The 72,089-nt window shown below is 44.4% G+C and overlaps 1 protein-coding gene across 4 annotated transcripts; it reads left to right on the forward strand.

Annotated features, from left to right (window-relative positions):
• The first annotated feature begins 27,535 nt into the window (after positions 1-27,535).
• On the forward strand, positions 27,536-31,285 carry LOC147979087 (Ankyrin repeat family protein). 4 transcript variants are annotated; one of them, XM_087546724.1, is made up of 3 exons: positions 27,536-27,718; positions 28,376-29,130; positions 29,814-31,285. In XM_087546724.1, the coding sequence occupies exons 2-3, from the start codon at positions 28,408-28,410 to the stop codon at positions 31,014-31,016; spliced, it is 1,926 nt and encodes a 641-aa protein (XP_087402850.1). In that variant the 5' UTR covers positions 27,536-27,718; positions 28,376-28,407; the 3' UTR covers positions 31,017-31,285. The 4 variants fall into 4 exon arrangements, with proteins under 4 accessions (XP_087402850.1, XP_087402851.1, XP_087402848.1 ...); XM_087546725.1 differs by having other exon boundaries at positions 27,541-27,714; XM_087546722.1 differs by lacking the exon at positions 27,536-27,718 and adding an exon at positions 27,745-28,111.
• The last annotated feature ends 40,804 nt before the right edge of the window (positions 31,286-72,089 follow it).

The raw sequence follows: 72,089 nt of genomic DNA on the forward strand, positions 1-72,089 counted from the left end.
TTACGACGTTCGGACACACCATTACACTGTGGTGTTCCGGGCGGCGTGAGTTACGAAACTATTCCGCATTGTTTCAAATGAAGACCAAACTCATAACTCAAATATTCTCCTCCACGATCAGATCGTAGAAACTTTATTTTCTTGCTACGATGATTTTCAACTTCACTCTGAAATTCTTTGAACTTTTCAAATGTTTCAGACTTATGTTTCATTAAGTAGATATACCCATATCTGCTTAAATCATCTGTGAAGGTGAGAAAATAATGATATCCGCCATGAGCCTCAACATTCATCGGACCACATACATCTGTATGTATGATTTCCAACAAATCTTTTGCTCTCTCCATAGTATCGGAGAACGACGTTTTAGTCATCTTGCCCATGAGGCACGGCTCGCAAGTACCAAGTGATTCATAATCAAGTGGTTCCAAAAGTCCATCAGTATGGAGTTTCTTCATGCGCTTTACACCAATATGACCTAAACGGCAGTGCCACAAATAACTTGCACTATCATTATCAACTCTGCATCTTTTGGCCTCAATATTATGAATATGTGTATCACTACTATCGAGATTCAACAAAAATAGACCACTCTTCAAGGGTGCATGACCATAAAAGATATTGCTCATATAAATAGAACAACCATTATTCTCTGATTTAAATGAATAACCGTCTCGCATTAAACAAGATCCAGATATAATGTTCATGCTCAACGCTGTCACCAAATAACAATTATTTAGGTCTAATACTAATCCCGAAGGTAGATGCAGAGGTAGTGCGCCGACTGCGATCACATCGACTTTGGAACCATTTCCCACGCGCATCGTCAGCTCGTCCTTAGCCAATCTTCGCTTAATCTGTAGCCCCTGTTTCGAGTTGCAAATATTAGCAACAGAACCAGTATCAAATACCCAGGTGCTACTGCGAGCATTAGTAAGGTACACATCAATAACATGTATATCACATATACCTTTGTTCACCTTGCCATCATTCGTATCTGCCAAATACTTGGGGCAGTTCCGCTTCCAGTGACCAGTCTGCTTGCAGTAGAAGCACTCAGTCTCAGGCTTAGGTCCAGACTTGGGTTTCTTCCCTTGAGCAGCAACTCGCTTGCTGTTCTTCTTGAAGTTCCCCTTCTTCTTCCCTTTGCCCTTTTTCTTGAAACTGGTGGTCTTATTGACCATCAACACTTGATGCTCCTTCTTGATTTCTACCTCCGCAGCCTTTAGCATTGCAAAGAGCTCAGGAATTGTCTTATCCATCCATTGCATATTATAGTTCATCACGAAGCTCTTGTACCTTGGTGGCAGTGATTGGAGAATTCTATCAATGACGCTATCATCCGGAAGATTAACTCCCAGTTGAATCAAGTGATTGCAGTACCCAGACATCTTGAGTATATGCTCACTGACAGAACTATTCTCCTCCATCTTGCAGCTATAGAACTTATTGGATACTTCATATCTCTCAATCCGGGCATTCTTTTGAAATATTAACTTCAACTCCTGGAACATCTCATATGCTCCATGACGTTCAAAACGTCGTTGAAGTCTCGATTCTAAGCCGTAAAGCATGGCACACTGAACTATCGAGTAGTCATCAACACGTGACTGCCAGGCATTCACAATGTCTGCAGTTGCTGGCGTAGGAGGTACACCTAGCGGTGCTTCCAGGATGTAACTTTTCTGTGTAGCAATGAGGATAATCCTCAGGTTATGGACCCAGTCCGTGTAATTGCTACCATCATCTTTCAACTTTGCTTTCTCAAGGAACGCATTAAAATTCAATGGAACAACAACACGGGCCATCTATCTACAATCAACATAGACAAGCAAGATACTATCAGGTACTAAGTTCATGATAAATTTAAGTTCAATTAATCATATTACTTAAGAACTCCCACTTAGATAGACATCCCTCTAATCCTCTAAGTGATCACGTGATCCATATCAACTAAACCATGTCCGATCATCACATGAGATGGAGTAGTTTCAACAGTGAACATCACTATGTTGATCATATCTACTATATGATTCACGCTCGACCTTTCGGTCTCCGTGTTCCGAGGCCATATCTGTTATATGCTAGGCTCGTCAAGTTTAACCTGAGTATTCCACGTGTGCAACTGTTTTGCACCCTTGTATTTGAATGTAGAGCCTATCACACCCGATCATCACGTGGTGTCTCAGCACGAAGAACTTTCGCAACGGTGCATACTCAGGGAAACACTTTATACTTTGATAATTTAGTGAGGGATCATCTTATAATGCTACCGTCAATCAAAGCAAGATAAGATGCATAAAAGATAAACATCACATGCAATCAATATAAGTGATATGATATGGCCATCATCATCTTATGCTTGTGATCTCCATCTCCGAAGCACCGTTATGATCACCATCGTCACCGGCGCGACACCTTGATCTCCATCGTAGTATCGTTGTCGTCTCGCCAATCTTATGCTTCTATGACTATCGCTACCGCTTAGTGATAAAGTAAAGCATTACAGGGCGATTGCATTGCATACAATAAAGCGACAACCATATGGCTCCTGCCAGTTGCCAATAACTCGGTTACAAAACATGATCATCCCATACAATAAAATTTAGCAACATGTCTTGACCATATCACATCACAACATGCCCTGCAAAAACAAGTTAGATGTCCTCTACTTTGTTGTTGCAAATTTTACATGGCTGCTACGGGCTTAGCAAGAACCGTTCTTACCTACGCATCAAAACCACAACGGTAGTTTGTCAAGTTGGTGTTGTTTTAACCTTCGCAAGGACCGGGCGTAGCCACACTCGGTTCAACTAAAGTTGGAGAAACTGACACCCGCCAGCCACCTGTGTGCAAAGCACGTCAGTAGAACCAGTCTCGTGTAAGCATACGCATAATGTCGGTTCAGGCCGCTTCATCCAACAATACCGCTGAACCAAAGTATGACATGCTGGTAAGCAGTATGATTTATATCGCCCACAACTCACTTGTGTTCTACTCGTGCATATGACATCTACGCATAAAACCAGGCTCTGATACCACTGTTGGGGAACGTAGTAATTTCAAAAAAATTCCTACGCACACGCAAGATCATGGTGATGCATAGCAACAAGAGGGGAGAGTATTGTCCACACACCCTCGTAGACCGAAAGCGGAAGCGTTAGCACAACGTGGTTGATGTAGTCGTACGTCTTCATGATCCGACCTATCAAGTACCGAACGTACGGCACCTCCGAGTTTAGCACACGTTCAGCCCGATGACGTCCCTCGAACTTCAATCCAGCCAAGTGTTGAGGGAGAGTTTCGTCAGCACGACGGCGTGGTGACGATGATGATGTTCTACCGACACAGGGCTTCGCCTAAGCACCGCTACAGTATTATCGAGGTGGACTATGGTGGAGGGGGCACCGCACACGGCTAAAAGATCAAACTGATCAATTGTTGTATCTCTAGGGTGCCCCCTTGCCCCTGTATATAAAGGACCAAGGGGGGTGCGGCCGGCCAAGAGAGAGGGCGCGCCAGGAGGAGTCCTACTCCTACTGGGAGTAGGACTCCCCCCCTTTCCTAGTTGTATTAGGACTTGGGAGGGGGAAAGAAGAGGGAGAGAGGAAGGAAGGGGGCGCCGCCCCCCTCTCCTTGTCCTATTAGGACTAGGGGGAGGGGCACGCGGCCCAGCCCTGGTCGCCTCTCCTCTTCTCCGTAAAGGCCCACTAAGGCCCATTAACCTCCCGGGGGGTTCCGGTAACCTCCCGGTACTCTGGTAAAATCCCGATTTCACCCGGAACACTTCCGATATCCAAACATAGGCTTCCAATATATCAATCTTCATGTCTCAACCATTTTGAGACTCCTCGTCATGTCCGCGATCACATCTGGGACTCCGAACAACCTTCGGTACATCAAAACTTATAAACTCATAATATAACTGTCATCGAAACGTTAAGCGCGCGGACCCTACGGGTTCGAGAACTATGTAGACATGACCGAGACACATCTCCGGTCAATAACCAATAGCGGAACCTGGATGCTCATATTGGTTCCCACATATTCTACGAAGATCTTTATCGGTCAGACTGCATAACAACATACATTGTTCCCTTTGTCATCGGTATGTTACTTGCCCGAGATTCGATCATCGGTATCTCAATACCTAGTTTCAATCTTGTTACCGGCAAGTCTCTTTACTCGTTCCGTAATACATCATCCCGCAACTAACTCATTAGTTGCAATGCTTGTAAGGCTTAAGTGATGTGCATTACCGAGAGGGCCCAGAGATACCTCTCCGACAATCAGAGTGACAAATCCTAATCTCGAAATACGCCAACCCAACAAGTACCTTCGGAGACAGCTGTAGAGCACCTTTATAATCACCCAGTTACGTTGTGACGTTTGGTAGCACACAAAGTGTTCCTCCGGTAAACGGGAGTTGCATAATCTCATAGTCATAGGAACATGTATAAGTCATGAAGAAAGCAATAGCAACATACTAAACGATCATGTGCTAAGCTAACAGAATGGGTCAAGTCAATCACATCATTCTCCTAATGATGTGATCTCATTAATCAAATGACAACTCTTTGTCTATGGTTAGGAAACTTAACCATCTCTGATCAACGAGCTAGTCAAGTAGAGGCATACTAGTGACATACTATTTGTCTATGTATTCACACATGTATTATGTTTCCGGTTAATACAATTCTAGCATGAATAATAAACATTTATCATGATATAAGGAAATAAATAATAACTTTATTATTGCCTCTAGGGCATATTTCCTTCAACTGTCATAACACTTTTCGGGGTGGCGATGCTCCTTGCCCTCCGGCGGCCCCTCCTTCACCAGCTTTTCGGCGTCCATCTTCGCCCAGTGCACTTTCTCCCGGGCAAAAGCCCTGCATGCACCCTCAATGCAGACGGACCGCTTTATGGCTTCAAACCGTGGGCAGGCGTTCACAAGCCGCCTTACCAGGCCGAAATAGCTGCCAGGCAGGGGCTCGCCAAGCCACATCCGGACTATGAGGCCCTTCATGGCCAGTTCGGCCGCCTTGTGAAGCTCGACCAGTTGCTTCAACTGGTCGCTCAAGGGCATCGAATGTTCGGTCCCAGTATACTGAGACCAGAACAACTTCTCCGTCGAGCTCCCTTCCTCGCCCCGGTAGAACTCCACGGCATCTGACACACTGCTGGGTAGATCTGCGAACGCTCCTGGAGAGCTCCGAATTCGGGTAAGTACAAGGAAAGTTTCCTTCACATGCTTGCTTTGCATAATGAATGCCTTACCCGCCGCTATCTTCTTGACCGCCTCAATTTCCTGGAGGGCCTTTTGGGCTTTGGCCTTGGCATTTTGTGCGTTCTCGAGGGCCTTCGCAAGCTCGGACCCTTGCGTCTTAGAGTCATGCTCCAAGGACTCATACTTCTTGACAAACTCCTGGAGCTCTTGCTAAACCTCGCCGACTCGGGCCTCTTGCTTCTCGTGCTCGGTGCGCTCCTTGGCCGCTTTGCCTTCGGCCTCGGACATCACCTTCTTCAGGGCCGCCACTTCGGTCGTTGCCCCTAGCAAAATTCATGACGATCCTGTGATCTAATAACCACTTTCATTTTTCATTATCAATAAACCTCCGCCGTGCAAGCGGCAGCGGCCAGCAATGAAGCCTGCTTATTCACATAGACATATTATGATTAGACTCATGTGATTATTATTCGATCCTTTATTCGGCCTTTCTTTGCGAACACCAAACAGAGCATCAGGGGCTACTGTCTATGCTGTAACATTTTCTCATAATTTGATTACTTACCTCAAAGCCTGTTAGGAGGCTGGCACAGGCTTCAGTTGGTCCGCTTTTGGCGGACCGAACCTTCTTGACAACTGCACTCATGATAGTGCGGTGCTCTTCGTCAATGGAAGCGCCGCGAAGCACTTCCAGCAAATTGTCCGATGCCTCTGGATGGACAGAGGCCATCGGCACAGATGGCTTGCCCCCTTGGCGAGGGGTCGCCTGATAGAATCCGGAACCACTGGAGGTTTCGGCGCAGTATTTGGCTGGGGGCTAGACTTGCTGCCCCCGGCATCAGAGCCCATGGGAGTCTTGCCCCTCGTGCGCCCAGCGTTCGGAACATCGCCTTGGGGCGCCTCCGGAACTGTCTCCCCTTAGTTCAGTACCCTTTGAGACAACACCTTGACGTCGTCCGTAGGGCGGGGGGAGGAGGCGGTCGGGATTGAATCATTGTTCATCTCTGACAGGCCCAAAGACTCATTCGAAGAGGATACGTCGATATGGGCTTCGGATGGGCTGCATGATCATGTTCGGCACGATAAGAAGCAATAAAATAAAACATACCAAGAACTATTATGGTATCTGGATACTTATGACTTCGCCAGGGGCTTGTCCCTGGGTAACCACTCCTCGTCGCTAAAAGCGGTCGCCGAGGAGCAGTCCGGAAGGAGAGTCCTTCCCTTCTTGGACCCTTCGGCCTCCCCCGACGGGGTGGCCTTCCTTTTCTTGTCTCCCCCGGCTGGGGGGAGAACTTTCATCTTCCTCCTCCTCGTTTTTGTGGGAGGAGGGCACCTTGGTGTTATCGGACGATGAGTCCGATACGACCTTGCACCGGAGACCTTTCCTGGTCCCCGTGGCCTTCTTCTTGGCCTCCTTCTCCGGCGCCTCATAGGGCGCCGGAACCAGCATCTCCGTTAAGAGAGCCATTGCTGGATCTTCGGGCAGTGGGGTCGGACAATTGATCCGCTCCACTGTCGCAACCCATTCCTCTTAAATGGCGTGGAGGCTTAGATCCTGCACATGATTATATTGGGGAAAGAAACATCTTACGAGATATAAGGAGCTCACCGGATTGGCGGGGCGCTTTGCGCTGAGTACCCGATCCTCGATAAGGGGAGGAGGTACCTCGGCGGACTTAAACAGCACCTTCTAGATGTCCTGGTGTGTCGTTTTGAAGAGCTCTCGCAGCGTCTGGTGCTTAGCCGAGTCGAACTCCCACATATTGAATGCTCGTCTTTGACACAGGAGGATCCGGCGGAAGAGCATGACCTGGACCACGTTGACAAGCTTGATTTTCTTGCTTATCATGTTTTTAACGCAGTTCTGGAGTCCGGTCAGCTCCACCAATGAACCCTAGGATAGGCCCTTCTCTTTCCAGGAGGTGAGCCACACGGGGATGCCGGATCGAAATTTGGGGGCCGCCACCCAGTTGGTGTCACGTGGCTTGGTGATGTAGAACCACCCCGATTGCCACCCCTTCATGGTCTCCACATAGGAGCCTTCGAGCCAGGTGACGTTGGGCATTTTGCCCACCATGGCGCCTCCACACTCCGCTTGCTGGCCGACCACCATCTTCGGTTTAATGTTGAAGGTCTTTAGCCACAGGCCGAAGTGGGGCTTGATGCGGAGGAAGGCCTCGCACACGACGATAAACGCCGAGATGTTGAGGATGAAATTGGGGGCTAGATCATGGATGTCCAGCCCGTAGTAGAACATGAGCCCGCGGACAAATGGGTGGAGGGGAAATCCCAGCCCGCGGACGAAATAGGTAAGGAATACAACCCTTTCGTGGGGTTCGGGGGTAGGGATGATCTGCCCCGCATCTGGGAGCCGGTGCGTGATATCTGCGGCCAGGTATCCGACTTCCCGGAGCTTCGTAATGTTCTCCTCCGTAACAGAGGAGACCATCCACTTGCCTCCCGCTCCGGACATGTTTGGAGTGGTTTTGCGGAGAAAATGAGAACTTGGGCGCTGGAGCTCGAGTGCGCGAGAATGGATGGGCGGGGAAGAAGAAGGCGTGGGTGAAAAGGAGGAGTCCTTGTCCCTTTATAAGGTCGGAAGAAACTATGCACCTCCCCACCTGCCTGGTAAACTCGCTTATTCCCCAAGCGCCGTGATTGATGGCGCGGTTGGGTTACCCACATCTGTATTGATGAGAATCCCGTGATAAGGGGACACGATCTCTGCTTCGACAAGACGTGCCAAGAAAACCGCCTCGCAATATGTGCAGTAGCTGGTTGAGAAAAATGGTTCGAATAATGACAGGGCCATGGCATGATGTCATGTTATGAAAAGTTGTCAGCAGATTATATTTGTGGGAATATTATACTCTCTATGGTGGTATGTGGAATTTGTTTTCCAGAGCCGGACACTATCCTTGTGTTCGAAATCTTCTATGAAGTATTCGGAGGAGGAACCCGCCTTGCAATGCCGAAGACAATCTGCGCGTCGGACTCATCGTCATTGAAGCCTGGTTCAGGGGCTACTGAGGGAGTCATGTATTAGGGGGTACTCGGACTGCCGGACTATATACTTTGGCCGGACTGTTGGACTATGAAGATACAAGATTGAAGACTTCGTCCCGTGTCCGGGTGGGACTCTCCTTTGCGTGGAAGGCAAGCTTGGCAATTCGGATATGTAGATCTCCTCCCTTGTAACCGACTCTGTGTAACCCTAGTCCCCTCCGGTGTCTATATAAACCGGAGGGTTTAGTCCGTAGGACAACAACAATCATAATCATAGGCTAGCTTCTAGGGTTTAGCCTCTATGATCTCGTGGTAGATCAACTATTATAATACTTATATCATCAAGATCAATCAAGCAGGAAGTAGGGTATTACCTCCATCGAGAGGGCCCGAACCTGGGTAAACATTGTGTCCCCCGCCTCCTGTTACCATCCGCCTTAGACGCACAGTTCGGGACCCCTACCCGAGATCCGCCGGTTTTGACACCGACAATAGGTTTTCATACTGAAATCAGTTTTACTAGAGCAGTGAATGAATGGTCATGCATTGGAGAAGTGGGAGTCGACCTTCAACTTGTGTTCATGCCCATGGAAACGATGTAGATCTTATCATTAAAGCTTCTCTTAAATAAATTATTCCCTTGGTATAGTTCATCTTATATCTCGGATCTGGCCTTTTGCAATCGTGGTTCTGACCATGTGCTCCTTTAAATACCATTTCTCGTGCAAGTTTAAGCACTTGTCTTCTGCAAAGCAATACCCTAGTCCAACATCTACTTTGATCTGTCGTCGAGTATTACCCCCTGATATCTTGAGATTATCACAGAACTGCATAAATTCTTATGAGTTCTTCATCAAGTACTACTTTCTCACTGATTCAAATTTTTCATGGGCTCTGAGTTATTAAACACTCAAAGACACCGATAACTGAATTGAATTCGCATTGTGATTCAACAAGTATTAGAACTCTTCATTGCTTACAAATTTAATACTCCATCATGTCATTCCTAGCCTAATCGCATACTTCATTATCGTGCTAATTTAAACTGGGATACCTGGTCCTTCTTCCCGGAGCACAAATTTCGACTGTGAGCTAATCTTACGTTGATCGTCCTCGTCATATCATTTCTCCTTGAACAACAAACTTGATTTCGAGTTTGTGTCCTACCCGTGGTTCCAATGACCTTTCGCTTCATCATTCGTTTGACTTGATGTCAACGTCGATCGATTACATCTTCAAGAAATATCTCGACAAATGTGTCATGATCATCATCAGTATTCCAAGCTTTTCTAGGATATCATATTCATGATGATAAATACCATCCTTGCCTCGATGATTTGTGTTATCATCGACCCCTTTATTGTCTTCCCTCCAACACAAACTTGTTCGTGTTTTGTGTTATACCTTGAGTTCCTTGCTATCCAGCCTTTGTTCTTCTTTACCTTGGAGTATTACCATCTTTTATGTTAGGAATGTCATGAGAATTGCTCCACCTCTTAAAAAAATCTTGATATTGTAATACTTCCCACCATCTCCGTTCATTTCTTGGTCCCCGTTTTGTTTCTAACTGGAATACCGACAAATGGATTGTGATGTATAAAATTCAAAAATTCTAGCAACCCTATTGCTTGTAAGTTAATGAACGATAGTTTCATTCTTGGTGTATTGGTTATCGATTCACCTTTCTAACATTGATCAAGCTACCTAAACCCATATTTCGGGTGCACCTTTCAACAAATGTTTACTCATGGATGTTCTCCTCGAGCATACATCATTATATCATTTAATGTGACAAATGTTATCTCCTCGTTCACATGATTATGGAAATCCATCTTTTTGGAAATCTCAATGAATTGTCACTGAGTCCATCAGCCACCTCATCAACCTCTCCTTGATTTAATGATGACCTCATGTTTCGGAACGCGCTTCCATACTTCATTTCCCGAGAATCTTACAATGTCATCTCGTCATTTGGTGTTGCACTTTTCTTCTTAGGCATCCTGAGTCTGAGGTGTCCCGACACCAATTAGATCCGAATCTCGGGCCAGATATGATGGTTTGAACCTATTTCCAAGAGTTTTAACATTGGTCTTTATATGACCCAGTAAGGTGATGTCATGCCTAGCACACCTGGCCGGGGGACCCATTGTTATAATACCCCCCCCCCCTTAGCAAGGTTAACCATTCTTCCATGAGGAAATTGTAAGACTTATTCTATAAGTTGTTCCTAATGAATCCTTTGTGCATCCAAAAATCCGACCCTTACATGATGGCCATGTCAATGCTATCTCGAAGCATGTATGTGGTACTCCGATCATCAATAAGAACATTTGAAGCACAATGCTAAATTTTCTTTATAAGTTAATCAAACACTGTTATTTGGGCAATGTCATGAAATTCCTCTCCCCTTACCTAAATGGTTTTGTACTTCTATCCTATCATGGATATCATGCTTTGTTTTTCCTTGGGAAGGATATACCCCTGAAATATGTGTTTAAACACATTTTCTTTTCCATTGTTCTATTTAATTTGATAACCATAGTATCCTTTCCATTGTTTGGTTTAACCTTTCTTGAGGTCTATATGATCTAAGAAGTAATAATCTCCTACTTATGCAAACACCTCGGTGTGCAATCCTGTTAGCAAGACCCTGTTACTATTGTTCATGACATTCTGGTAGCTACCGATGGACGAGAACTTTGCCTACTGGTCCGCCTCTTTCAACGAGCAGGATAATGGTTCTCTTTGTCCCTCGCCTTGGTACCAACGATGTTGCCAACATAACTGACCGATTATTCTCTGGCATGCCTTACTGTCATGACCGTGCAAGATGTCAACCCCATTCCTTCTTTTAACCCACATGGTGGGCCCATAACCCACAGTTCCATAGGATCAAAACCTGACACTTTTATACTCCCCTATTTCCAAAGTTATTCCTCACGCCCGGCTTCGTATGTAGATCACAAGCCACCTTCCTAGAGATGATATATTCTGGTTTCAGCCGCAATACTTAATCTCGTTGCTCTGAACCCCTCTCATTCTCTATTTTAGGCATCAATATTTACATACTCACGTGAAGATTCACATTCCTACTTTTATTTGTCTCGATGTATTTCCTGATTTCCAACTCGAGAGGTACTCATATGTTTATTCATGGGTTAACCCCTAGATTATTAGCCTTATAGCATTCTGTCGTTGCTGAGTTGCCCATTACCTATTCGTAAGTACGGTGAAGATCCTGGAGGAAGGACGACAACTTCATCACAAGGCATTAATGCATAGGAATGAACACATCAATGCTATGGATCAACTTCTTCAAGAAGAACAACTAAAAATAAGCAGATCCGTTAGACCTTCGTAACCAGACCTTTCCCCCTTACTCCCCCTTTTAAATCTCGAGACGAGATTTCTTGTAGTAGAGGAGATTTGTGACACCTCAATAGTTAAGCTATAGTGAACCCCTGTTATCTGTTAATGATGCCAGGTCATCGTAATTAAAATTTTGCTAAACATCACTCATTTCAAAATTAGTCTAATGCAAATTCAATAACAAGTCAAATTATAATTTTATAAAATAGTAAATTAAAAATGTTCATTAGGTTAAAAATATTCACTACATAAATTTCTTGCTTTAATAAAACAATTTTGGAGATTCTTAAAATGCACGGGGAAATTATATCAGTGGACCAACCGTTAATCATTTGTCCTTTTCAATTTCTAAAAATAGTTAAGCAACCCCAAAATGCTTTGGAACTTTTTGAGGAGCACCTTGATGTTTCCCTGTGTGTTGTGTGGCAAGTTTTATATTAATTAAAAATCTATTGCTATCTAAGTTAAATAGAACAAAGTAGCGGGTTAATTACAGAAAAGTAAAATAGGTAAAGGGCTTTGTGCACTTAGGCCTAGGAACGAACAGGACTTGACCCAACCCAACTAGCAACAATGGCCCAGCCCACCTCCACCTCTCCTTCAACCTCCCGCTACAATGGAAAGCAGGGGAGCCGTGGCGGCCATCCGCTGGCTGTGCCATGCGTGGTAGCCATCCCTGCCTCCCCGACAACTACATCACCTCCCGGACGCCCCTCTAACCCTCCCCAAAACCCTAGCCCCCAAATCCCCTCGCTCCCTCTCTCTCACTTAGAATTTGTTCATGCCCGAGCTGCTCGCCATGGTGGCTCATGTCGTCACGGCCACTGGCCTCCCCTGCGCCTGATAATACGTGGAGGGGCTCCTCCATAGTCGTCTCCTTCGCCCTTGACTAAGGTCTCGAGATAGGAGGGCCCCGTGCCCCGCCATCGACTGTCTTCTCCGCGCACGGCCACAGTCGATTGCCTCGGCTACGGACCACCCCTCGGCCTCCCCGAGCTCTCCACCCGCCTTGTGGTGAGCTCCTCCTTTGATTCCCCTCGTCCTCGATCTTGATCCGCTCCATTTACTATCGCCCCACAGGCATGGTCGCCATGGCCGAAGCTTCGCGTCTGTACGCGCTCGCTACGTATGGCCGCGTCCGCCCCGCGCCCGCCAGTGCGTGCGCCCGCCGCTACCGGGGCCGCGCGCCCGCAGCCGCCCGCGCGCCCGCGATCCCTGCTACTCTGCTATGCAGTTGCTGCCACTGCTACGTGCTGCTGCTACTCAAGCTCCTGCCGATGTGCGCTGCTGCCTGGCTGCTCTGTTGCTCCGCTGCAACTGTTGCTCCCGCTGGCTGCTGGCGCTGGCCGCTGGCGTTGCTTGATGCTGCCTACTAGTTACTGCCGCTGCTGCCTTGTTGCTCCTGCCAATGGAGGCTGGCCATTGTTTATTTAGGCTAGATCTAATTAGTATTGGTTACATTAGTTGCTACCCTATGACACGTGGGCCCCCTTTAGTTAGATTAGTTTTATTTATTTGTTTAGGTACACCCTATGACATGAGGGCACCACCTCCCTATTTGACCGGTCAAATTGACTTAGTCAACTCGAATTATTAATAATTATAGAAATGCCAAAAAATCATTTAATCTTTAGAAATTCATATAAAATAAATCGTAACTCCAATGAAAATAATTTGTATATGAAAAATGATCAGGAAAATATGACGAATCCAAATATGCCATCCACATACCTGTCACATGCCTCCAACACAGCAAACATGGAACCTTCCTCCTCCGGTCTATTTGTCCGAAAATGCGAAACACCTGGAATACTTTCCCGGATGTTTCCCCCCTTCGTCGGTATCACCTCCTACTGCGTTAGGGCACACCTAGCACCGCTCATTGTCATGTCATGCATCGATATGCATCTGTTTGCATTGTATTCATTATTTCTTCCCCCTCTTCTCTCCGATAGACTACGAGACTGGCGTCGCTGTTGGTGCCCCGATCGACTACGTTATTGACGACCCCTACTTGCCAGAGCAACCAGACAAGCCCCCCCCCCTTGATTAACCCGATATCGCCTATTCTTCCCTCTACTGCTTGCATTAGAGTAGTGTAGCATGTTACTGCTTTCTGTTAATCCTATTCTAATGCATAGCCTGTCTTTGCTACTACTGTTGTTACCTTTACCTGCAATCCTAAATGCTTAGTATAAGATGCTAGTATTCCATCAGTGTCCCTACACTCTTGTCTGTCTGCCATGCTATATTACTGGGCCATGATCACTTCGGGAGGTGATCATGGGCATATACTATATAGTTTATACTGTTACATTACTTATGATACAGTTCGGAGATGGGGGCTGAAGGGGCAGGCGGTTCCACCCAGGTAGTGGTGGGCCTGGGTTCCCGACGGCCCCCGACTGTTACTTTGTGGCGGAGCGACAGGGCAGGTTGAGACCACCTGGGAGAGAGGTGAGCCTGGCCCTGGTCGGCGTCCGCAGTTACTTCAAAATAACATGCTTAACGAGATCTTGGTATTTGATCTGAGTCTGGCCACTGGCCTATACGCACTAACCAACTACGCGGGAACAGTTATGGGCACTCGACGTCGTGGTATCTGCCAAAGCCTTCTTGACGTCAGCGACTGAGCGGTGCACGCCGGATTGGACTGGAACGCCTGCTCTTGTATTAGGGAGGCTAGGTCTGCTTACCGGCCGCATACGCAACATGCAGGTGTGCAATGGGCAATGGGCCCAGACCCCTGCGCGCATAGGATTTAGACCGACGTGCTGACCTCTCTGTTGTGCCTAAATAGGGATGCAATGTGTTGATCTTCCGATGCCGGGCATGACCCAGGAAAGTGTGTCCGGCCAGAGGGATCGAGCATGTTGGGTTATGTGGTGCACCCCTGTAGGGAAGTTTATCTATTCGAATAGTTGTGTCCCTCGGTAAAAGGACGACCCGGAGTTGTGCCTTGACCTTATGACAACTAGAACCGGATACTTAATAAAATACACCCTTTCAAGTGCTAGATACAATTAGGTGATCGCTCTCTCACAGGGCGACGAGGGGAGGATCGCCGGGTAGGATTATGCTATGCGATGATACTTGGTTAACTTACCATCTATTCTCTTCTACTGCTTCAAGATGGAGGCTGCCAGAAGCGTAATCTTTGATAGGACTAGCTATCCCCCTCTTATTCTGGCATTCTGCAGTTCAGTCCACAGATACTACCCATTTCATCGATACCAATGCATATGTAGTGTAGATCCTTGCTTGCGAGTACTTTGGATGAGTACTCATGGTTGCTTTCCTACTTCTTTTTCCCTTTTCCCGGTTACTGCGATCAAATGATGGAGTCCGGGAGACAGAGGATCCCGAGGATGATTCTACACGGAGTTTGACTTCGAGGAGTAGTTAGGAGGTCCCACGCAGGAGGCCTTGCCTTTTAGATCGTTGCTACTTGTGTGCTAGCCTTCTTAAGGCAAACTTGTTTAACTTATGTCTGTACTCAGATATTATTGCTTCCACTGACTCTTGTGCATTCGAGCATATGTATTCGAGCCCTCGAGGCCCCTGGCTTGTAATATAAAGCTTGTATTATTTTATTTTGTGTCTAGAGTTGTGTTGTGATATCTTCCCGTAAGACCTTAATCTTGACCGTACACATTTGCGTGTATGATTAGTGTACGGTCAAATCGAGGACGTCACAGTTTAGTTGATATGGATCACGTGATCACTTAGATGATTAGAGGGATGTCTATCTAAGTGGGAGTTCTTAAGTAATATGATTAATTGAACTTTAATTTATCATGAATTTAGTCCTGGTAGTTTTTGCATATCTATGTTGTAGATCAATAGCTCACGTATAGCTCCCCTGTTTTATTTTTGATATGTTCCTAGAGAAAAATAAGTTGAAAGATGATAGTAGCAATGATGTGGACTGGGGCCATGATCTGAGGATTATCCTCATTGCTGCATAGAAGAATTATGTCCTTGATGCACCGCTAGGTGACGGACCTATTGCAGGAGCAGATGCAGACGTTATGAATGTTTGGCAAGCTTGGTATGATGACTACTTGATAGTTTAGTGCGCCATGCTTTATGGCTTAGAACTGGGACTTCAAAAACCATTTTGAACGCCATGGAGCATATAAGATGTTCCAAGAGCTGAAATTGGTATTTCAAACTCATGCCCGAGTCGAGAGGTATGATACCTTCGACAATTACTTTGCCAACAAGATGGAGGAGAATAGCTCAACCAGTGAGGATGTGCTCAGAATGTCTGAATACTACAATCGCTTGAATCAAGTGGGAGTTAATCTTGCAGATAAGATAGTGATTGACAGAGTTCTATAGTCACTATCACCAAGTTACTGGAACTTCGTGATGAACTATAATATGCAAGGGATGACGAAAATGATTCCCAAGATGTTCGTGATGCTAAAATCGACGAAGGTAGAATTCAAGAAAGAGCATCAAATGTTGATGGTAACAAGACCGCTAGTTTCAAGAAAAAGGGGCAAAGGAAATGAAAGGGAACTTCAAAGAATGGCAAGCAAGTTGCCACTTCCGTGAAGAAACCCAAAGCTAGACCTAAGCCTGAAATTGAGTGCTTCTACTGCAAAAGGAAGGGAATGGTCACTCGAAGTGGAACTACCCCAAATACTTGGAGGATAAGAAGGATGGAAAAGTGAACAAAGGTATATTTGATATACAAATTATTGACGTGTACTTTACTAGTGTTCATAATAGCCCCTGGGTATATGATACTAGTTTAGTTGCTATGATTAGTAACTTGAAACAGGAGTTACAAAATGAACAGAAACTAGTTGAGGAAAAGGTAACGATGTGTGTTGGAAGTGATTCCAAGGTTGATAAGATCACCATCGCACACTCCCTTTACCTTTGGGATTAGTGCTGAACCTAAAATAAATGTTATTTGGTGTTTGCGTTGAGCATAAATATGATCGGATCATGTTTATTGCAATACGGTTATTCATTTAAGTCAAAGAATAATTGTTGTTCTATTTACATGAATAAAACCTTCTATGGTCATACACTCAATATAAATGGTTTATTGAATCTCGATCGTAGTGATACACATATTCATAATATTGAAGCCAAAAGATGCAAAGTTAATAATGATAGTGCAACTTATATGTGGAACTGCCGTTTAGGTCATATTGGTGTAAAGCGCATGAAGAAACTCCATGCTGATGGGCTTTTGGAATCACTTGATTATGAATCATTTGATGCTTGAGAACCATGCCTCATGGGCAAGATGACTAAGACTCCGTTCTCCGGAACAATGGAGCAAGCAACTAACTTATTGGGAATAATACATACTGATGTATGTGATCCAATGAGTGTTGAGGCTCGCAGCGGATATCATTATTTTCTGACCTTCACAGATGAATTGAGCAGATATGGGTATATCTACTTGATGGAACATAAGTCTTAAACATTTGAAAAGTTCAAAGAATTTCAGAGTGAAGTGGAAAATCATCGTAACAAGAAAATAAAGTTTCTACGATCTGATCGCGGAGACGAATATTTGAGTTACGAGTTTGGTCTTCATTTGAAACGATGTGGAATAGTTTCACAACTCACGCCACCTGGAACACCACAGCGTAATGGTGTGTCCGAACGTCATAACAATATTTTATTAAATATGGTGCGATCTATGATGTCTCTTACCGATTTATCACTATCATTTTTGGGTAATTATGCATTAGAGACAGTTGCATTCACGTTAAATAGGGCACCATCTAAATCCGTTGAGACGACACCATATGAATTGTGGTTTAGCAAGAAACCTAAGTTGTCGTTTCTTAAAGTTTGGGGCTATGATGCTTATGTGAAAAAGTTTCAACCTGATAAGCTCGTACCCTAATCGGAGAAATGCATCTTCATAGGATACCCAAAGGAAACTGTTGGGTACACCTTCTATCACAGATCCGAAGGCAAGATATTCGTTGCTAAGAATGGATCCTTTCTAGAGAAGAAGTTTCTCTCGAAAGAAAGTGAGTGGGAGGAATGAAGAACTTGATGAGGTAATTGTATCTTCTCCTGAATTGGAAAGTAGTTCATCACAGAAATCAGTTCTAGTGATTCCTACGCCAATTAGTGAGGAAGCTAATGATGATGATCATGAAACTTCAGATCAAGTTACTACTGAACCTCGTAGGTCAACCAGAGTATGGTCTGCACCAGAGTGGTACGGTAATCCTTTCTAGAAGTCATGTTACTAGACCATGACGAACCTACGAACTATGAGGAAGTGATGATGAGCCCAGATTCTGCAAAATGGCTTGAGGCCATGAAATCTGAGATGGGATCCATGTATGATAACAAAGTGTGGACTTTGGTTGACTTGCCCAATGATCGGCAAGCCATTGAGAATAAATGGATCTTCAAGAGGAAGACAGACGCTGATAGTAGTATTACTATATACTCCCTCCGTTCCAAACTACTCGTCGCAGAAATGGATGTATCTAGAACTAAAATACATCTAGATATATCCATACATGCGACAAGTAATTTGGAACAGAGGGAGTACAAAGCTCGAATTGTCGCAAAAGGTTTTTGACAAGTTCAAGACGTTGACTACGATGAGATTTTCTCACTCGTAGCGATGCTTAAGTCTGTCCGAATCATGTTAGCAATTGCCACATTTCATGAAATCTGGCAAATGGATGTCAGAATTGCATTCCTTAATGGATTTCTTAAAGAAGAGTTGTATATGATGCAACAAGAAGGTTTTGTCAATCCTAAAGGTGCTAACAAAGTGTGCAAGCTCCAGCGATCCATCTATGGACTGGTGCAAGCATCTCGGAGTTGGAATATATGCTTTGATAAAGTGATAAAAGCATATGGTTTTATGCGGACTTGCGGTGAAGCCTATATTTACAAGAAAGTGAGTGGGAGCACTACAGCCTTTCTGATAAGTATATGTAAATGACATATTGTTGATCGGAAATGATGTAGAATTTTTTTGGAAAGCATAAAGGAGTTTTTGAAAGGATTTTTTCAAAGAAAGACCTTGGTGAATCTACTTACATATTGAGCATCAAGATCTATAGAGATAGATCAAGACGCTTGATATATTTTTCAATGAGTGCATACCTTGACAAGATTTTGAAGTAGTTCAAAATGGAACAGTCAAAGAAGGAGTTCTTGCCTGTGTTTCAAGGTGTGAAGTTGAGTAAAGACTCAAAACCCGAGCACGGCAGAAAATAGAAAGAGAATGAAAAGTCATTCCCTATGCCTCAGCCATAGGTTCTATAAAGTATGCTATGTTGTGTACCAGACCTATTGTGTACCTCACCAAGAGTTTGGCAACAGGGTACAATAGTGATCCAGGAGTGGATCACTGGACATCGGTCAAAATTATCCTTAGTGGAATAAGGATATGTTTCTCGGTTATGGAGGTAACAAAAAGTTCATCGTAAAGAGTTACATCGATGCAAGTTTTGACACTGATCTGGATGACTCTAAGTCTCAATCTGGATACATATTGAAAGTGGGAGCAATTAGCTAGAGTAACTCCAGGCAGAGCATTGTAGACATAGAAAAATTTGCAAAATGCATACGGCTCTAAATGTGGCAGACCCGTTGACTAAATTTCTCTCACAAGCAAAACATGATCACTCTTTGGGTGTTAATCACATAGCGATGTAGACTAGATTATTGACTCTTGTAAACCCTTTAGGTATTAGTCACATGTAGATGTGAACTAATCACATAAAGATGTGAACTATTGGTGTTAAATCACATGACGATGTGAACTAGATTATTGACTCTAGTGCAAGTGGGAGACTAAAGGAAATATGCCCTAGAGGCAATAATAAATTTGTTATTTATATTTCCTTATATCATGATAATTTTTTATTATTCATGCTAGAATTGTATTAACTGGAAACTTGATACATGTGTGAATACATAGAGAAACAGAGTGTCCCTAGTATGCCTATACTTGACTAGCTCATTAATCAAAGATGGTTAAGATTCCTAGCCATAGACATATGTTGTCATTTGATGAACGGGATCACATCATTAGAGAATGATGAGATGGACAAGACCCATCTGTTAGTTTAGCACTATGATCGTTTAGTTTGTTGTTATTGCTTTCTTCATGACTTACACATGTTCATATGACTATGAGATTATGCAACACCCGAATACCGGAGGAACACTTAGTGTGCTATCAAATGTCACAATGTAACTGGGTGATTATAAAGATGCTCTATAGGTGTCTCCGATGGTGTTTGTTGAGTTGGCATAGATCGAGATTAGGATTTGTCACTTCGACTGTCGGAGAGGTATCTCTGGGCCCTCTCGGTAATGTTCATCACTATAAGCCTTGCAAGCAATGTGATTAAATATTTAGTTACAGGATGATGCATTACGAAACGAGTAAAGAGACTTGCCGGTAACGAGATTGAACTAGGTATTGAGATACCGACGATCGAATCTCGGGCAAGTAACATACCGATGACAAAGGGAACAAAGTATGTTGTTATGCGCTTTGACCGATAAAGATCTTCGTAGAATATGAGGATCCAATATGAGCATCCAGGTTCCGCTATTGGTTATTGATCGGAGATGTGCCTCGGTCATGTCTGCATAGTTCTAGAACCCGTAGGGTCCGCACGCTTAACGTTCGATGACAATTAGTTTTATGAGTTTATGTGATTTGATGTACCGAAGGTTGTTCGGAGTCCCAGATGAGATCACGGACATGACGAGGAGTCCCGAAATGGTCGATACGTAAAGATCGATATATTATAAGGCTATATTCGGACATCGGAAAGGTTCCGAGTGCTTCGGGTATTTTCCGGAGTACCGGAGAGTTACGGGAATTCGCCGGGGAAGTAGTGGGCCTTCATGGGCCTTAGTGCAAAGGAGAGAAGGGCCACAAGGGGAGCCCCCCCAATGGGCTGGTCCAAATTGGACTACGGAGGGGGCTGTGCCCCCCTCTTTCCTTCTCCCTCTCCTCTCCTTCCTTCTTCTCCTACATGGACTAGGAAAGGGGGGAAACCTACTCCTACTAGGAGTAGGAATCCCCCCTTTGGGCGCTCCCCCTTGTGGCCGGCCCTCCTCCTCCTCCCCTCCTTTATATACGGGGGAGGGGGCACCCCATAGACACACAAGTTGATCTCTTAGCCATGTGCGGTGCCCCCCTCCACAGATTTCCACCTCGGTCATATTGTCGTAGTGCTTACGAGAAGCCCTGCGTCGGTAACTTCATCATCACCATCAACACGCCGTCGTGCTGATTAAACTCTCCCTCAGCCTCGGCTGGATCTAGAGTTCAAGGAACGTCACCGAGCTGAATGTGTGCAGATCGCGGAGGTGCCATGCGTTCGGTACTTGATCGGTTGGATCGCGAAGACGTTCGACTACATCACCCGCGTTACTCAACGCTTCCACTTTCGGTCTACGAGGGTATGTGGACACACTCTCCCCTCTCGTTGCCATGCATCTCCTAGATAGATCTTGCGTGATCGTAGGAATTTTTTTGAAATACTGCGTTCCCCAACAGGACCCAATGTACTAGGTATGACACCTAGATCGGATATGAACTCCTTCATCCAGACTCCTTCATTCGCTGCTTCCGAAGCAGCTATGTATTCCGCTTCCCACGTAGATCCCGCCATGACGCTTTGCTTGGAACTGCACCAACCGACAGCTCCACCATTCAATAAAAATACGTATCCGGTTTGGGACTTAGAGTCATCCGGATCAGTGTCAAAGCTTACGTAACCGTTTACGACGAGCTCTTTGTCACCTCCATAAACGAGAAACATATCCTTAGTCCTTTTCAAGTATTTCAGGATGTTCTTGACCGCTGTCTAGTGATCCACTCTTGGATTACTTTGGTACCTCCCTGCTAAACTAATAGCAAGGCACACATCAGGTCTGGTACACGGCATTGCATACATTATAGAACCTATGGCCGAAGCATAGGGAATGACTTCCATTTTCTCTCTATCTTCTACAGTGGTCGGGCATTGAGTCCGACTCAACTTCACACCTTGTAACACAGGCAAGAACCCTTTTTTTGCTTGAACCATTTTGAACTTCTTCAAAACTTTATCAAGGTATGTGCTTTGTAAAATTCCAATTAAGCGTCTTGATCTATCTCTATAGATCTTGATGCCCAATATATAAGCAGCTTCACCGAGGTCTTTCATTCAAAAATTCTTATTCAAGTATCCTTTTATGCTATTCAGAAATTCAGTATCATTTCTGATTAGCAATATGTCATCCACATATAATATCGAAATGCTACAGAGCTCCCACTCACTTTCTTGTAAATGCAGGCTTCTCCAAAAGTCTGTATAAAACCATATGCTTTGATCACACTATCAAAGCGTATATTCCAACTTTGAGAGGCTTGCACCAGTCCATAAATGGATCGCTGGAGCTTGCACACTTTGTTAGCACCTTTTGGATCGACAAAACCTTCTGGTTGCATCATATACAACTCTTCTTTAAGATATCCATTAAGGAATGCAGTTTTGACATCCATTTGCCAAATTGCATAATCATAAAATGCGGCAATTGCTAACATGATTCGGACGGAATTAAGCATCGCTACGGGTGAGAAGGTCTCATCGTAGTCAACTCCTTGAACTTGTCGAAAACCTTTTGCAACAAGTCGAGCTTTGTAGACAGTAACATTACCGTCAACGTCAGTCTTCTTCTTGAAGATCCATTTATTCTCTATGGTTTGCCGATCATCGGGCAAGTCAACCAAAGTCCACACTTTGGTCTCATACATGGATACCATCTCAGATTTCATGGCCTCAAGCCATTTTACGGACTCGAGGACCATGAGTTTCCCTCTAAGCCTCGTGGTTATTGCACACTCGAGGACCATTGCAGTTATAGCAGACATATAAACATTAATTATGAACCTGGAGATAAATAATAACTTTTATTATTTCCTATAGGGCATATCTCGTACAGTTTATTCGATGGTTGTTGAGTACATGTATCTTATAATCATCGTTTGCGTCTTATAATCATTATTTGCGTCATATAATCACATATACATGGTGTATTAAGAATTTATTTTCTAATTAACATTACATTTTATATTTATGACTTTATAATGGTTTCATGATATGCGATATAAACCGATGAAAGTATGTATGTTATTCGGCTCTAGCTGTTAGGACCATTGTACTTCATTCTCACTAGGGTCCCTATAATTCAAGGGTCATCCCTGATTGTTAGCTAAATTTTTCTTCTGCTAACCATCTATCCTCCACATTGTTGCCACTAATTAAAAACTTATGAACTTTTGTTGAGTTCTAGGTTGGTTAATGTTGTTAGTTCAACAAGGAAGAAATATTACTTCTGGGGATGTACCGCATAAAGTATGATGCTTACTGGAGCTGTTATCATGCTTGCACGTATACTCGTCTTCTGTGCCACTTCAACCACTAGTTAGCAAGCCATCACACAAATTATGCACTTACTCTCATTATTTGGTGCCTTTTGAGGCCATGGATTACTTTGTTTTGTTCAGTTAGGTAGTAGAATAAAATTTTCATACATGCAATTCTGTTTATTTAGTAGCACTATAAACTCAGTAAACAACCATAAACAACTTGAATGATCTAAAAATAAGTTTGCAGGATAAGAGGAAAATTCTTAGCATCTAAATTTACTGAAAAACTCCTAAAATGGTTTTGAAAGATTTGTATTGTTTCATCATATGACCTAGGTTTCTTGGAATGAATTTTTGTGCAACTATACGCAGGTTTCATAGTAGAACATTATACGAGGAAGCGTACCGGGTAACTTGTCATCTGAATGTGACGATCCTCAACTTATGTAATCTACTTATTTAATTTAACTAGAACTAGAGAAAACAATCCCAGATAATGTCCATATATAGTTAGGTCGAGTTTATTCTGGTATTGGGTTGTTAATCTAGTTTGTCATGACCTTATGGTCATGGAAAGGCATCATGCCCAGACATATTTCTCATTAATAAAAGGAAGAGCAACAGAGCATTTTTTAGAGCACCATGAACCAAATGAACATGTCAATGACAAGTGTCTGGTATCCCATGGTGCATATATAGTTCATACTTGATTGTGAGAAACATGGATTTTTCTCTCATTATGTTTGTAGAACATAATGCCAACACTATTATGGGGTGGGTGGGGGCATTTGCCCCCATCCCACCCGCACACTTCATTATGTTGTATTTATTTGATAGCTATAATTCTAATGTCGGCCCTGATTATAACCTCAATGTTTCTTCTGTTAACCATTTATCCATCTCATTCTTGCCACTAATAATCAACTTATGAGCCTCTATCAGGTTCTCGGTCGGTTAATGTTGTTTGCTCGACCAAGAAGAAACATGTGACTTCCGGGGACATGTCATACAAAGTATCGATACTGACCGGAGTTGTTATCATGCTTGCATATATCCTTGTATTTTGTGGCACTTCAACTACTGGTTACTAGGAAAACACATAAGGAATGCACTCCCTCTCATGATTTGGTTCTTTTTAGGCTATGGATTACATTGTTCTGTTCAGTTAGGTAGCATATTGAATTTTCGTGCTTGCAATTCTGTTTGTTTAGTAGCATTATGAACTCGGTAAACAACCATAGACAAGTTGCATGATCTAAAAAGAAGGTGAGAGAATGAGAGAAAAAAACTCCTTAGCCTCTAAATTTACCGACAAACTCCTAAAATCGTTTTGAAAGATTTTGCATTGTTTCATCATATGACCTAGGTTTGGTTAGAATGCATTTTGTGCAGTGATATGGAACTTTTAGTAGAATATTATACGAGGAAGTGCACTGGGTAACCTATCATTTGAATGTGACGATCCTCAACTGATGCACTACTTATATAATTGAATTAACACAGGAGAAAACAATCCTAGATAACCGACATATATAGTTAGCTCGAGTTTATTCTGTTATCGAGTTTTTAATCTAGTGGGTCATGACCTTATTATCTTGGAAATGCATTATGCTCAGAGATATTTCTCAAATATAAAAGGAAGGGCAATTAGGCAGGTTTGTAGAGAACCGCCATGAACCAAAAGAACATGTCAGAAATGTAACTGGCAAGTGTCCAAGATCCCATTGTGCATATATAGTTCATCCTTCATTGCGAGAAACATGGACTAAGCAAAAGAAGATACATCAAAGCTTTGCAGGTCAAATGTCCAAGTTATGTTGTGATTATTTTGATAACACATGATGTTCGGGTTTCGAATACCACTATAATACATTATCTAATTTCAGGAACATGAATACATCAAGAGTATTTATGGAATACATATTAGCAAGATCTAACTAATTCTTGCCTTGCTCCATCAATGGAGTTGCATTAGTTTATTGAGCACCGAAAGTCATTCTCCAAGAGTAATTTAACGGTTGTCGTCGAAGGCTTGAATTGTTAGAGACCTAATTATCTAAATGAGATTATTGCCATGTAAGGAACTATCATTGACATGCATGTTATCGTATATCAGTTAAATTGTATTGTTGATGTATCGGTGAAGTGTCTATGCTATGGAATCTCTTGTGCGGAATGTTTGCTTATGAATGTTTTCGTGAAGCATGGAATCATATTTTGTGTCAAAACTGAGATGCCATGAAATATTCTTTTGGGGACCTCATCAAGAAGGCAGGTGCTCCCGTGATATCATAAAGAATATACTTGACCCAAATTGTTGGAGAAAGTAGACTGAAAACGACACAACACAATGGCATAATTGAGTAGGCAATAATTAAAAAAACTAACAAGAGCAAAACTCTAATCAAGGCCTGCAGAGAACGATCGGATGAGAAGAACCTCTTCGACAACGCGTCCAAGGACAAAATGTCGCCCGTGAGAGTCAACGCCATGGGCATTAACAGCCGCCGGGAGAGTGCCTCAAAAGAGATGCCATGAAATATATGTAGTATAAGCATCTCTAGTTACTACTTCCAAATGTAGCTGCACTAAAGAAACACCTATTTAACATGCTGACAAGTTGATGTGGCGCGGATCCTTGTGATTCCATTGCCTGAATTTGATACGTCGGACTTCATAGCATGGAACTTGTGCAAAAACAGGAGATTCTCAGTGAGATCCGCATACTTTGCGGAGTGGCACAACCAATATGGACATAAAATATCAGGAGAAAATTTAGTTGGACCCTCACAGAATTCACCAATATGGGGGATGATCTGGAGTTTAAGTTGTCCTGCCAAAGTATTTTCCTCTGGCGAACTTTGTTAGGATTGCTACCATGTCGCGTGACTCTGGCTAACAGAAATATTAAAGTTAATGAGCAATGTCCTACATGCGATATAGGAGCGGAGGATACCAAGCACCTGCTATTCACTTGTGCAAAAGCTAAAGAGGTATGACAATTACTGGGTTTGGACTTTGCTATTGATAAAGCATGCGTTGTGGATCATGTAGGAGAAGTTGTGATAGAATATTTATTACTACAACCAGCTGAAGAATGTGTGCTCCTTAGTCTGAGAAATTCAACGGAAGCAATTGCTATTGGTTTGTGGTATTTATGGTGGGAGAAGAAAAAGTTAGTGCATAATTAAAAGGTGCAGAAACCTAAGTTCATAGCAATGGAAATCAGGGATTTTGTTGCAAATTATACTATGACGAGTGATGCAAAGGCGAGGATCAAGCGGGAAACACCAATGAGCAACTATGTGAAGCTAAACGCCGATGGGGCTTTTGATCCAGACTTACTCAACGGCTCGTATGGCGCTGTCATTTAGAGACCCGAATGGCAGGTTCCTGCGGCAGGAAACGGGAAAATTGATTGGTGCGGAGATGAGCTTATGACCGAGACACTGGCCTTATAGTATGGACTCATTTGGCAACTACAGTCAGGTGTAATTGCATAGAGGTGAACTTTGACAACATCGAGGTGATAGAGACAATGAAGAATGGAGGTCGCTCTTTCGGTCTATCGACGACAGCTTTTGATGATATATATCACCTTGCATGTGATTTCCCGCATATTATTTTTAACCATGCTTCAAGAGAGACTAATTGTGTTGTCCATTATTTAGCCAAACTAGTTAGAAGTAGGATGTGTGCGGTGGATGAAAAATCGACCCAACGGTCACGGGAAGCACTTACGAAAACGTGCTAGAGTAAGATCGTGTCTCCCCAAAACACAATTAATTAGTGAACTAATAAGTGGTTTGATGGTTAGAGGGACTGTGGTATCCCTAGCCCACCAGGGTTCAAATCCTGGTGCTTGCATTTATTCCTGGATTTATTTTAGAATTTTTGACGATGCGTATTCAGTGAGAGAAGACGTTTAATATCATGCATGCCAAGTAGGCAATTTGATTATGCATAAATTAAATGAAGAAAGAGATGGTTGAGTATCATACAATGATACTGTATCATAATAAATACAATGCTATTATATGTCATGCATGACAATAAATAAAGTCATCTACTCCCACTGTTCTTAAATATTTGTCTTTTTAGAGATTTCAACAAGTGACTACGTACGAAGCAAAATGAGTGATTCTACACTCTAAAATATATATCTATATCTATATATATATATATCCATATGTGGTGTCCATTTGAAATCTGTAAAAAGATAAATATTTAGGAACCAAGAGAGTATATGATAGTATGATAGTAGTACATGATACTATGCATTAGTGAAGTAGTATCACACATTAATATATACTACCCATTATAAGGAGGCTAACTTTTTTCAACCGTTGAGTAAAAAAGATCGCAATACTGTCTTTTTGCAGTTATCACCAGACTTTTGTAGGAGTAGGCATGACAGCCAGAACGAGATTTGCCTTCGAATTGCGGGTCCAAATCATTATCCTCTTTGGCTTGCCTCCTACCTTTCGGGTGGCCAGCAGGCATCGTTCTCTTCTATCTGGACAAATCCTCTTCCGCGTGAACCAGAACGCCTGCACACTTCTGGAAACCGGCTAAGGCATTCCTGGCTGTAGAATAAGTAAGTTCCAAAAAAGAACTTGTTATTTTATTGTTGTGAACAGAAACTGAGGTTAAACGGCCGCCCAAGCTGGTTTGACGGAGCTTCACAGGATAGAAAACTCTCGAGGCAGCGGCAACAGTAGGTAACCCCAAACTCGCTTGTTTCTTGCTAATATTTTTTTTCTCAAACAGTAGTTAATCTTTTGTTGCGAGCAAAACTTGTGCCTGCATTCTTGGTTCTTGCCGTAAATCCATTTTTCTTTGTTGGGGGAGGGAGGGATGGAATGGACCTGGTCCCATTCTGCAGACTTTGTCTTGCGTGCCTCTCTCTGAATTCTGCGCTTGAAAAGGTCTCGAGAGCTCACATGGCCCCTCCCGTTGTTCCCTTTCCCCTTGACGACCTGCCTCTCCCTTGTGCTTGTGGGGTTCCTCCGAGCTTATGCGCTTGCGCTTGGTTGGTCCCATGGAGCCTCTGCCTCTGTCTCGCAGTAGCTCCCATGGCCATGGGCTACGATTTCCATGCCCGTATCTCTGAGGTATTGTTGCTTACTGTTGAGTTAAATTAATGCTTCAACCTGCCCGCAACGCGCCGCCCAGCATGGGCAGTTCCCATTCTTGATAACCCCTTCCATAATTGCTCGCACACGGAGTAATTCTTTGAAGCTGCCGCAACTGCTCCGTTGCTTTGATGTTCGATCATAAAAATGGTTACTTATTGCCCCAAATTCGCAGTAGTTTCTCTCGATTTGTTCATGGCAAATGGGTGTGTGTGGGTTAGCTCAACTTCGTCCTTTCTGCAGGTGGATTAACCGGTACCGGCGGCTAGCAGTCCATGGAGGAGGAATCCCACTGCCCGCTCCGGTGGGAGAGCACGGGCGACCAGTGGTGGTACGCCACGCCGATCGACTGGGCGGCCGCGAGCGGCCACTACGACGTCGTCAGGGAGCTGCTCCACCTGGACGCCAACCTCCTCATCAAGCTCACCTCCCTGCGCCGCATCCGCCGCCTCGAGTCCGTCTGGGACGACGACATGCGCTTCGCCGACGCCGCCACCAACCGCGCCTCCGTCGCCCGCTGCCTGCTCCTCGACTGCGAGTCCCGCGCCCGGCCTGGGGGGAACCGCCTCATCCGGGCCGGCTACGGCGGCTGGCTGCTCTACACGGCGGCCGCGGCCGGGGACGCGGGCTTCGTGCGGGAGCTCCTCGGGAGGCAGCCCCTGCTGGTGTTCGGCGAGGGGGAGTACGGCGTGACCGACGTCCTCTACGCCGCCGCCAGGAGCAGGCGCCCGGAGGTGTTCCGGATGTTGCTCAACGCGGTGCTGTCCCCGGCAGGAGAAGACGAGGCTGGGGATTCGGGAGATGCCCCTGCTGCTGCCAGTCGTGGGGGGTACATGTTCAGGCGCGAGATGATGAACCGGGCAATGCACGCCGCGGCGAGGGGCGGCGACCTGGAGATCCTCAGGGAGCTCCTGCAGGGTTGCTCTGATGCCGCTGCGTACCAGGACGCGCAGGGCGCCACCATCTTGCATGCTGCGGCTGCAAGGGGCCAAGTTGAGGTGATTCTACTTCTGCTTCTGAATCTTGATATCTGACTGCCTCAGTTTCAGTTCCATGATTCTTTTTGGACTAATTGATGTGTTGTCCTTAGCTATATGTATTAATCGACTTAAAAAACATTAAATCGATTGAGATTTTACTCCAAGTGGCGATGAACTGAGCTAAATCTGATGAGATTAGTTGCTAGTTTGTGAGACATCACACATCAAAGAAACCTGAGAATAATAGCGCACGTTCTGTGACATGATTGTTGCTATAAGTTGATCTTGTGGACATTCAACATGCCCGGCAGGTTGTGATTCTGCTTGTGCATAGAAATATAATACTACGTATAATTTTTTGGTGATAAGTCTTTTGGCATACTTTAATTATTATTGTAATGGTGCTCTGTTTGCTTGGGGGGCAGTTAGCTCATGATATTGCCTGTATCTACAAAAGTGCTTAACAACTAGTAAGTTCTCACGCTTGCAGTAATTATTCAGTGTTATTCTATATTTTGTTCGTACTACTATTATATTGTTCATCAAAAATTAATTATCATTCTAAATCATATGGTGTCTCGCCGTGGGAAGCTAGTGTTTCATCATTAATTTTGCTGCAGTATCAGGTTCATTTCTCATTGAAGCTATTAATGGATTTTTCAGCAACTGCCGGGTGCAGTACTAACACATTCTTACTGCAGGTGGTGAAGTATCTGATTATGGCCTTCGATATCGTCAACTCTGTAGACGACCAAGGGAATACAGCGTTGCATATAGCAGCATTCCGAGGTCATTTACCGGTGGTGGAAGCCCTGATGACCGCATCACCATCACTTGTATCAGCTAGAAATGAAGTTGGTGACACGTTCCTTCATATGGCACTGACTGGCTTCAGAACTCTTGGCTTCCGAAGGCTTGATCGTCAGATGGAGCTCACGAAGCATCTGGTCGCTGGATCAATCATGGATGTCAGCGATGTCATCAACGTGCAAAACGACGATGGAAGGACCGTTCTTCACCTGGCAGTGGTTGGTAATCTGCACTCCAGCCTCGTTGAGCTCCTGATGACCGTGCCGTCGATCGACCTGAACGTCCGTGACAGCAACGGCATGACTCCGCTGGATCTACTGAGGAAACAGCCGCAGACAGCATCGTCTGAGATACTCATCAAGGAGCTGATTCTGGCCGGCGGGATCTCGAACTCGAGGGATCACGAGACGAGGTCCGCCATTGCTTCTCAGCTGAAGATGCACCACATCGTGGGCAGCCCGGGGACTTCTTTCAGGATCTCAGACGCTGAGATTTTCCTCCATGCGGGCATCGATGCGTCAGGCATCAGCGAAAGAACGAGAACGAGAACAAGAACGACCTCATTCTCTAGTTTTGGCAAGAGTGCTGAACTTGGAACCCTGGGGCCTGGTCTTAAGAGGCTGAATTCCATGCAGAGCGCGGCGAGACATCTCAAGGTCATGTTCAGATGGCCGCTTCGCAAGGGGAAGAAATCAGCCGGCAGCCCCAAGGAATCGGATGACGACGTCTCCTCGGTGGACTCTATCAAGAGCTGGAGCCATGTGGAGACCACCCCGACACCGCTGAGGCAGAGGTATTCCAAGGTGAGCTCCCTGTTCGGCAACAAGCGAACCTTGGCAAGCCCATCAATGAAGCCTGAATCTCCTTCGATTTCGGCCTCCTGGTCTTCGTCGTCGTTGATCGACAAGATCGAAGCTGTCCATCTGGACAAAGACGAACCATCACCCAATGCCAGTGCGGTGATCAGGCACACACCAAAGAAATATGGATCTCTGAACAGTAGACTTATGAACCAGTACCTTGGCACTGGAGCACAATTGGGGGATTCAACCTCGGGGCAGCGGTCGAGACGATCGCTTCTGTCAGTAGTCTGATCAAATGAGTTAGATGATGCCACTCAAATTTGACACCGCCTGATGCTTAAAAGATACAGCTACTTTGGTAGCACCAGACAGACGACTTCAGTCCCCATTGTTTGAGTCAATGTGGTGTTACTGATGAGCCCAAGATAGCTAATCATATCTACTAAATTACTAATGTAATGCGGTTACAATGTTAGTGTGCCTTTCGTGGGCTGGTAAGTGTAACTGAGAGCATGATTTGGAAATGAATGGATCATACAGTTAATTACCAAAAATCGCCAGATGAGTTCTCCGGTACGCAGTTCTTGAGAATGATTCGTTATACATCTGCAATAGCATAGTGCTCACCTCTGCATTTTTTTATAATGTCTACATGAAGGTGCAGATTTGTCAATCATTCTTCACATGTGCCTGCTGTTATTCTTTTCATTTTGTTTATAAGAAGACGTGTACTTGTTTTTGTGTATAAAGCTGTGTCGGCCACTCTTTCTCATGTAGCCACGGTGGAGAAGTGCGCGCCGGTTCCTTGATTTCAACTACCAATGACTTTTCTTTTCTTTTTCTTGAGAAGATGTATTTTTTTAAGGGTCAACTACCAATATCTTGATACTAGGTTAGTCGTTGGGTAAACCGTTTTGTAGATCGGTGCTGGTGGGATGCATTTCAGGATGAATGTGTTTTGTCTAGAGAGATCGATGGAATGGAAATCAGATTAAAGATAAAGGTCGGGAACTCTCTTCTGAATCTTGAAAAAAACACCTCCCCCCCCCCGTCGCCCCCGCATGGCGACGGGGAGGGAACCCTAGATCGCGCCGCCAGCTCCCCTCCCCTCCTGCCTCCTCCTTCCTCACCGCCGCCAGGGGGCCCGGCCAGGCAAAGGCCGGTCGGCGGCGGCGGCGGGGCATCCTCGTCCTCCCGCGCGATGGGGTTGGCGCGGGTCAACACCCCGGGCCGGGCCGGGGCGTGGCGCTGACGCCGGGCGCCACGGCGGTTCGTCTGCGGCGGCGGCGTGACGGGCGGCGCAGTGGCGATGTGTGCCTGGGGCGGCGGCGGCGGTCGACCGCCCTTCTCCTCCGGCGGCAAGGGCTGCAGTCGGCACAGGTCGCGGGCTGCAGTCGGCACAGGTCGCGGGCGGCTGTCTCTTCTCCGGCGCGGGCTGGCGGAGGTCCCGGCGCGGTAGCGGTATGTTCGACCCCTTCCTCTACGGCCATCGTGGTGCATGAATCGACTGCTGGTGGTGGCTCCTCTTGTGCTCTGGTTCGGCTTGGCTGGCCGATGGGTGGCATGGGTGCCGTGAGGGGGGAGGCAGGGGTGCCTCCCGGACTCGCCGTCACCGGGATTTGGAGGTGCCAGATCGAGCGTCTTGGGTGGCTGCAGCACGGTTGGCCGCCGGCGTTTCCCCTGCTCAGATGTGGCTGTCGTCCGCTCCTGCCAAAGGAGCTTGTTTGGGGTGGAAAGAGGGGTCTGTGTTGCCCCTTCACCGGTTGACGATGCCGGTGTACGGCGGCGGCGGTCGAGGGGTGGTCTCGGATGCCGGGGCGGCGGCCTCGATGGTGGGAGACGCGATGCTCGTGGGCGGAGCTCGTGGCTCGGATGTTGGCCGGTTACCATGGTCGTGCGGGCGGCATGGTAACTTGGGTACGACGGGCGATGGCGGTGGTTCTGCAGCGTGCTTGCGGCACTCCGTCTAAGAGGCGAAGAGGGCTTACCGGGTGAAAACCCTCTATGGCTTTGCCAAGTCGGCGGTGGCGGCGCCTACGGGCGCCGTCTCCTTCTTGAAGGTGTCGTCGTGGTTCCTCTTCTTCCTCCGTGTTGCTCCGGGGGAAACCTCGATCCCTTGATCGGGCGGCGGTGGTACTTAGGTTCCATGACCTTGTTGAAGGCTCCGCTTTGGAGTAATCGGTTCGTCGTGCATAGCTTCGGCTCTTCACTGTGATTCATTCACGGTTGACGCCTCCGGCGATTTAAGCGGGGATCTCTCTTCCTTCCTGTAGATGGCTTGGAGTTGTTTGGGGCGGTGTAGCTGTTCTCAACATTCTTGTATCTTGCCCTGTGTGTTGGTGTGGAGTTGTATGAGGTTGGTTGTAACTAGATCATTACTTTATATATAAAGCGAGGCGAAAGCCTTTTTTGGTAAATCAGATTAAAACCAAAGTGCTACTTTCAAATACTGTAGGATCAACTTTATTATCAACAATCATCAATTAAATAGCCTTGGAGGAAATAGAAACAACATAATACTACGCAACAACGATAGCTCAGCTTCATATCACAAGAAAAATAGGATCCAAGGACCGGAGCTGTGAGGGAGAGGGAGAGGCGATTGGAAGCATGGTTGTCTATGCCCATTGACAGTAAACTCAACGATCTATTCAATGCCTCTCTTAGCTTCTGAAAGGATCGAGAAGAAGTATCTAGAGGAGGGGTGATTAGACCCTCAACAAAGAAAAGTAGCAGTTTTTAATTTCTTCAAGTTAAGGTGGAGTTTTAGCACAAGTTTTAAACATTCACAATACATTTCAAGCAAGCATGACAAGAGTATATGAGCAGCGGAAAGTAAAGCATGCAAGTTGCAAGAATGTAAAGGGATGGGATTGGAGTGTGCAAACGCAATTGGAGACACGGATATTTTTGGCGTGGTTCCGATAGGTGGTGCTATCATACATCCACGTTGATGGAGACTTTAACCCACGAAGTGTAACGGTTGCGCGAGTCCACGGAAGGCTCCACCCACGAAGGGTCCACGAAGAAGCAACCTTGTCTATCACACCATGCCCGTCGCCTAGGAAGGACTTGCCTCACTTGGGTAGATCTTCACGAATTAGGCGATCTACTTGCCCTTACAAACTCCTTGGTTCAACTCCACAATCTTGACGGAGGCTCCCAAATGACACCTAGCCAATCTAGGAGACACCACTCTCCAAAAAGTAATAGATGGTGTGTTGATGTTGAACTCCTTGCTCTTGTGCTTCAAATGATAGTCTCCCCAACACTTAACTCTCTCACATAGATTTGGATTTGGTGGAAAGATGATTTGAGTGGAAAGAAACTTGGGGAAGGCTAGAGATCAAGATTCTTGTCGTTGGAATGAAATATCTTGGACTCAACACATGAGTAGGTGGTTCTCTCTCAGAAAATGTATGCTGGAAGTGTAGGCACGTTCTGATGGCTCTCTCCACGAATGAAGAGTGGGTGGAGGGGTATATATAGCCAGCACACAAAATCTAACCGATATACACAATTTACCAAACTCGGTGGGACCGAATCATAAAACTCAGTCAGACTGATTTAGTTCAAAATGTGAACGTTAGGATTTTCGATGGGACCGATATGATCAACTCGTGAGACCGATGTGCTAGGGTTAGGGTAAAACCTCAACTTGGTTTGACCGATTACACAAACTCGGTGGGACCGATTTTGGTAATATGCAAAACAAAGAGTTGGTCAAGCAAACTCGGTGGGACCGATTGCATATCTCAGTGAGACCGAAATTATTGCAACACGTAACAGAGAGTTTGCAAGCCCATCTCGGTGATACCGAGATCCCATCGGTGAGACCGAACTGATTAGGGTTTCTGGCAGTGGCTATGCAAGTGAACTCGGTAGCGCCGGATAGATCAAATCGGTTGGGCCGAGTTTGACTTTTGGTTTAGGACATATGTGGAAATGATAAGGTGGTTGAGGGCTTTGGAGCATATCACTAAGCACTTTGAGCAAGCAAGCCATTAAGCAACACCTCATCCTCTTTTAATAGTATTGGCTTTCCTATGGACTCAATGTGATCTTGGATCACTAAAATGAAAATGAAGAGTCCTGAGCTTTCGAGCTTTTCCCAATCCATTTCCTTAGCTTCACGAAGGGGTTCCACATCCTCTTGTCCACGCCACTCCACTGTTGAACTCATTTGAAATATACTTGATAAAAGAATTAGTCCAACAAGAGATATGTTGACATTAATTACCAAAATCACCCAGGGAGCACTTGTGCTTTCAATCTCCCCCTTTTGGGTAATTGATGACAACATACATCAAAGCTTTAGATAAAGATATGAAGAATAGCAAGTGAAGCTTTGGAAAGACATGTAACATGCATAGGCTCCCCCTACATGTATGAAATCATGTAAATATGGAATAGGAGCATGTGAATGCATAAGCATGATAGAGCAAGCAATGAGTTACATGTATCTTGGCTATATGCATCAGAGCAAATGATATAGATACAAGAAATATACCTTCATGTTCATGAGTCCTTTTTGCAAACAATATGTACATCAGCAAGGGATTATCATGCACATGAGTGTGATGCATATACTTACCTTGTGGTCTTGAGGTGGCTTTGGAATATATGAACCTGAGTAAACAAGGTTAGATAACACAGATACACTTAGAGACAAAGCAGTTGAGAAACCACAAGAGTACCAAGATTGGGATGACATATAGAGAGTGAGTACTAGGTACTCTATTAGATATAGACATGTCCCCAAAGAAACAAAGATATGCAATGAATTCAAAGATTTCCTTCCCTTAGAAGTCTTTCTCCCCCCTGAATCTTATATGGATAATGGGAGAAGATAGGGAAAAGAAAATCAGAGCATAGATTAACATGTCTTTCCCCTCTTAAAGACATGTGACTTCTCTCCTCTTGAATACCAAGCATCTGGGTCTCTCTCTCTTTGATGTGGTCAAGCACTCTCCCCCTTTGATGTGATCTCTCTCCCCCCCCTTTGACATCAATTTCCAAGAAGGGATCTTCTGGAGTGTGAGTCAAATAGGTTTGGTCCATGAGTCACATGACAAAGCAACATATAGAATGTGATGCGGGTAGAGGACAAGAATCATTGAGTGGAGCTGGAACAAATATGCAGGATGCTAATGGCAAATCGTCTTCTCAGTGTTGAAATCGGTAACACCGAGTTGGTTTCTTTGGTGGCACCGAGGTGATTCGGTTTGACCGAAAGAGATAAACCGGTGTGTCCGAGTTCAACACGGAGAGAGACCAATTGTCATCTCAGCTCATGCTACCTCTTGAGCACTGCATTGGATTTCCGCGAAGAGGAGAGGATGATGCAGCAAAGTAGCGTAAGTATTTCCCTCAGTTTTTTAGAACCAAGGTATCAATCCAATAGGAGGCTACGCTCGAGTCCCTCGTACCTACACAAAAACAATAGCTCAACGCAACCAATGCGCTTAGGGGTTGTCAATCCCTTCACGGTCACTTACGAAAGTGAGATCTGATAGAGATGATAAATAATATTTTTGCTATTTTTGGTATAGAGATGCAAAGTAAAAAGTAAAAGCAAAGCAATAATAAAGTGATGGAGATTGATATGATGATAAAGAGACCCGGGGGCCATAGGTTTCACTAGTGGCTTCTCTCAAGAGCATAAGTATTCTACGGTGGGTGAACAAATTCCTGTTGAGCAATTGATAGAATTGAGCATAGTTATGAGAATATCTAGGTATGATCATGTATATAGGCATCACGTCCGAGACAAGTAGACCGAAACGATTCTGCATCTACTACTATTACTCCACTCATCGACCGCTATCCAGCATGCATCTAGAGTATTAAGTTAAAAACAGAGTAACGCCTTAAGCAAGATGACATGATGTAGAGGGATAGTTTCATGCAATATGATAAAAAAAACCATCTTGTTATCCTCGATGGCAAAGATACAATACGTGCCTTGCTGCCCCTTCTGTCACTGGGAAAGGACACCGCAAGATCGAACCCATAGCTAAGCACTTCTCCCATGGTAAGAACAACCAATCTAGTAGGCCAAACCAAACTGATAATTCGAAGAGACTTGTAAAGATAACCAATCATACATAAAAGAATTCAGAGAAGATTCAAATATTATTCATAGATAGACTGGATCATAAACCCACAATTCATCGGTCTCAACAAACACACCGCAAAAAGAAGATTGCATCGAATAGATCTCCACAAGAGAGGGGGAGAACATTGTATTGAGATCCAAAAAGAGAGAAGAAGCCATCTAGCTACTAACTATGGACCCGTAGGTCTGAAATAAACTACTCACACTTCATAGGAGAGGCTTGGATGATGATGTAGAAGCCCTACGTGATCGATGCCTCCTCCGGCGGAGCTCCGGAACAGGCCCCAAGATGGGATCTCGTGGATACAGAAAGTTGCGGCGGTGGAATTAGGTTTTTGGCTCCTGTTCTGATCGTTTGGGGGTACGTGGATATATATAGGAGGAAGAAGTACGTCGGTGGAGCTTCAAGGGGCCCACGAGGCAGGGGGGGGCGCCCTCCACCCTCGTGACCGCCTCGTGGCTTTCTTAACGGAGGGTCCAAGTCTCCTGGGTCTTATCTGATGAGAAAATCACGTTCGCGAAGGTTTCATTCCGTTTGGACTCCGTTTGATATTCCTTTTCTTCGAAACCCTAAAACAAGCAAAAAACAGCAATTCTGGACTAGGCCTCCGGTTAATAGGTTAGTCCCAAAAATAATATAAAAGTGGGAAATAAAGCCCAATATAGTCCAAAATAGTAGATAATATAGCATGGAGCAATCAAAAATTATAGATACGTTGGAGACGTATCAAGCATCCCCAAGCTTAATTCCTGCTCGTCCTCGAGTAGGTAAATGATAAAAACATAATTTTTGATGTGGAGTGCTACTTGGCATAATTTTAATGTAATTCTTCTTAATTGTGGTATGAATATTCAGATTCGAAATATTAAAGACAAAATTTCATATTGACATAAAAATGATAATACTTCAAGCATACTAACTAAGCAATTATGTCTTCTCAAAATAACATGGCCAAAGAAAGTTCATTCCTACAAAATCATATAGTTTAGTCATGTTTCATTTTCGTCACACAAGAATGCTCTCATCATGCACAACCCCGATGACAAGCCAAGCAATTGTTTCATACTTTAGTAATCTCAAACCTATAAACTTTCACGCAATATATGAGCGCGAGCCATGGACATAGCACTATGGGTGGAATAGAATATAATGAGGGGGGTTATGTGGAGAAGATAAAAAAGGAGAAAGTCTCACATCAGCGAGGCTAATCAATGGGCTATGGAGATGCCCACCGATTGATGTTAATGCAAGGAGTAGGGATTGCCATGCAACGGATGCACTAGAGCTATAAATGTATGAAAGCTCAACAAAAGAAACTAGTGGGTGTGCATCCAACTTGCTTGCTCACGAAGACCTAGGGCACTTGAGGAGGCCCATTGTTGGAATATACAAGCCAAGTTCTATAATGAAAAATTCCCACTAGTATATGAAAGTGATAACATGAGAGACTCTCTACTATGAAGATCATGGTGCTACTTTGAAGCACAAGTGTGGTAAAAGGATAGTAACATTGTCCCTTCTCTCTTTTTCTCTCATTTTTTTGGGCCTTTTCTTTTTTATGGACTTTCTTTTTTTGGGCCTTCTCTTTTTTATGGCCTTTCTCTTTTTTATTCCTCACTTGGTACAATGCTCTAATAATGATGATCATCACACTTCTATTTATTTACAACTCAATGATTACAACTCGATACTAGAACAAAGATGACTCTATATGAATGCCTCCGGCGGTGTACCGGGATATGCAATGAACCAAGAGTGACATTTATGAAAGAATTATGAACGGTGAATTTGCCACAAATACTATGTCAACTACATGATCATGCTAAGCAATATGACAATGATGAATGTGTCATGATGAACGGAATGATGGAAAGTTGCATGGCAATATATCTCGGAATGGCTATGGAAATGCCATAATAGGTAGGTGTGGTGGCTGTTTTGAGGAAGATATAGGGAGGTTTATGTGTGAAAGAGTGTATCATATCACGGGGTTTGGATGCACCGGCGAAGTTTGCGCCAACTCTCAATGTGAGAAAGGGCAATGCACGGTACCGAAGAGGCTAGCAAGGATGGAAGGGCGAGAGTGCATATAATCCATGGACTCAACATTAGTCATAAAGAACTCACATACTTATTGCAAAAATCTACAAGTCATCAAAAACCTCGGCACTACGCGCATGCTCCTAGGGGGATAGATTGGTAGGAAAAGACCATCGCTCGTCCCCGACCGCCACTCATAAGGAAGACAATCAAATAACACCTCATGTTTCAAATTTGTTGCATAACGTTTACCATACGTGCATGCTACGGGACTTGCAAACTTCAACATAAGTACTTCTCAATTTCAGAACTACTCAACTAGCATGACTTTGATATTATTACCTCCATATCTCAAAACAATCATCAAGCATCAAACTTTTCTTAGTATTCAACATACTCATACGAAAGTTTTATTATTAATCTTGCATACCAAGCATAATAGGATTTTAAGCAAATTACCATGCTAATAAGACTCTCAAAATGATCTAAGTGAAGCATGAGAGATCAATAATTTCTATAAAACAAATCCACCACCGTGCTCTAAAAGATATAAGTGAAGTAATAGAGCAAAAACTATAAAGCTCAAAAGATATAAGTGAAGCACATAGAGTATTCTATCAAATTCCAAATCATGTATGGCTCTCTCAAAAGATGTGTACATAAAGTATGATTGTGGTAGACTAACAAGCAAAGACTCAAATCATAAAAGACGCTCCAAGAAAAACACATATCATGCGGTGAATAAAAATATAGCTCCAAGTAAAGTTACCGATAGAAGTAGACGAAAAAGAGGGGATGCCTTCCGGGGCATCCCCAAACTTTGGCCTTTAGGTGTCCTTAGATTATCTTGGGGGTGCCATGGGCATCCCCAAGCTTAGGCTCTTGCCACTCCTTGTTCCATAATCCATCAAATCTTTACCCAAAACTTGAAAACTTCACAACACAAAACTTAAAGTAGAAAATCTCGTGAGCTCCGTTAGCGAAAGAAAACAAAAGACCACTTCAAGGTACTGTAATTAACTCATTATTTATTTATATTGGTGTTAAACCTACTGTATTCCAACTTCTCTATGGATTATAAACTATTTTACTAGCCATAGATTCATCAAAATAAGCAAACAACACACGAAAAACAGAATCTGTCAAAAACAGAACAGTCTGTAGTAATCTGTAGCTAGCGCAAGATCTGGAACCCCAAAAATTCTAAAATAAATTTCTATACGTGAGTAATTTATCTATTAATCATCTGCAAAAAGAATTAACTAAATAGAACTTTCCAAATAAAAATTACAGCAGTTCTCGTGAGCGCTAAAGTTTCTGTTTTTTACAGCAAGTTCAACAAGACTTTCCCCAAGTCTTCCCAACAGTTCTACTTGGCACAAACACTAATTAAACACAAAAAAACACAACAAAAATAGAGTCTAAATAATTTATTTATTACTAATCAGGATCAAAAATCAAGGAATAAAAATAAAATTGGGTTGCCTCCCAACAAGCGTTATCGTTTAACGCCCCTAGCTAGGCATAACAAGCAAGAATAGATCTAGGTATTGCCATCTTTGGTAGGCAATCCATAAGTGGCTCTCATGATAGATTCATATGGTAATTTTATTTTCTTTCTAGGGAAGTGTTCCATGCCCTTTTTAATGGAAATTGAAATCTAATATTCCCTTCCTTCATATCAATAATTGCACCAACCGTTCTAAGGAAAGGTCTACCGAGAATAATAGGGCAAGAGGGATTGCAATCTATATCAAGAACGATAAAATCTACGGGCACATAATTCCTATTTGCAACAATAAGAAAATCATTAATTCTTCCCATAGGTTTCTTAATAGTGGAATCCGCAAGATGCAAGTTTAGAGAGCAATCATCAAAATCACGGAAATCTAGCAAATCACACAAAGCTTTGGGAATAGTAGAGACACTAGCACCCAAATCACACAAAGCATAAAACTCATAATTTTTAATTTTAATTTTAATAGTAGGTTCCCACTCATCATAAAGTTTTCTAGGGATAGAAACTTCCAATTCAAGTTTTTCTTCATAAGATTGCATCAAGGCATCAACGATATGTTTAGTAAACGCTTTATTTTGACTATATGCGTGAGGAGATTTTGGCATGGATTGCAACAAGGAAATACAATCAATTAAAGAGCAATTTTCATAATTAAATTCCTTGAAATCCAATATAGTGGGTTTAGCAACATCTAGGGTTTTAATTTCTTCAATCCCACTTTTATCAAATTTAGCATCAAGATCAACAAATTCTGAATTCTTAGAATGCCTTCTAGGTAAAGGTGGATCATATTTAGTCCCATCATTATCAAGATTCATATTGCAAAACAAAGATTTAATAGGGTACACATCATGTAGCGACCAGACCTCAAACAGTCTGATCTCTGTGCTCTGGTGTCATCCCTGGATCAGTAATGCTGACACCACACAGTACTCGGAGGATTTATAACAGAGTAGCAATCACACACTTATTACATCGAGTGTCTCCATAGAGAACTTATTACAATAAATATGGCTTAAGGCCATCTAATAACGATAACAGCGGAAGGCTTGGAAGATAAGTGAGTCCATCAACTCCAACGGCATCACTGAGTATAGAACCACGACCTAAAAACTCCTTAATCATCGTCTGAAAAGTCTGCAACATTAACGTTGCAGCCCGAAACGGGTCAGCACATGGAATATGCTGGCGAGGTAACACATAGAGAATAATGGAATGAAACAGTTATATTATATGCATATTTGGCTGGTGGAAAGCTCTATGGTTACTGTTTTGCGAAAAGCCAATTTTCCCCTACTACAAAGGAATAAATTTAATTACTATCATGGTGGTTGTTAAACATTGAGAATGGTTGATAGCATTCTCAATCCCAATTAAGCATCGTCATTAAACAAAACCCAAAAAAATTAACTTAGAGTAACATGTTGAGATTCACATGATAATCCAGGTACTAGATACTCAAGATGTCCATAACCGGGGACACGGCTAACCATGATTAGTTTATTACACTCTGCAGAGGTTTGCGCACTTTTCCCCACAAGACTCGATCGCCTCCGTTTGGTTTCTCGCACTACATGGTGTTTGAGAAGACGGATGACCGAGACATAGTCTTTCAGAAGCGCTAGCACCTTACGATCGGATAGACCGTACCACCTACATCCCCTACATCTGCTAGTCTACCACTGTAAGAGTTCGCACGACTTAGTCAACTATGCTAGAGCCCATAATAGCTTGTGGCCGCACACGGAAGTTTCTAGTATGAATAGTCTCATGATCCCTTTGATCCTGGGTGGCGGTCCAAAAGAAAACAGGCAAGTCCTGGAATACCCAGGTGCCTCAATCCACCTAGATGTGTGTTTAAGTTGCCACCTTAGATAAACCATTAATTAACAAACTCACATCTGTCATGGATATCACTCACCCAATCCACGTCTACTAGCATAGCATGGCATACTAAGCAAACGTAGAAGTAACTCCCAAAGGTTTGATAATAAACAGGTAATAGGTACTACCTCATCTACTTCCCATCCCACAATTTAATTAGATCCTAATCATGCAATGTGTGAGGATTGATCTAATGCAATAAAATTGGGTAGTAGGAAAGGTATGATCAAAGTGTTACTTGCCTTGCTGATGATCCGCGAAACCTAGCGATTCGAAGTAACAAGCGGCGCACTCCGGATACTCTATCGTAAACAAACAAACAAGCATACAATAAGTACTCATCTAATGCACATGTAAAACTCAAATAAGAGATCTAAACAGAAGGTTCAACTTAAGAACTCCGGTTTGCAAAAAGAATCAAATTGAACGAAGCAACGAAAGTCAAACGACGAAAGAAAACAACTTCCTTCTACTAATCTGAATCTAGGGCAAATTTTACAGTAGCAAAAACTTGTTTAAGTTGATTAAACGGATAGAGGGTTTCGAGACGAAACTCTAGGTGCTTGAATCGCCTGATTCACATAAATGAGCGAAAAGTTATACTAAAAAGAAAATCGGATCAGGAATCGCGATCAGAAAAATCACGGATTTAATCCGAGAAAAAGAAAAACGACGAACGTTCACTAGAACGAACGAACGGACGAACGCTCGCTATTTAAATAAACCGGAAAAACCGATCTATTTAAAAAAAATCGAATCTAAAAAAACCGACGGAAAAACCGGATGATTTTTCGAATAAAAATTAAAAAAACCGGCGCGGAAAACGAGGCGGCGGCGGACCTCGGGCGGCATGCGGCGGCGGCGGCGTCTGGCGGCGGGGCGGCGGCGGAGCGGCGGGGCGGCGGCGGAGCTGCGCTGTGGCGGCGGGGCGACGGCGGCGGCGGCTTGAGGCGGCTGGGGCGGCTTGGGGCTAGCTAGGGTTTTCGGCTGGGCCTCCCCCGGCTATATATAGCCTAACGGGCCGGGAGTCCTAGTCGGACACGGCCCTAGGTCGGTTCGTGTTTTCTTTAAATAATTACGCACAGAAGAAAAAAATAAAAAGAAATACTAAACGGACTCCAAAAATTCCGAAATAAATTTTCACGGGCTTCTAAAATCAAGCCGCACAAGGTGAAGATTTATTTGGGGCCTAAATGCAATTTTGAAAAATGCACATTTTTCCTAAATTCAAATAAAATAACGAAAAAACTCCGAAATAAAATCTTATTTGATTTTATTATTAAATCCTCAATATTTCTTTATTTTGGGAAAGTCATTTTATTCCCTCTCTCATAATTTTGTAATAGAAATAATTGATGATAAAATAAATAAAATCAAATGATCCTATTCTCAAAATTTGAGAAAACTCAAATATGAAAATAATGAATTCCCCAACTCTCTCCGTGGGTCCTTGAGTTGCGTAGAAATTCTAGGATCAAAACTAATCACAAATAAAATATGATATGCAATGATGATCTAATGTATAACATTCCAAATTGAAAATTTGGGATGTTACAAACCTACCCCCCTTAAGATGAATCTCGCCCTCGAGATTCGGGTTGGCTAGAAAATAGGTGAGGGTGGTCCTTGAGCAAATCTTCCTCTCGCTCCCAGGTGGCTTCATCCTCCGTGTGGTTGCTCCACTGAACTTTGCAAAACTTGATAACCTTGCTGCGAGTGACTCGGCTAGCAAACTCGAGGATCTTAATTGGTTTCTCCTTGTAGGTCAAATCGTTATCCAACTGAATTGTTTCCAATGGCACTGTGTCTCTCAAGGGTATGTCAGCCATCTCAGCGTGACACTTCTTCAACTGGGAAATGTGGAACACCTCATGAACTCCTGACAATCCTTCGGGCAATTCCAACTTGTAGGCCACTTCTCCCATACGCTCCAAAACTCGATATGGTCCTACAAATCGTGGCGCTAATTTTCCCTTAACTCCAAAACGCTTTGTTCCCCGAAGTGGAGATACTCGAAGATAAGCTCTATCTCCAACTTCGTAAACTGTCTCCTTCCGTTTAGAATCTGCATAACTCTTCTGTATGGACTGGGCTATCTTGAGCCTATCGCGAATCAATTTCACCTTCTGTTCAGACTCTTTAATCAAGTCAGATCCAAACAACTGGCGATCTCCAACTTCGTCCCACGACAACGGTGTCCTGCACCTCCTTCCGTACAAAGCTTCGAAAGGGGCCATCTTTAAACTGGTTTGGTAACTGTTGTTGTAAGAGAACTCTGCATATGGCAGATTTTCGTCCCAACTAGATCCGTAATCTAGCGCACAAGCTCTCAACATATCCTCCAAAATCTGATTGACTCTCTCGGTCTGTCCATCTGTCTGTGGATGAAAGGCTGTACCGAATTCTAGCCTAGTACCCAAAGTTTCATGCAACTGCTTCCAGAACTTTGAGGTAAATTGGGTTCCTCTATCTGATACGATGCTCCTCAGAACTCCATGCAAACATACGATCCTGGTCATGTATATCTTTGCCAACTTGGTACTGGTGTAAGTGGTCTTTACCGGGATGAAATGAGCTACTTTCGTCAACCGATTGACTATAACCCAAATCGAGTCATAGCCTGAACGAGTCCTGGGTAATCCCGTGATAAAATCCATGCCTAACTTATCCCACTTCCATTCGGGTATCGGCAATGGTTGTAACAATCCTGCTGGCTTTTGATGCTCCGCCTTTACTCTCTGACATACATCACAGACTGCTACATACTCCGCAATATCCTTCTTCATTTCGGTCCACTAGAAAATATCTTTCAAATCCAAATACATCTTGGTATTTCCTAGGTGAATCGAATATGGTGAATTGTGTGCCTCTTGCAGTATCAACTTCCTAATCTCCGGGTCATTGGGCACATAAACACGGTCTTCAAACCATAGGGTGTTGTGTTCATCCTCACGAAATCCTTTAGCCTTTCCTTTGGTCAGTTTCTCCTTAATAGAGGCAATCTCCTTGTCAGTCTTCTGAGCTTCTCTGATTCTATCCATCAAAGTTGACTGAATCTCCAATGCTGCTACATAGCCTCCAGGAACTATTTCCAAACATAGTTCACGAAGATTTTCCGCTAACTCCATTGGTATTGCTCCCATCATTATTGTATTGACATGGCTCTTACGGCCTAATGCGTCGGCTACTATATTAGACTTTCCGGGATGGTAATGTAATCTCATATCATAATCCTTGATGAGCTCCAACCATCTCCTTTGTCTGAGATTCAACTCCTTCTGTGTGAAAATGTATTTCAAACTCTTATGATCCGTGTACAGCTCACAATGATTTCCAATGAGGAAATGTCTCCATGTTTTCAATGCATGCACTACGGCTGCTAACTCTAAATCATGCGTAGCATAATTCAACTCATGAGGTTTCAGTTGTCTTGAGGCATATGAAACAACTCTCCCTTCCTGCATAAGCACTGCTCCAAGTCCTCGACGTGAAGCTTCGCAATACACCTCATAATCTTTGGTTTGGTCTGGCAAAATCAACACTGGTGAGGTAACCAAACGTTTCTTCAACTCCTGGAAACTAGCTTCACATTCCTTAGTCCATTTGAACTTGGTATCCTTCTTCAACAACTCAGTCATAGGCTTCGCAATCTTGGAGAAATTCTCAATAAATCTCCGGTAGTATCCTGCGAGTCCAAGAAAACTACGGATTTCTCCAACCGTGGTCGGTGCTTCCCATTTGGTCACGGTATCAACTTTAGCGGGATCTACTGCTATTCCTTCTCCGGATATAACGTGTCCGAGAAATCCAACTTCCTTCAACCAAAACTCACATTTGCTAAACTTGGCATATAGTTGATGTTCTTTGAGCTTTGCAAGTACCAATCGCAAATGTTCCTTATGCTCTTCTTCGTTCTTTGAGTAAACCAAGATATCATCAATGAACACCACGACGAACTTATCCAAGAACTCCATAAACACTTTGTTCATCATGTTCATAAAATAGGCAGGTGCGTTAGTCAGACCAAATGACATAACGGTATACTCGTACAGCCCATACCTGGTGGTAAAAGCTGTCTTAGGAATATCCTGTTCCCGAATCTTCAATTGGTGGTACCCTGATCGCAGATCGATCTTGGAAAATACCTTAGCTCCTTGCAATCGATCAAACAGATCATTGATCATCGGTAGTGGGTACTTGTTCTTGATCATAACTTCATTCAATCCTCGATAATCAACAACCATCCTTAACGATCCATCCTTCTTCTCCACTAGAAGTACTGGCGATCCCCAAGGCGAAGAACTTGGGCGAATATATCCTTTATCCAGTAACTCCTTAATCTGCTTCTTAATTTCCACCAAATCCTTTGCTAGCATCCTATATGGTCTCTTTGATATTGGCCCTGTGCTTGGTAATAGCTCAATCAAAAACTCAATATCTCTATCCGGTGGCATGCCTGGCAACTCTTCTGGAAATACTTCAGGGAAATCCCTTACCACTGGTACTTCCTCCTGGACTACTCCTGTTAAACAATTTGCTTGTGTCCTCTTTGGCACATGTCGGGATACATACTTGATCCTTCTCCCTTCTGGTGTGGTAAGCAAAATTGACTTACTAGCACATTCAATATTCCCTTCATACTTTGATAACCAATCCATACCTAATATCACATCCAATCCTTGGGATTCCAATACTATTAGGTCTGAGGGGAAAACATAGTTACCAATCCTTAATGGTAACCGATCACACCATTGGCTAGCCATATACTCTGCTCCAGGCGAGGTTACTAACATGGGTGACCTAAGGGCTTGGGTTGACAGGTTATACTTATCCACAAATCCCCTTGAGATGTATGAATGCGATGTGCCAGTATCAAAAAGAAGGAGCGCAGTAAATGACTTAACCAAAAACTTACCTATTACTGCATCAGGCTGAGCTTCAACCTCCTCCACGTTAACGTGGTTCACTTGTCCCCTGTTGAAAGGGTTCGGCTTCTTCCCAGAGCTTCCATTGCCATTTCCATTTTGTAATTCAGGACATTCATTGGCATAATGTCCGGTCTTCGAACACTTAAAGCAAGTGACTTGGCTCAGGTCTTTCTTAGCTGGGGTTGATGGGTTGGTGCGATTCTGGCCGTTGCTTCCTCCATTCCCATTTCCATTCCTGGTGCCATTGTGATTGTGCGAGCTACCTCCTCCATGGGTATGCTGAAAATGTCCTCCCGGTCTAGGGGTAAAACGTGGCTTCTGCTGAGCTCCTGAATTGTATTTCCCTTGTCCGTACTTCCTCTTGCGGTTCTCAATTTGCTGCTGCTTGCCTTCAATCATAAGAGCACGATCTACCAACTCCTGATAGTTGTTGAAGGTTGCTACCATCAACTACATGCTCAACTCATCATTCAGTCCTTCTAGAAACTTCTCCTGCTTCACTGCATCCGTAGCGACGTCATCTGGGGCATAACGTGCTAACTTACTAAAGTCCTCCACATACTGGCCAACTGTCCGTCCTCCTTGGCATAAGTTGCGAAACTCACGCTTCTTCATGGCCATGGCTCCTGCTGAAACATGGGCAGTACGAAAAGCCTGCTGAAACTGGTCCCATGTGATAGTGTCGACAGGGAAAGTGGCTGTGAAATTCTCCCACCATGATGCTGCGGGTCCTTCAAGATGATGTGTGGCAAACTTCACCTTCTCCGCATCCGTGCACCCTGCTGTTGTCAACTCTCTAGCTATCTTGCATAGCCAATCATCTGCTACTATCGGCTCGGTGCTACTAGAAAACACCGACGGATTTAGCCTAAGGAAACGGGCTAAGTGATCAACAGGTGGTGGGGGTGGTGGGTTGTTGTTGTTTTTCCCCTGGTTCTGATTCTGGACTAGCAACTGCATCAATGTGTTCTGCTGCTGGATCAACTGGGTGAGCTCTGGTGGAAAGGCAAATCTGGGGTCACGTCTCGGAGGCATCTGAGGGTTTAGAAAATATGAGATGTAAGAATAGAGTGGGTCTAAAGAGAAAACACTACCCATATGCACATGAGGCAAAAGAAAACAATTCACTTCATTCAAATCAAACAAGGGCATAAAATCGATGTAACTATCGCAAAAGTGCTCGGACTACTATATTTACATGGTGGACTACTACTACTGATAAGGTGGTCTACTAGAAATATTCTTCGGTTGTAGACTCCATGATATCTGCTCCAGCTTCATCAACATAATCATCATCGCTATCGTCTGGATCCGAATCGGTGTCGTCGATGATGATGTAGTCTTTCGGGCGAAATTCCTTGAGTTCTTCATCTTCGTCTACTGGTGTAGGGTCTCCCATAAATATCCCGATCTTCTTGATCAGATCGTCATTCTTCTCCACCGATACTTCAATTTCCTCTTCATAATCTTCACGTGTAGCCTTAAGTTCTTCCTCCAGTTCCTTGATTCTTGTCCTTGCCTTCTTTAGGTCTATCATGTCGGCGCACATCTGGTTCTCCTGTCATCGAATGTGCTGGTTTAACTCCTGGATAAAAGCTGCAATTGATCTATCCTTCCGGGTGCTGATCATCTCCCAGTGCTCATCTCGGCGCCCACAAATCTGGTAGATAGTATCCTTGAGATCATTGTGGTAGACTTCTCCAATGCGTCCCATGGCGATGTGAGCTGCCATGCTCTTTCCTAGACTCCAAGTTGGTGCATCAAAAGAAAACTCTATGGGCTTAGTGACTGGCATGAACGTTCTTCCTGAAACTTGAACTTGAATCATCCAGCGCTCTTCTTCAGGTAAAGTGGTGTTGTAGGTTCCGGTAAAGCTTGGTACTCCTATGTTCAGGTATCTAGTGACTTCCCTCAAGTGACATCCAAAGGGTGTATCTTCATCCGGTTGTGTGAACTTGTTCCTTGCATCCGCCATCCTAAAAGAGTAGAAAAGATGAGGAGTCAGAAGAGAAGAGAGTGAATAGTGATCTAGGTCTTTAGCTTAGTGGTCATGTCCTACAGTCAGCGTGTGCTCTAATACCATCTCTGTAGCGACCAGACCTCAAACAGTCTGATCTCTGTGCTCCGGTGTCATCCCTGGATCAGTAATGCTGACACCACACAGTACTCGGAGGATTTATAACAGAGTAGCAATCACACACTTATTACATCGAGTGTCTCCATAGAGAACTTATTACAATAAATATGGCTTAAGGCCATCTAATAATGATAACAGCGGAAGGCTTGGAAGATAAGTGAGTCCATCAACTCCAACGGCATCACTGAGTATAGAACCACGACCTAAAAACTCCTTAATCGTCGTCTGAAAAGTCTGCAACATTAACATTGCAGCCCGAAATGGGTCAGCACATGGAATATGCTGGCAAGGTAACACATAGAGAATAATGGAATGAAACAACTATACTATATGCATATTTGGTTGCTGGAAAGTTCTATGGTTACTGTTTTGCGAAAAGCCAATTTTCCCTACTACAAAGGAATAAATTTAATTACTATCATGGTGGTTGTTAAATATTGAGAATGGTTGACAGCATTCTCAATCCCAATTAAGCATCGTCATTAAACAAAACCCAACAAAATTAACTTAGAGTAACATGTTGAGATTCACATGATAATCTAGGTACTAGATACTCAAGATGTCCATAACCGGGGACACGGCTAACCATGATTAGTTTATTACACTCTGCAGAGGTTTGTGAACTTTTCCCCACAAGACTCGATCGCCTTCGTTTGGTTTCTCGCACTACATGGTGTTTGAGAAGACGGATGACCGAGACATAGTCTTTCAGAAGCGCTAGCACCTTACGATCGGATAGACCGTACCACCTACATCCCCTACATCTGCTAGTCTACCACTGTAAGAGTTCGCACGACTTAGTCAACTATGCTAGAGCCCATAATAGCTTGTGGCTGCACACGGAAGTTTCTAGTATGAATAGTCTCATGATCCCTTTGATCCTGGGTGGCGGTCCAAAAGAAAACAGGCAAGTCCTGGAATACCCAGGTGCCTCAATCCACCCAGATGTGTGTTTAAGTTGCCACCTTAGATAAACCATTAATTAACAAACTCACATCTGTCATGGATATCACTCACCCAATCCACGTCTACTAGCATAGCATGGCATAATAAGCAAACGTAGAAGTAACTCCCAAAGGTTTGATAATAAACAGGTAATAGGTACTACCTCATCTACTTCCCATCCCACAATTTAATTAGATCCTAATCATGCAATGTGTGAGGATTGATCTAATGCAATAAACTGGGTAGTAGGAAAGGTATGAGCAAAGTGTTACTTGCCTTGCTGATGATCCGCGAAACCTAGCGATTCGAAGTAACAAGCGGCGCACTCCGGGTACTCTATCGTAAACAAACAAACAAGCATACAATAAGTACTCATCTTGCACAGGTAAAACTCAAATAAGAGATCTAACCAGAAGGTTCAACTTAAGAACTCTGGTTTGCCAAAAGAATCAAATCGAACGAAGCAACGAAAGTCAAACGGCGAAAGAAAACAACTTTGTTCTACTAATCTGAATCTAGGGCAAATTTTACAGTAGCAAAAACTTGTTTAAGTTGATTAAACGAATAGAGAGTTTCGAGACGAAACTCTAGGCACTTGAATCGCCTGATTCCGATAAACAAGCGAAAAGTTATACTAAAAAGAAAATCGGATCAGGAATCGCGATCAGAAAAATCGCGGATTTAATCCAAGAAAAAGAAAAACGACGAACATTCGGTAGAACGAACGAATGGACGAACGCTCGCTATTTAAATAAATCGGAAAAACCGATCTATTTAAAAAAAATCCAAATTTAAAAAAACCGACGGAAAAACCGGACGGTTTTTCAAAAAAAAAATAAAAAAAACCGGCGCGGAAAACGAGGCGGCGGCGGACCTCGGGCGGCGTGCGGCGGCGGCGGCGTCCGGCGGAGCGGCGCGGCGGCGGCGGCTTGAGGCGGCTGGGGCGGCTTTGGGCTGGCTAGGGTTTTCGGCTGGGCCTCCCCCCGCTATATATAGCCTAACGGGCCGGGAGTCCTAGTCGGACACGGCCCTAGGTCGGTTCGTTTTTTTAAATAATTACGCGCAGAATAAAAAATAAAAAGAAATACTAAACGGACTCCAAAAATTCCAAAATAAATTTTCACGGGCTTCTAAAATCAAGCCGCACAAGGTGAACATTTATTTGGGGCCTAAATGCAATTTTGAAAAAGGCACATTTTTCCTAAATTCAAATAAAATAACGAAAAAACTTCAAAATAAAATATTATTTGATTTTATTATTAAATCCTCAATATTTCTTTATTTTGGGAAAGTCATTTTATTCCCTCTCTCATAATTTTGTAATAGATATAATTGATGATAAAATAAATAAAATCAAATGATCCTATTCTCAAAAGTTGAGAAAACTCAAATATGAAAATAATGAATTCCCCAACTCTCTCCGTGGGTCCTTGAGTTGCGTAGAAATTCTAGGATCAAAACTAATCACAAATAAAATATGATATGCAATGATGATCTAATGTATAACATTCCAAATTGAAAATTTGGGATGTTACACATCAATAACTTGTAGATCTTCATCATTATTTTCATAGGAACTAGAAGAACACACTTTAATAAAGGCATCTTTCATAGCACGCGTCTTAGCGGTTCTTTCCTTGCACTCATCAATGGAAATTCTCATGGCTTTGAGAGACTCATTGATATCATGCTTAGGAGGAATAGATCTAAGCTTTAAAGAATCAACATCAAGAGAAATTCTATCAACGTTCCTAGCCAAATCATCAATCTTAAGCAATTTCTCTTCAATCATAGCATTAAAATTCTTTTGTGAAGAAATAAATTCTTTAATATTAGATTCAAAATCAGAGGGCATCTTATTATAATTTCCATAAGAATTGTTGTAGGAATTACCATAATTATTAGAGGGATTACTAGGATAAGGCCTAGGATTGAAATTTCCTCTATACGCGTTGTTACCAAAATTGTTCCTACCAACAAAATTCACATCCATAGATTCATTATTATTCTCAATCAAAGTAGACAAGGACATATCATTAGGATCAGAAGAAGCACTCTTATTAGCAAATGATTTCATAAGTTCATCCATCTTTCCACTCAAAACATTAATTTCTTCTATCGCATGCACCTTTTTATTAGTAGATCTTTCAGCGTGCCATTGAGAATAATTGACCATAATATTATCTAGGAGTTTAGTAGCATCTCCTAAAGTGATTTCCATAAAAGTGCCTCCCGTGGCCGAATTTAAAAGATTTCTAGAAGCAAAATTCAAACCGGCATAAAAATTCTAAACAATCATCTACAAATTTAAACCATGAGTAGGGCAATTACGTATCATTAATTTCATTCTCTCCCAAGCTTGTGCAACATGTTCATGATCAAGTTGTTTAAAATTCATAATATCGTTTCTAAGAGAGATGATCTTGGCGGGAGGAAAATACTTAGAGATAAAAGCATCTTTGCACTTGTTCCATGAATCAATACTATTTTTAAGCAAAGATGAAAACCAAGCTTTAGCACGATCTCTAAGCGAAAAAGGAAATAGCTTCAATTTAACAATATCATTATCGACATCTTTCTTCTTTTGCACGTCACACAAATCAACGAAGCTATTAAGATGGGTAATGGCATCTTCACTAGGATGGCCGGAGAACGGATCTTTCATGAGAAGATTCAGCAAAGCAGTATTAATTTCACAAGATTCAGCATCGGTAAGAGGAGCAATCGGAGTGCTAAGGAAATCATTATTGTTGGTATTGGTGAAGTCACACAATTTAGTATTATCTTGAGCCATCACGACAAACAAGCAATCCAACACACGATCAAACAAAAAGCAAACGGACAAAAGAGGCAAATAGAGAGAGACAGGGCGAATAAAACGACAAAGGTGAAGTGGGGGAGAGGAAAACGAGAGGCAAATGGCAAATAATGTAATGAGGGAGATAGGGATTGTGATGGGTACTTGGTATGTTGACTTTTGCGCAGACTCCCCGGCAACGGCGCCAGAAATTCCTCTTGCTACCTCTCGAGCACTGCGTTGGATTTCCCCGAAGAGGAGAGGATGATGCATCAAAGTAGTGTAAGTATTTCCCTCAGTTTTTGAGAACCAAGGTATCAATCCAATAGGAGGCTACGCTCGAGTCCCTCATACCTACACAAAAACAATAGCTCAACGCAACCAACACGCTTAGGGGTTGTCAATCCCTTCACGTTCACTTACGAAAGTGAGATATGATAGAGATGATAAATAATATTTTTGGTATTTTTGGTATAGAGATGCAAAGTAAAAAGTAAAAGCAAAGTAAAAGCAAAGCAATAATAAAGTGATGGAGATTGATATGATGATAAAGAGACCCGGGGGCCATAGGTTTCACTAGTGGCTTCTCTCAAGAGCATAAGTATTCTACGGTGGGTGAACAAATTACTGTTGAGCAATTAACAGAATTGAGCATAGTTATGAGAATATCTAGGTATGATCATGTATATAGGCATCACTTCCGAGACAAGTAGACCGAAACGATTCTACATCTACTATTCACTACAAAAAATACACTTCCGTGATGATATGTGTTTGTCACGATAGGTCGCTTTTTTTGTCATGCATGTACATCCATGACAAATTTATGACAGAATCAAGATAGTCATACCTGCGCTGTCGTAGAAGTGTTCCATGACATTACCAAAATTATCATCACGGAAGTGTCCACTTCCATGAAGATAAATCACGCGTCACAGAAGTGCTTTCATCAAGGGTGACCGACACATGGCATTCACCATAACAGAACGCCATTAAGCTATCGGGTCGGGTTTTGGATCCGATAACCCGTTAACAGCCCTGACCAATGGGGATTTTCCACATGTAAAATCATCATTGGCTGGAGGAAACACGTGTCGGCTCATCGTTGGGACAGATGTCAACCACTCATTGGACGGAAGGCGCCTATGATACGTCGACACGTGGCACGACCCAATAGAGGCCCATTCCTGTGAAAAGGCCGGCCCGTTTGACTTGGTCAAAAGCTGGCGGGCCGGCCCATGGAAAGCCTATTAACGGCATGTTCGAATATAGCCCATTTACAGCCCGCTAACCCAAGGCCCGTTACGCCCTATCCGAATTAGGCCCAGTAGCGTCATCTGGGCCATCCAATATGATTCCAGCCCATTTTCACTTCTGGCCCATGTATGGCCCATGTCGTCTTTCGGCCCATATGAGGCCCTATGTAACTCTTGGCCTATTAACGGCCCGTGGTGAAACTGGCCCGTAATGAACAGTGTATCACTTTACACCCATTAACGACCTGTGGTGAAACTGTCCTGTAATGAACAGTGTATCACTTTATACCCATTAACATATATGGTAATTAGACACTGAACATGTGGCATTCACACAAAGCATGTCTAAACTAATCAAATGACATAGCAATGCGAGACACCATACGCACGATATGAGCAACATAACCCTGCCAAGTTACAGCATACACCTCGGGGGGGGGGGGAATAGGACTGGTCATCTGTCTCTGAATCCTCCTCTGAGGAGCTATCCGTAACCAGAAAGATATGTGCTTCGTCAGATAGCATAGTCTGCTCTGAAGACCATGTTTTCACTCCAGAATTTGCCATCACCATGTCAAATGGCTGATGCACACGAAGAGAAGTTGAATGTAATAACATTGTTGACAAATGTAATATGTAACGAAAAAAAGGATGGCCTGATATAATTTACATATAAGATGACTGGCTAAGCAGGATGGCATTGCAAAATTCACATATATGATGCATGGCTAAACAAGATGGCGTTGCATAATTCACATAAACGATGAATAAACTAAACAGATGGCATTCGCACAAAGGATGTCTAAACTAAGCAGATGACATATTTGATGTATAAAGTAAGCAATGCAAGACACCATATGCATGATATAACCAACATCAGCATGCCAAGTTAGAGCGAAGACCTCAGGGGGTAAATAGGAGTTGTCTTCTCCTTCTGAATCCCCCTCAGAACAGATATCTTCCTCTCGATTACAATCCGAAATGCGTGGAGAGGGGGCTGCCTTTGCGCCTACCATGGAGCGACGTCTGCATGAAATTTTATTGCCACACAAGGCTCGTCTCTTTTGCTCTACATGTTCAGTTCCATTGTTTACAATAACTGTCATGCATAGGAATAAAACATAGTGAGATTATGTATGGAGTGCATGCAGAAATCCAGAGTGATGGTAGCAACCTGTGGATAGACCCAAAACCAATAATAGCAGGCAGATAACGGCTTCAGTTAAAAAATACAGATAATGGCTTCTTTACTGTTTGTTTCCCACCCAACATGAAACTCATAGTAGACACCGGAGATTAACCAGATAGTAGATATATACTATTGATAGCGGCCCCGATATGTACCCCACAACCATTTAAAAACTTAAGTTTGACCATTAGTTTAGAGCTGACTCGGAGTCTAATCGGTGAACAGGACGATAAAGTAGCATGTAATATTAAGTGATGCATAACGTAAGCAGACACGAAAGAGTGCGACCTCTCTTGCGGACCCGTGTAGTCCTCGAGGTCATCTGCTCGGTTGATGATGGTAGTGTAGTTTTCATGGCTGCCAGCGGTGGGGAAGAAGATCTGAGGCGGCGAAAGACAGTCAGGAGGCCGGATCCCTGCTGTGCTGGACCCTTCTGTCATTGGAGCAGCTGAGCTGTGGTGGACGACGACGCAGCAGGAGCGGGACAAACCACGCAAGGTTTTCTTTGACAACTATCTTTAAGACAAGTAATTCTGTAAGGGCTCGTTTGAATTGGAGGATTCCAACAATGCAGGGATAGGAAATAGACAGGAATAGGATAGGAATGCATGTGCAAAACAGAGAATTTAAAAACACAGGATTTCTGCCAATCTGGGTGTTTGATTCACAACAATTGGAAGATCACAGGATGCAAAGAAGCATGGTGAGATTAAGTGAAACCACAAGAAAATGTATGGTTATAATGCTATTATGCTACTATCTCTTAGTCTTGTGCTTCATGAATAGGAATTTGAAAAGGAGGACAAGTGAAAATTAAAATTCCTACATTTTTTCTTTCAAGGAGACACTAAAGGAACAAATCCATGTGCTCTGTGGACAATATATATAACATGTAGAGTAAAAAAGAGATGCAACAAGTGTACAACCTCTTTGGCGAAGCCATGTCGATCTCAGCGTGATTGGGTTGGCCGGTGAGGATGCTCCGGCTGACTTGGCTGTCAGAGGAGGGGAAGAAGATCTTAGGCGTCTGTAGATGGAGCCCGAGGTACTGCTTCGCTATGATGGAGGGTTTCGTCGTTGGAGCAGCTCCGGTGAGTTGTACGACGCCGAGGCTGAAGCATGACAAGAGAGACAATGAACAACGTTAACCTGAGTGGAATTCTAATAGCATCTCCAATACATGACGTAAAATACATAACCACAAAGTGCTAGATGTAAAATACATCAGCCGCTCATCTCTGAGCTTAACTGTCGAAACTGAATTTAACTGTCGAAACTGAACTTAACTGTCGAAACTGAACTTAACTGTCGAAATTGAATTTTGCTGTCGAAACTGAATTTTGCTGTCGAAACTGAACGCACTAGCAAGGTGAGGCTACATGTCGGTCGACTGACTTTTTCATCTCTGGTCAGTCGATTTTGCAGCCGTTGGATACGAAATCAATGGCCTGCGGTGCATCTTCAACCTCCACCCCCCTGAGCCGGCCAAATAGCAGCCCTTCGTCGCCCGCGGCCGGCGGTGCGCCACCCCGCCCGCCCCGAAAACACTCCCCACCGCCAGTCCGCCGCCGCCCCGGCCATCCCTCTAGCCCCCCTCGTGCCGAGCTTTTTCTCCGGCGATCCCCATGCCACCGCCCCGCCAACACCCCGCCACCGCCGGTGACCACCGCCCCTATCCTGAACCCTAAGATAGATAGTGGGGTACCTCTCTGGCAAGCCCTCCTCCCCGCTGCGGCTGGTTCTTCCTTCACCCCAGCGGCATCGGAGTGAAGTGTAGCTAAATCGGAGCAGCATCGCAAGCAAGAGCAAGAGCGAGAGCAACAGTGTGAGCAAGAGCAATAGCAAGAGCAGACCAGGCAGGGGACCGAGAGCAAGAGCAGAGCAGCAACGCGAGCGAGAGCTAAAACAGCAGCAGGTCCTACTGATGTGGACGTCGCCGCCGAGGGAGCGACACCGTGGAGGAAGTGGCCGGCGACGCCGCCGTGGATGGAGCCGCGCCGTGTCGGCTCGGGACCGAGCGCCGGCAGCACCGTGAGATCGAATCAAGAAGAAAATGCGGCGATTAGTGTACAACCTCTTTGGTGGCGCCGATTAGGACGCAGCTTCATCTGAGGAAACGGTGATGATGATGCTCTTCCGGTGGTGCAGGTGAAGACGGCGGTGTGGGAATGGAGGTGGCGCGAAAGACGAGGGCAACGTCAGGGCAGCTCCTTGGAGGTGGAGGATGGGGTGGCTGAACCGGCGGGACGATGAGATCAACGACGGATCCTCATCTGGTACGGTGGATGAGGGACGTCGAGGTGTTGCTGTGGACGACGTCGTCCGGAAGAGGCTCCGGCTGGGTGGCGGACGGAGCAGGGTGTGGGGTTTCGTCACGGGTTTTCACGGCCTTGGTGTACGAATGGGTGGGCGGATGGGATGGCAGTGGGGAACCATGGCTTAGAGACACGCTTGTCCGAAATGTGGGGTAAGTTATGAAATTACCCCCACCGATTTGAGGTGGTTCTTTCGGTTCAGGGGTACCACGGGCATTTCACGTGTCGGGATTTCATAGGAGGTGGGAGTTTTCATGCGCGTTGTAATTTCGAAATAGCAAGGCGTGGGTTGAGATGGAGGGAGTTGTCGGAGCACAACGAGACAAAGATATATCTTAAATATTTCGGGCTAACAAGGCGCGGGTTGAAATTTCCGGACAAGCCTAACGTGTACTGTACCAAATCAATGCGCCCTACAAATGTCATTCAAAACTTTGAATTCATGTTATGTTCAATTAAAATATTTCGCTACGTGTATAATGCATGCAACCTACTACTCAAATGAACGTTTTAGTGCATTCCAAACGTATATACTACCGCTTCAATATGAACTAAATTTGAATTTGTTTCTCTATTTGAATAAGATCTATAGTAATGATTGTTGTGAAGTCAAAGCATTTGAATTCGTTTCTCTGTTTTAATAAGATCTACAATCATCTTTATTGTCAAGTTAAATCATCGTTTGTGTATTATCTTCACAACACACCACATGATTAGTCTCGAGTTACATATGAACTATGTGTACTATATGAACTCGAACTAGATTTTTTGAATCCACTTTATTTTGATTTCAAATCACATTACATTTCTAGCTCTAGCTAGATCTTCATAATCTAAACCATGTCTCATATGTATAATGTGTTTATCACATTATGTATGGTGCCCCACCCCCTACGCCTACAAGTATTTAGATGTGAGTTGCAAACACCACACATTACCACAAATTCAAATAAAATGTGAGAATGTTCGATATATAGTATTGTTTAGATTGTTCGATATTTAGTTGTAAGCTGCAAACGCCACACATTATCACAAATTCAAATAAAATGTGAGATTGTTTGATGTATAGTATGGTTTAGATTGTTCGGCACTTAGCTGTGAGTTGCAAACACCATGCATTATCACATTATGGTATAACATGTGCACAACACGTGTATCACCGCTATATTCATGCATGCAATGTTTAAAACACTATGATCTCCTATTCAAATATATGAATCCACTTTCATATCAAATTATGATCTTTGTTAGTCTCTTACACCCACACAATCCTCTAACCTTTTTAGCTACCACTAACTTTCTCTCGTGCATGCACACGCCCTCCTCGCCCTCTCCCTCCCTCGGCATTCTATCCACCGGGCACATTCATTTTTTTCTTTAGGTCGTTCTCCCAGAGTCTCCACAACTCCTTTCCGACACACACCGATCGATAAACCTCTCCAGCGATGCCTGCCTACGACATACAAACACACCTTCAATCTCCTCCTTTATGTGTCCTTGCCTCGTGTCTCTCATACGGTCAGACACACGTGTAAACTCTCGCCCCTCTTTTCATCGCTCTCACAACCGAACAGTCCTCCCCCTATCTAGCTAGTAGTTGGGCCTCTCGCACCACCTCCTAGCTCCATTCTCTCTGTCTATCCGTCTTGCTGGGCCTTATTTGCCTCTAACAAATGGACGTACACCGACCGATCTCTCGCTATACATATAGCTAGCTAGGTCCTTAGAACTCGTTTTTACCCACATGTCAATGGATCTACCTCATTAGTTGTATCTCTCCCTTCCTCTGACAAACAACAATTGATCTATCGATCTAGTTAGGTTTGCTTACCAAACACATGGTTCCCCTTCATCATCCATGGATGCGTCCCGACAGATCTATCACGCACAGGCACACACAGAAACACATCCCCACTCTTATTGATAACATTGCAGTTCCACCCTCAGTTTGTCTAGTAGGCCTCTCCCACCATCTTCGAGAAGCAACTCCATCACCCATCCAGCACTCTACCCCTCTCCCTCCCTCTCCCTCCCTCTCTCTCTCCTCTCTCTCTCCCATCATATTTCCCATCCTTCAGTTATGTATGGATGTCGACCGATCTCCCTCAAGACATAGCTGGGTCTCTCCTTCTCAACACATATACGAGTCGTTCTACCTCTATAGTTAGGCCTCTGCCTACCCCTCCCACCACCCCCTCCCCCCCACACACCGATACATCGAGCGCTCTAGTCATGTCTCCCTGCCACACACAAACTTGATGTGTGCCCTCTAACGTTCCGGTAGGCCAGTCGCCCTATATCTTTGACTTGTACACACACACAATTTCGATGGCTCTCTTCATCGATCTTGCACCCACCCACTTGATCCTATCTTCGAATCTATCGATAGCTATGACCCCTCCCTCTCTTCTCATGGATTGCCCGACCCTCTATTCATGATATGGATAGGCCTCCATTTCACACACATTGGATGCAAAATTTTGTTTGAGATGTCATCGACACATATTCCCACAAATAATTCACGAAATCAACCCCCACCCCCACCCCAAAACAAAAAACACTCATGAACGCGGTTTGTATCTCTCACACACACCCACGTAGGTGGGGGACGTGCACGAAGAGAAGAGGTGCATGCACGGCACACGTACTCCCATCTCTTTCCCAACCACACCCGCGTGGGTACACGGTGGAGCTCATTTCTGTACGAAAAAGGCAGCCCACGTGGTAATTTGGCACATGTACTGGTTGTCCACTTGGTGGAGGGAGGATCGTCTACCACAGGTGAACAAACAAATTATGACTTGACGTGTTATGTTAAAAAAAGAGGCAAACCATGTGGGGCCTACCTTAGAGGCAAGGCTCTATACACTGGAGTACTTTTGATGTGTCCCGTCAACTCGGAGAACGAGGAGAAGCTTGCTTAGTACACCGTCTCCCCTGCCCACGGGCGCGGCGGCTCGCAGGATGAGGTGAAGCTTGCTTACTACGCCTTACGCCCGCTCCCTTGCCCATGTGCGCGGTGGCTCGCGGGACGAGGAGAAAAATTTACTACTCCCTTCATTTACTCCTCGTCCCTACTACCTTGGTTATAGATATTATATCATATTGTTTGGAATATATATGTCCTTTAGTAGATTTCAATATGAACTACTAGTACATACTCCAAACACTGATGTATATAGACGTATTTTAGAGTGTAGATTCACTCATTTTGCTCCGTATGTAGCACTCTCCCTCGCCCCTCGACCCTCGCCCACGTGGTGGACGTGCAACAATTCATTCGGTCTCATATAGCCAGAACGATATATACTGCACTACCATTATTGCTCGACTTCTCGAAGAGGCGAAGAGCCAATCGCAAGGTCAATATTTTGGAGATGCCAAGCGCAAGGTTATAGGAGAACGAGTAGTAGGTGCCGCGTCATTTATAAATAAAGTTTTTTTCTTCAGTGGCACATACACAATATGATAGGTTCATATGGAGAGAAAAGGAAACCGCTCCACTATATACATAGTCAGGACGGGCCAGCCTACACGGTTGCTTGCTGGGGTTGCCCTCTTCACACTCTCTCGCATAAAACGACTGTGGCCACATCTCTAACATCCCGGCAGATCACGTCCGCTTGGGGAAGGGGTGGATGCTTAGCGTAGATGCGGTGGCCGTCACCGACGGCGAAAACCCACTATCGGCACGTCCCGATCAGGGGTCCCCGCCGTTCTCTCTCACAAAGCCGGTGAGGTTTCCTTCGTCCCTTGCTCACTGCCGCGACGTGGGCAGTTGCCACCTCCCGCCGCCCTCCTCAAGGTTGAGCTACGTCCCTCAGGTACAACTCCCTTTACAGCCGGCTTGCACCACTGCTCCAGCTGCCCACATCACTCCCTGTGGATATTTCTCTACTTCTTTGCCCCACACATACCTCTACTGGCTTCTACGTACTGTATTTGTGATGAGTTTATGTCTCATCAACTAGTCCCAGTAATCTTATTCTAATCATGCTTGTTCAATTTCTTTGCCACAGGGATGCTCACCTCGATTTTGGTGAAACTGCACAAAATGATCCGATGGTCAAAAGATTGCAAACTTCATTTATTAGGAAGCTCGAACGTTGCTAGCAAATTGAAGCCTGGTCAGGGTTCACGGTTCAAGGTATAGGGACTGCATGGAACATTTTTTCTTTAGCTGCCTCTGTTCCAAAATAAGTGTCAACTTTAGTAGTAGTACAACTTTGTACTAAAGTTTGCACAAAGTTGAGAAACTAATTTTGGAACAGAGGGAGTACATATTTGCTATGATCTGTCAATCATTGAGATGCAATAGCATGCATGTTAGTCTCCTTTGTATTTGATGAAATGTTGCAACGGGCAACCTTGGACGCAAGATACATGTAACAGAAGCTGGAAGCTTCATAGCATTGTACTCCCTCCGGTCCTTTTTACTCCGCTTATTAGATTTGTATCAAGTCAAACTCTACAAAGTTTGACCAAATTTATATTAAAAAATATCAACATCTACAAGACCAAATATATATACTAAGAAACTACATTTCATAATGAATCTGACAATAATTTTTTGCTATTGTGAATGTTGATATTTTTTTCTATAAGTTCGGTCAAAATAGAGATACTTTGACTTCGGACAAAACTTATATGCAAACTAAAAAGGACCGGAGGGAGTACAAATTTATCTCGCTAATAAATTATAGTAAGTACTATACTAGCACTTCCTCCGTTCCTAAATATAAGTCTTTGTAGAGATTTCACCATGAACAACATGCAGATGTATATAGATGCATTTTACGTGTAGATTCATTCATTTTGTTCCGTATGTAGTGGAATCTCTACAAAGACTTATATCTACTAGTAATAGCTAGCCCCCACTACTAGGAATTCTCTATCCTCTCCTTGAGCCACGTCATCAAAATTGATGTAGCCGTTAGATGAAGTAAATCAGTCCATAATAGCCGTCTGATCTTGACATTGAGAGGCTCCTCACTAAGCCACATGCAAGCATGCAGGAATACCGTGCCACATGCATGTGAGTGGGTTTTAAATCACATCAACATGTCTGCATGCAAGCATGCACCGGTAGCATGCATGTAAGTGAGCTTTTAAGTCCCATTAACATGCCAAAAAGAAAAATATAATCCCATTATGCAGTAGGAGTTGGCTGATCTTTTTTCCTTATGTGGGATGATCTAAATGATGATGGGAGTTTTTTTAGTTTGGCTACCACATTTGTCATGCGGTTATAGAGTTTTTTTTGTTCCATGAAATCGATAATTTTGTGCAGAGAGATATACCGTTGTTCCGCGCCAACGCGCGGGGACTCATCTAGTAATATTTAGGAACGGAGGGAGTACTATGTAAAGAGTTAGGTGTCGCACGGTGATAGTGTGAGGTGGGCCATGTAATCACTGAGCCTGCGTGTTTTCACTGCTCTTGCACGCCTCCACTATAAGAATGGAGAAAATTGTAATCTAGTAGTAGTAGTATACCTCCTTTCGCCGAAAGCGTGGGACATCCAGCAGTCCTACCACCTTAGTAATAAAGACCAATGAGCCATCAAATCACATAGACCCAGCAGTAAGTTGGACGGACGAAGCAACCATCACTCTTGAGCCAGTGAGAGGTGGCGTCCGCTCTGCCCGGGCATGAATGCGGCACCGATTCTTTGGAGGGGCGCTGACCGTTTCGGGCGGGAAGCGCGCACGGGCGATGGAGGGGCTTTGCGTGGGCTAGGCTGGTCAGGAGCGGGCGTGGCAGCTGTCCACATGTCCCTACCGGACACGCCCGGAAACGAGAGGATGCATCGACTCTCGCGGCTAAAATCGTACACTACACAACATCTCTCTGTAGGAGTAGGTCGATCTGTCGCTCTCTCTAACACACACATGGTGTTAAACACACACACACACACGCACACGCACGCACCTTGGTCCCGTTGCACCTTCTAACGTGACTTATTACACCTAGACAAAGGGAGTAGTAAGTATACGAGATACGGTGGCACACTGACTTAAGTCGAATATAAGTGCCCAAATTTTGTGTGCATGTTATAATAAGGATTCACTTAAAATAGTACGTGAGCGAACAGAGGGATCAATTGGACAGTGTTCCCGAGAAGTAGCGAGATGTGTGAGGTAAGATACACCGCTGGCGCTTTTAATTTTTCTTATTAATTTGTTTGTTTCACCCTCTGACTGGTGGGACCCAACGTACTACGTGGAGAGAGGTAAGGTGACTAAGGCTGCATTATTTCTGCACCACTGTGGATAGTCTTACCACCAAAGCCACATGACACGATTATGATTGAAATCCCAATGACTCCCACACACACAAAAAAAAACACGGCATGCTTGTCACATGAATGCAGGAATGTATAAAAGGTTATTTCCCTCTCGTTGAACATAACGGGAGGGTTGTGTAGCTGGTTATCCTGTTCGCTCACTCTCTTGCCCTCTCCCGCTGGAGCCTCAGCGCTTGTAGTTGCTCTCTTCACACTCTCTCGCCCTCTCCAGATCTAAACAAGACTTCGTTGGCCTCTCTCTCCCCTCACTGCTGCTCAAAGAGCCGGCAGGATCCGTCCGCCGGGAAGGGAAGGAGGCTTAACGCTGTCGCCGTCGGCGAGGGACTACCGGCGCAGCTATTCACTTTCCACCCAGCGACGGTGCGGGAGGGCCTCCGACCCCTTCTTCTTCGCCGCCGTCCCGTCGCCCACCGAACCACGCCCCAAGAACCTTAAGGTATAATTTACTTACTCCACATGCATTGCTCTAGCTGCATGTATACCATGAATCTAGGACGTGGTTCAAAGAGGAAAGGAGTGGGGGAAAGTAGTGGGAAAAGTTGTATATAGCATGAATCTAGGACGTGGTTCAAAGAGGAAATGAAGGGGGAAAGTTGTATAGCATTAATCTAGGACGTGGTTCAAAGAGGAAAGGAATGGGGGAAAGTAGTGGGGAAAGTTGTATCGCATAAATCTAGGACGTGGTTCAAAGAGGAAAGGAAGGGGCGAAAGTACTAGTTCAAAAAGGAAAGGAAGGGACAAGGCTGTAGAGTTTGAGCAGGACTAGATTTGTTGCGCTCACATAGGGAAAGGCGTCTAAAGATAACAAAACTGGGACCAACACAAATATGCTCCTTGGTTGCTTGTTCTTTGTTGCAACAGACTGTGCATGACCATAGTACATCGGTAGATGCACATGGTGCTGGTGCGTCCACTGTCCCGTGTAACTCATTAGCTGTTGTTAATCTAAGGCCCTGTTTGGTTAAAAACTCCCTAGTCCCTACCTGCTGGGTTCCAGGGACTAAACATGGACTAGAGATTATTAAATGACATGCTAAAAGACCATGTTACCCCTAGTAATGAACTAATAGAGACAAGGTGCAAAGCGTGGCAGGGGCAACTGTTGGAAAAAGTCCCAAAAAGACTCCCTCGGGGTCTTCTTTCTTTAGTCCCAAATGCCCACTTTTAGTCCCTAAAAGTCCCTCCTCTTTGGTTTAGATGGGACTGACATGGAGTTTTTTAGTCCCTACACTAAAATGTCCCTATAAACAAACACCCTCTAATAATGCCGCTGGAAAATTGATGCAATGCCATAGTTAAAAGCAAATTACATGTTTAACGAATTTTATTGTTAATATAATCTCTATGTGAATATTAATCAATGCCACCGTTTGAGAAATGCTACTGTCTTGCTTTCTTTCCCATTTAGATAAGGTAGATGCTTCTTTTTGTTGGCTTCTGTGTCATCCACCGTTATTGACCACTAATTGTTTCCTTTGCACCTCTGTGTAAACAGAGTTATGTGCTTCACCTTGTTGCCATTGTGACCTTTTGTTGCACTGCACAAAACACTTTTGTTGTAAGAGTGTTTTGTGCAGTTCAACCAAAATGTCACACCGACAACGTTGCTTGATTGCTTGATCTTAGTGGAACTGCACAAGAGGAGATCTTACTTCCTATCTGTTAAGGAGAATTTGGTTCAGATCTTCTTCTGGTGAGTTGTTTGAATTCCGCATCATGAGAGGTCAGTACTAGCCTTCTTTCACATGATTCTGCAGTGTGCATTCATATGTTGTGCTACTTGTACGATAATGTTGCTTGATTTTAGTGAACTGCACAAATGGAGACAAGACTTCCAATCTGTATGTGCACCGTAATATCCCATTGAGGTAAGATAAGGATATTTCACAACTGCTGGCCTGTATTTTGCCACTTTCATCAGAAAATTAAGTTTAGTACTATACTTGTGCTCCCTAATTGACATGCCAAATCTTACATTGAAGGCGAAGCTTGTTTGTTATTGAACCAAGTGATGAAGGGGAAGAACAAGGGGAAGAAAAACAAAAATCAACTCCCGGTGCTGTAATGAAGCACTGGAACTGTGATGGCACAAGTAATGATATAGTTTTGCATCTTAATTTATTGCTATGGCTGGAACGAGCAATTGTTTTGCCACTGATTTGATGCCACTCTTAATGTAATATGTAATTATCTCTACTTGTGCAAACAGGGATCTTCTTTGAAGATACCATATATTTTAGTGGAACTGCACAAGAAGATGTTGGAAACATTAAACTAATCGAGGAGTATATAGTAAGCATGACCACCACCGTAGATTGCAACAGATGGTTCTGGAGAATTGCTTCATCTTTATGCTCTTCACAATAAGCCTCCTGACAAAGGTTGGTACTCGCCCACTGATTTCATCCATATGATTGAGCTTTGTCATCTCTATTGGTGTTGTGCTACTGTTTAGATACTGTCATGAAAAAGTGGTATTGTCCTTGAGAAGTGCTTCATCTGTGCTGTTTTAAATATTTCCTTTCCTTTTTTTCGAGCTAACGGTGATGCTAGCATTTAGTAGTCCTCTTGTCTTTGCACAACAGGATCATCTTCCTCTGAAGAAGAATATGGAGTACGTGAAGTGACTAGTTCCGATTATGCCAGGATGAAGAAGCCCTGTCTACCTTATCATCAGAAGGAGCAGTTGAAGGATGGTTACATTACTCCCCACAAGACCAAACTAACTTCAGCTTAGAAGGACTGACAAAATCTCCATTTTTTTGCTGTGATGCGCGAGTACAATGTTGTTCTAGGATTCTTTCTGGTGAGTTCCATTTTTCTAAAAGTGTGCTCTACATGGACCATGTATGTGCCTGTTGAAACTGTCAATTCATAGTACAATTTGCTCTATACTAATCACTTTTTTGTATTTGTGCAAACAGGGGTGCTCAGCTTGATTTCAATGGGAAGTGCACAAAATGTTCATGAATACATCGAATCATTCATTTCCACCACAAGAAAGGAGGTGCCGATAAGTTCAAGGCGTTGCAACATATAAGGGCGAAATCATACAAGCTACGCGCGAATTTGGTTGATTTTGGTGGAACTGCACAAAAAGAACAACTGGTTTATTTAGCACGAGGTGCCATGTCAATGCCCGAACTGATGGCAAACCCTGCCCATTCCACAATCGTAGGCATTTGATATTTTGGAATGGGACAACCTTGTCAAATTTTGCTCATTGATTTTACCAAGACATGCGTTTGATATTTTCGAATGGGACGCCCTTGCTGTCAGCATCGTCGATCAATTTTTTTCTATATTCTTTAGTTGTGAAGTAAATATTGCCTGTGACATGTGAGTCACTGAGATGCATAATCATCGATTGTTTTGAATGTTCTCTACGAATTGTCAGGCCTGTGTGTTTGATTGCAATGTACAGAAACGCTAAAAACCTGCTCAAACTCTTTGTACTCCTTCTGTTCCTTTTTACTTCACACATTGTGAAAGTGCATACTTTTTTGTATAAGATTGGTCAAAGTAGAGATACTTTGACTGCAGGCAAAACTTGTATGCAGACTAGAAAGGACCGGAGGGAGTACATGTGAAACTGCTGCAAACGAGGTGATCACCCTGGGAATAATGCTAGTACATATTGTTTTGCATGTTCATCCAATGCCAGTGATACAGGAATTCGAACTAATCGAAATAAATTCATTCATACACGGTCGGATTTCATATAAACATGCCAGATTTCATTACATTTCATACATTCTTCAACTAAAAAGGGGTGCGCTGGAGGTATAATTAATTAACCGAAGCTACCCACCTGTGTCCCGCTGAGCCGAACAGAAGCTTCAGTGACTTAACTGCAGGTGCAGTTGCGTAACTGACATGTGGCCTGTTGGGCCCACGTGTTAGTCAGCCAACTGCACCAGCAGTTAAGTAGAAGCAGCGTTATTCTCCAGCAGAACTCCCCGACTCCACGTCGCCGCCAAGAAGCTAACCGGACGTCAATGGTCAACCCGCCTAGCTTGGCTTCAACAGGAGGGTAGCAGCGGTGGCCTTACTTGGACCCAAGCGGCGGCGACCTACCGTGTTCTACTCTTCCTCGTTTTCTGTGTGGCGCAGCCTCGTTGGCAGCAGGGCGGGGCCTCGGCGGAGCCGGCGATGTCCTCTGTCTCGTTGCCGGCGGGCGGCGCCTCAGCGGAGCGGTGGAAATCCTCCCCTGCGTTGCCGGCAGGGTGGGGCCTCGGTTGAGCCGGTGATGTCCTCTGCCTCGTTGTTGGCGGGGTGGGGCCTCGGCAGAGCCGGCGGTGTCCTCTCCCTTGTTGTTGGCGCCGCGGGGCCTCGGCGGAGCAGGGCCTCGTCGACGCCAGCGGAGCGGGGATTCATCTGAGTCGGCATTGTCCTCTGCCTCGTCCTCGGTCTCGCCAAATAGCATCTCGCCCGCTTCATCGCCCTCTTTGCTAGCCTCTTTGTAGGCGGCCACAGCCTCCGCCACCCGCATGCGGTCCTGCCAGCGCTCGAGGCGGCCCTTGCGGGTGGAGCGGTACGAGTCGAGCAGCGCCTCCTGCTCCGCCCGCTCCGCGGCGATCTGCTCCTCCGCCTGCAGGTGCTCCTGGAGGAGATGGTGGTTGTAGGCGGCGTCGGCCTGCACCTCTCGGAACTGCTCCTGACGCATCTGCCTCACACTGTCCATATATTGGGCATGTGCCTCGCCGATGGTCATGGTGCAATGCACCGGCGAGGATGGCGCGGAGGAGGGGGTTGGCACCGGATCGTCGACTACCATGTTCTCCATTGGGACGTCGTCGTCCTCCGGCTGCCTGCCGGCCAGCCGGTCGGCAGCAATAGCTGCCATCTGCTTGTGGTCCGTCGTCCGCCCATCCCAAAGAGCGCTGGAGCGCGTGGAAGCCATGGTGGGCAGTAGTGGTGCGGACAGGAGAAAGGGAACGGATGCGGATGACTGCGACTATGGCCGGCGCAGCAGTTTATATAGCAATGGTGGGCGGGCGGAGGGACGGACGTGTGGCGCCGGAGTAGCCGCCTCGGGAACCACGTATCATTAATGTGGGCGATAGATGGACGGACAGACGACACTTGTGTCGTTTGAAGGTGGAGCAATCGCCGGCACCGGGAAGCGGGGCGGGCAGCGCTGACTGTTTCGGGCGGAAAGCGCGCGCGGGCGAGGAGATGACTTTACTTGGAGAGGATGACAATGGGGACCCACCAGGTCCATAGCCTCACGTACGCAAGTGCCTCCTTATTGTATATATATGTATAAAACTATACTCCCTCCATCTAGGTGAATAAGTCATATTAGAAGGTGCATCACGACCTAGGTGCAAGCAGATTGGTGGAAAAGAAGAATATTTCTCTCTTCTAAACACAACATTTAATCACAGCAGTTAAGAGGATCCCTTATTAGCTACCCATGCAGGCCATCGTAATTCATAGCATGCAAAGCGCTTTTATTTCTTGCCTAATAACCGCATGGACGTGCTGCATGCATTGGTCCTTGCCCGAGCAAAAAAAGGGAGGAAAGGGGTTTCCACGGGAGACAATGAGGCAGAGGTGGAAGCGCTCGCTGGAGTTATTTATTTTGCTTCCCCCTGGTTTCCTGACATCACGGTCCCACACCATTGTCAACCTATGTAGTACGAGTCAATAAACGAGAGAATTGCACAAGAAGCGGCCGACAGCTGGGACCAAGCAGCTCGAGCAGTATTTGTGTTTTTGAGGTGTGAGCACTGCAGAGTTTTTCGATGTTTAGCCCAGATATTAATTTTTCTCCTCTTAACAACAACGAAAACATCGCTGCAGGTATTAACTGGGCGGGCTGTGGCCCGTCTAGCCCAGGCCAAATATCCAGCCCAGATATTAATTTTTTTCAAGCTGAGAATGGGTAGCCCAGCTATACTTTTTTTAGGAATACCCAGGCAAGGTCAAGTTGTTATTCTCCGCCCCGCTGGGCTGCAAATCTTTCCTAGGAGGGATGCATTAGGCTTAACAAGAAAATGGGCTTTAAGAAATAATAAATGGGATGTAATTATAAAAACTAGGCAGTAACTATAAAAAATGCACCAAACACGTGATTACTTTATAAAATATTATTTTTGGATATTGAAAATTTTAATTTCATTAATTGTTGCGAGCGCAATGTTTCGTTGGATTTTTACGTAATATAAATTAATATTGAAATTGTATTTAATCTGACAAGAAATTTCGGGATAAAAATATTTTGGATCCCATCAAAATGTGGGAAATTTTATTGAATTCTGTTTTGATCGATTGGTTGAAATAGGCTGTACTTTTAACAAACTGTAAATGGGCTGTAGTAAATTCCATTAGAATTCAAAAATGGGCTACACATTCTTACAAATCTCAAATGGGCTATAAGTTCTCTGCCACACACTTCTGGCCTTACTAAGTTGATGCGTCCCCTAAAAAAACAGAGTTGACGTGTATGCAAGGCTTTGTCAACTTATAGTCAACTCACGGTTCTAGAAGCAGTGACCGTTGGATGTCCATCCAATGGATGCCGTGCTTCTTCTTCAATCTCGGATATTCTAGCTTCACCCGCCCAAAAAATGATTCCTCCCCCTGACATCTGGGGCGCACCGTTTCGGAAACTGACCTATGGGCGTACTAAGTTGACGTACCAAGGGCTTTGTCAACTTAGTCAATATAAATGATTCTAGCTGCAGTGACTGTACGATGTCCATCCAACGGCCGTAGTGCTTCTTCAACCTCTGGTCTTCTTGCTCCAGCCGCCCAAAGCAGTGTTGGTCGTGCCGCCTGCTCCTGCCTCCCGTGGCCGGCTGTGCTGCCGTGGAGGCCTCACCGCCCCCTACTATTCCCACCGCTGGCCAGGCCCTGCGGTGACGGCAGCCTCACACCACAGCCGAATGGGTGAACCCTCATACTCCTCTCTGTGTGGGCATCCACTGCCGCGTCTTCACCGGCTCCGCATCGTCCCCTTCCTAGGCCTCGCCGTTGTCCACCGCCCTGGTGCTCTCGGCGCGGCGTGGTCAACGTGGAAGGAACGACTTCCATCGGACGTGGACTGTACATGGAGAGGCTGACAGCTGGGTCCACGGCGGCAGCAAGGAAGTGCCTCCTTATTACGCGGAAAATAATGATTCCTCCATCTAACAGCAGGGACCCACCAGACGGGCCACCAGTATTTTGTGAAAAAAATCGTTTCCTCCTGACTGCTGGGACCCACCGGACGGGCCATCGTATTTCGCGAAAAAAACGTTCCCCCCGCTGTCAGCTTGGACCCACCGGAAGTGCCTCCTTATTACGCACAAAAAAAATGAATACTCCCCCGGCTAGCTGGGATCCACCTTGCTGGGAGGCTGACTTGTGGGCCTACTAAGTTGACGGGGACGAAGGGCTTTGTCAACTTAGTCAATATGAACGATTCTAGCTCCAGTGACCGTACGATGTCCATCCAACGGCCGTAGTGCTTCTTCAACCTCTGGTCTTCTTGCTCCAGCCGCCCAAAGCAGCGCCGGTCGTGCCGCATGCTCCTGCCTCCCGTGGCCGGCTCTGCTGCCGTAGAGGCCTCACCGCCCCCTACTATTCCCACCACTGGCCAGGCCCTGCGGCGACGGCAGCCTCACACCGCAGCCGAACCAGTGAACCCTCGTAGTCCTCTCCACCCGGGCTTCCACTACCGCGTCGTCCCCTTCCTAGGCCTCGTCGTCGTCCACCGCCGTGGTGCACTCCGTGCGGCGTGGTCAACGTGGTCAAGGAACGACTTCCATTGGAAGAGTACTGTACGTGGAGAGGCTGACATCTGGGTCCACGGCCACAGCCCAGTTTTTTTGTGATTTGCCAAGTAAGTCGCTTTGTCAGGCCTGTTGGGCTGCAAATCTTTCAAGATGCGGAGAGCTTTCATTCGGCTGGCCGAGAAAATGGCCCTTCAGTAATGAGAA

This window comes from Triticum urartu, chromosome 3A, assembly GCF_056163025.1.
Source record: "Triticum urartu cultivar PI428250 chromosome 3A, HENAU_Tu73, whole genome shotgun sequence".
Taxonomy (NCBI): Eukaryota; Viridiplantae; Streptophyta; class Magnoliopsida; order Poales; family Poaceae; genus Triticum; species Triticum urartu.

Bases quoted from the DNA above. Each gene is read 5' to 3' on its own strand.
- LOC147979087 (XM_087546724.1), top strand. From the start codon at position 28,408: ATGGAGGAGGAATCCCACTGCCCGCTCCGGTGGGAGAGCACGGGCGAC. The intron at 29,131-29,813 runs GTGATTCTACTT...TTCTTACTGCAG, and splicing joins CTGCAAGGGGCCAAGTTGAG to GTGGTGAAGTATCTGATTAT.